Genomic DNA, 72,089 nt, shown 5'->3' on the forward strand with positions numbered 1-72,089 from the left:
CATTCAGTCATGAAGGTCATCTTACTTCTATCCTCTGGAGCGATCTTCATCTGATAGTACCAAGAGAACCCGTCAGTGAACAAATATGCTTCTTGGCCACCAACATTATCTAGGGCCTCATCAATGAATGGAGTTGGGAAGGGATCATGCATGCAAGGATCATTCAACTTCCTGAGATCTATGCATATCGTTATCTCTTCCTTTTGCTTCTTTTCCTGAACCAGTATTGGGCTCACTTAATCAGATTCTTCCACTAGTTCAATAATACCTACTACGAGCATCTTTTCGAACTCTAAGTAGACCCTTTCTTTGTACTTCGGATTGAGGTGGTAAGGTCTTTGCTTCATAGGTTTCGCGTCTGGTTTTAGTGTGATCTTCATGACACCCAGGTCCCCTATTATCCCTTTCAGATATGAAAACTTTGTGGGAAACAGATCCTAATATTCGCAAAGTAGTTCGGTGACCTTATCTATTGTCGCGTCATCCTAGTAGTCCCCAATGTTTGCAAACTTCGGCTCTACCTTTGTGCCAATGTTCACCTATCTAGTTTTGAGTAGCTCGGTTATGTTTGCGTTCTCTAATTGTGGTCCTTCCACTTCGTGGTGACCTTCAGTCTCTGGAATATTAATCTTCCTCGGGTCCTCATCTTCTTCTTCTGCTGTTACATTGTAGCACTCCAGCGTGTGGCTCAGCTGGGTAGTCCAATCAGGTTGAATCAAATCTAGAGGATCCTGGAGTATCCTGAAGATTGCTATCTTAATCTCCTGTAATGCTTCATCGATAGATTCAAATCCATCTTCAAAACTGAATGTCATCAAAAATACTTCGCGCAAAATATCCCATTCTTCGGTGCCATGACAAAGTTTCATCTCCAAGTACCAATTCATTAGTATAACATCCAAGGTATGACAAAATAGATGGACCCACTCTAGTTGAGGCTTCGCTCCATACACTTCAGTCCATTTGGCCAAGTGGTCATGTAGATCATTTCTCCCATCATATTTTTCTATTAATCATACCTTCAGATGTCTAAAGCATACCCTCATCATCCTTCCATATTCGTGCTAATCATCAAATCTATCCTTGTGCATACCCAATCATCTTGTGGGCGTAGTGTGAAGTGCCCAATCCAATGTCTGGAAGCGATGCTTCTCTGGTACTTCCCTTTCGAATGCATCCAAAAAGTGATCAACATTAGTTAACCCATCATAGTGAGGCAGATTTCTTACCTCTTATGATACACAGCGCAACGACTTGATCATCATATTACAATGCAACGTAGATACTTCATGCAGTCAATTCTACTAGTACTCTAGTTCTTCGTCTAAATCTGATGTGTAGGAGCTCCCATTGTCCCACGCAATACATCTGTCTGCTGTTGGATTCACCCAATCTTGATCTCACACCGTTATCTTGTAAATCTAGTCCAAATCATCATCACTTTCATAATTGCGAACCGGTTCAGTATAGCGTGGTCCTTCTGCAGGGTCTAGTGGCACCACTACACGGAGCAATTTCTTCTCAAATATCATCTTATGCTTCTTCAAATTGATCACCCCATTCATGTTAGTGAGCCAATCGATCCCCAGGAGCATGCAGTAGGGATTGTTGTCATCCACAATCTTTATCACTTCAAAATCAACCATCGCGCTCGCACTTTCAATATCCGCTGTTACCCCTTACAACCTCCCCATTGGGATGATATTTTGCTGATTTTCCATTCTTAACTGAATCAGAGACCACTACATTGCAGGTCTCCCCATTCGCTTCCACATCTGTTTAGGCAAAACATTCGCATCGGACCCTAGGTCCAAGATAACTTGGTAGATTTCATATTCTCCTATCACGTATAATCCTTGCCTTATGCTTACCAAGCTTCCTGAATACATGCAGTTCATCATTAGCGGTTCCTTTTCTAGTGCACCTATTGATCAGCTCCTACAGTCCCTTCACCGCCTTGGTATCATGTAGCAGTTTCATGCAGGTCTCAAAAAACGTGGCAATCATGGACGGATCCATTTCTTCAATAGGCTTCTCTTGACTTCTTTAGGTAGAGGCCTCAGCGAAACCTTTCTTCAAGTCCATAAATGTTTCTTTTGCGTGTTCCAGATGAAACTCGGTCTCCTTTTTTGGTGCTTTGTGGACCCACTTACCTTCTTTAGGCTGCTTCCCCTTATCCTCACCAATCGTTGCCCCACTCCACAGCACAATATTTACCTTAGGGTATTTCTCATGAGGCTTAGCCCTCATCATCTACAGGTTCTAAGCCTGTTGCTAAGGTTGCACCCCCTTCTCACGTATCTTAGCTAACAATATAGGGAATCGTCCATTTCATGGTCAAACTGAGTACAATAGCGGCATGACAACAGCATCGGGTTCATGCAGTCTCACGTGTAGTGTCCTGGTCCTTCACAATTGTAACAAATAACCTTCCCTCAACCTCCACTAGGTCCTCCTCCACCTCGGCCTCGTTCGTGCCCCTGATACTCGCCTCGCGCTCCTCCAGCACCTTGGTTCAGAGGCCGTGTTTCTGCATGCACCCTATATGCATGTTTCCTGTCCATCATTAATTCGTAATTCCACAATTGTGATCATCATGACCCATAGATTGAAAGAAGTTGTAGAAGAGTTGTTGTGGTGTATGTATGAATTTTTGTAGCAAATGGAAATTTTCTGTCGCATGTTTCCCAACTACTTGATAGATAGCACACCATAGTGTGGGCCCTGTACTTGGTCCTGCTGCAACTTCCAGCCTTAGCAACATTGGCCCCCCTACTGCAACATAATTTGTGAAAACTGGATAGCGATCCTTGTCATGCCCTTGGCTTTTGCACTTTAGGCACCACACTTCTTCGCATGCCTCTGGATAAGTTATTCTGTCTTTTTTCAGACTTTGCATTTCAATGCAAAGGTTCTACAACTATGCATGAATTTTCTGAACCCCCATATTAGCATCTTGCATTGGTGTCTCATGCAATCTCATCGTGATTTCTAGAGCTTCCGCATGGGTCCCAATATTTTGTTGTGATAGCGCAACCCTTAGATGAGGCAGGAGCAAGGCCACAAACCATTCACGGTGTTGCCCATCAGTCAGATTCATGTTAGCTTCATGGATCGTAAACTTCAATCTCTGATCCAAATCCCACAATGTCTCACCAGGCTTCATCATGATCTATTTGAATCCCATAATTGATTATGCTTGAGACTTAGGTATACTAAATTCCTTATTCAATGCAGTCTGGATATTTGCCAATGTGAAATTTGGATTATCGGTGCAGTACTTAATGTATCAAGTTAGTGCACAGTCCTAAAAAGCACTAACCAATGTTGCTTTCTTCATTTTATCATCCATGATGCCATGAGCTTCGCATACAGCGTTCACAATGAACCAAAACTGGTCTGGATATTCATTTCCCATGGCCTTGAATACAGGTAGTTTTATGGAGTTCGCCGTCTTGGATGGTGGTGGAGGTGGCGATGGTGTGGGTGAGGGTGTAAGCAGTGGGGGTGAAGATGGAGGTGGTGTGGGTGGATGAGGTATTCATGGGAACCCTTGCTTTATCAAGTGAATAGCACTATGTGGAGAAGCCTATGCTGCTCCCTCATTGTCACTCAAAGGAGGCTTAATCAGTGGGCTATATTCAGGGCCTTTTCTTCCTCCATCCCTCAAATTCGTTCCAGTTCACGTAGCCCCAAACATCAAGGTAACTGCATAACCCTCTTTTCACACTATTAGTGTTAGTATTTGCATACTTCCATTAGGGATCAAATTTGCTCTTTGCATTTTCATTTTAGGGGTCCCATATTGAAATTTTTACATCATTTCATTAGGTCATGTCAAACTGATCCACTGATGGTTGTCTTCTCTTCAGAAAATCTAATTTCTACCTCATAAAGTATACAAGCTAACCCTTCTTCAGGTTGTCTTCAGTTATGGTTTCATGGTCAATTTGTCATCATGCTTTCATTAGGTCATAGGGCATGTTTTCATTAGGTCTTAGGGTTTCATTTCCAAGGTCAAGGGCATGATTTAAAGGTGTAAATAAAAGGTAGCAAGGGTATGAGGATGATAAATAAATCAAGCATGATGGCTTGTAAGTCATAGTCACTATATAATTATATTTTTAACTAGTGTAATTTTCACCTCAAAAAACATGTTTTTGAGGTGAAAACATAGTATTTTGAGTTAATTTGTATTTCTTATGTAATTTTAAGCCACCTTATTTCTTATTTAATTTTAAGTCACTTTATGTAAAAAATGATCTTAGAAGCACCAATGCATCTCTTCTTGCTATAAGACAAAGAAAAACTACAAAAAATAATTCAAGTTGAGCATCATCCACCTGAAAAGGAACAAAGAAGGGAAGGCATTAAAAACAGAGATTTGAAAAAGATTAAGAAACATTAGAAAGTGGGTTTTTCTAGTGAAAAATCAAAATCTACTCCTATATAAGGTGTCACATTTCATTTTCAAGTTCATTATTCTCATTTGGCAAAGAAGGAGTCGAAAAATGAAGAAAAGAGGAGAGGTTGAGTGAGTTTTCGGCCAAGGAGGAGTGGCACTGCGCTTCTGGAGTTTGGCGTTGCATGTTTTAGGCAGTGGAAGTGGCGCTACACGTTCAGGGGGTGGCGATGTGCGTACAAGCTGAGCACTACGCATAGGGCATTTTCAGCAGTGCAAAATAACATTGTGTTGCGCAACTGTAGCAGGCACTACACGTTGAGCAGCAAAGACCAAAAAATCTCCAACTTCATAAAAACTTTGAAAAGCACCCTCTCATCTCTCAAACAAGTAAGTGCCCTCACTATACCTCATCATTGAAGTTGCAATTGAAGTGTTTGAAGGAATTTACCATGACAAATGTGAAACCCTAGTTTCTCCCTCAATTACATTCTAGAAACCCTAATCCCCTCTATTTTTCCCACCACCTATCACTAAAACCCTAAACCCCTTCCCTATATCACTCCATAACATTCTATACCCCTTCATCCTTCATCCCACAAGTTATGTTTCAAAAAAGGACCTAAGCCCCTCTCCCCCATTTTCATGATTCATACCCTCCCCTTCATTTTCTAGCCCACCAAAATACCTCACAAGGTCATTTCCCATTCCCCCACTCCTAAATCACTCTTACTCATTCCCTTCATCCCTTTTCTAGGAGTGCACAGCCTCAAACTTTTCAAACATGGACAGAGAAGATAAAGACTATGAGGAGGAAAACACCGACAATGACAGTTCAATAGATAAACCTCGACATCAGAGAAAACCACACAAGGGAGGCAGAATTATCAGGGAAGATCCATCAAACCTCAGAGAATTGTAGGCCTCTCAGTTGGTTGTCACTTGTTTCATACATCTAGGGTGCTATGAGTTCTGTGAGCAGGTAGAGAGAGTTCAACACCATCCTGAGCTCACCAGGATTTTTGTAGCCCATCTTCAGAACAACAAGGTGACTCTTGCTGAGGTGACATTTACAGTTTCACCTTTCGTTATTGCAAATGCAACCAGGATTACGAATCTAGGGGAGAAGTGGTACAAGGAACAAGACCTAGATGAACACTATTATGAGCCTTATACCAAACCTAGGTACATAAATCAGGTGAAAAGACTTTTTCCTTTTAGATTCCTTGAAGACAAGTATGCCCCCATGATGAAAATCATCATGAAATATTTCACTTGTGAGTACAGATTTTCTAGACTGTACACCTATCACATCAGGCTTCTCATGCATTTTACCAGGGTAAGGATGTTAAACCTTCCTTACTTATTTTTCAGGAATATTGAGAAGCTGACCCATTTTTTCCAGAAAAAGCCATACCCTCAGCAGATGAGCAGTCTCTATCATTATTCCCTGATCAAGATGATTGTGCTTCATCATCTTAGCCTCCTCAACATCTCTTGGGAGAAATTCATTGCTCATGACATATTCAAGGGTCCTCAAATTCCTCCACCAGTGTCTCAAGAATCAAGGGGACCTTCTAGCAGTGCTCAGGTGAAGACAGTTGAGAAGGCCAAAGAGACTAGAGCTACTAATGTGCCCAGGACCTACATGAAATATCAGAGGGGCACAAGGAGATTTTTTTCAGCTGATAGGCAAGTGTTTTCTCCACAGGATGTGGAAGCGACCTTGCCTTCTTCATCAACTCATAGGCAAATTCTAGCTCCATAGGATGTGGAAGGGGCTTTGCCTTCTTCATCAACACAGCAAGTACAAGTGCAACAACTGCACAAAGGGAAAGAAAATATGTCGGAGGAAAGTTTTGATGATGAGGAGGAAGAGAGAGACTTTGATTTGACAGAGCATGATGAGCTAGAGCAGCCTTATACTCATCATGGCATGGAAACAATTGACTTAGAGGCTCAGGATGAAGAAACAATAAAGGACATCATCATACAGGAAAAGGAGGCTCAAGTCCAAGCATTGATGGACAATTTGGAGAGAGCCAAGTATTTCATCACATATTTGGAACAAGAGAACAAGAAGTTGAGTGACAAGCAGGTCCTCATGGAGCTGGAACTTCTCAAGATAAAACGACAAGGTGACAAGGGTGAATCAGCTATGCAAAAGGAAGAGGCACTAGTCACTTTGACTCCTATTGAGAAGGAAATTGAGGATGATAGAGATATTTGGCTTGAAAGAGTCAATTTTCACCTAGAGAAGCTGTTGCAGAAGGCCAATAGGGACAACTAGATGATCAGGCACATGGCCTACAATTACAGGACCCGAAACAAAATTTTCAACATGAGGATCAAAAAGATGAGGTGGGCTCAAAAGGGAAAATAATAGGAGGATAGGCTTAGGTTGCTTTCTGAAACTTCCTTAACTCATCGAGATGCTTGATGGTGGTGCTGCTCACCAATTTTGGTCAGGTTTGGAGGAGATTTTGCTTTTTGCAAATTTTGGAAATTGCACACACAAAAAATCTGGCTCAATGCTAGGGGCACCCAATGCATAAATGTATTGCATTTTTGGATTTAGAGCAATGAGTACATGCACCATATGGATTTTTTTAGTTTTTTGGGTAGAATTGGTCCACGAAAAGGTCAAAAAACACCCTAAAAATGACCTTTCTGCCACTTTTTTGACACACAGAAGCAGTCTTGGGAGAATCAACTTTTGAGGGTTCAAATGAGCTTCAAATGAAGAAACGACAAGTGTTTTGGAAAGTATACTTGAATACCTTTCCAATGTACTATCATGAGCTCAATTTTGATGTCGGGAAGGCTTCCCAAAAGGACTTGCAAGTGGCGCTGTGCGTAAGGCAAACTTTGCATAGGATGGCTATTTTTCTATGTTTTGACTGTGTTCATGGATATTTTCTCATGGAGGATGTTTTACTGATGTAAATGATGACTTTGCTTGTAAATATGATGGATAATTAGTAGTAGAGGGTAGATTGATTATATTAAAAGTCAATTTGAGCTTGAATCACTTTTTTCACTTTTAGAGGCAAGTTGTTAAGATTCCTATATTCCAGTTTCTTGTTCAGAGTTGGTTAGATTAGCTCCTCATCTTAGGGATTCAATCCCTAAGGATGGGAGGAGGTTGAAACAATGCCTATATCTTCTTCTTCTTTCTCATTGTAAAGGGTTGGACTCAGCTAGATGCTTATGCCTTGATTGTACATCATTTTGTAGCAGTTTAGCAGGAGATTAATAAAAATTGTAGCTATTTTTTTGGGATCCATGTGGTATGGAGTTTAGTTTAGTTTCTTCTCTTGTGATCGTATGTTAATATGCTTTTTGTACTTCATTAATCATTTCATTTCTTCTAAGTGAATGTTTTCAAGTTGATAGGTAGAATTCATAACATCATTACTCTGCTTTAGAGAAATATTCACCATTATATGTTTTCCACAGTTTAGGAAGGATCCATGGTAATCACATGCTCTTCCTAGCTTCTCACCAGACTTAAAACACCTCACCCATCAAGCCCTAGAGTGCTAAGCCTTATACCTTCCTTGCCCCATTGAACACCCTGCAATTTTGACCTAATTCACTAGCCCTAACTGTTTGGCTCCTCCTGATCTAGAAAACCCTTCAAAATCAATTCAAACATTGTGCTACTATACCTAGCCTAATATCCTTTTCCTGATCCAGTCATCTCAGCTGAGATCCTTACAGAGAGAGCCCTCTCTCGGCCTAGTAGGGCTAGCTACTTGGCTAAGCGTGGTTTGTGGTTACCCTGGCATTGCCTTCCTTCAGCCTGAGGTTCAATCCAGGTGATAACATAGTGGCGACCATACTAGGGAACACGAAAGATTAATCACCCCAGTAATATCTTTCATTTGAATTCTTAGACTTGTGGATGATGAGTTTTAGAATTTACTAGGCTGAATTGGAAAGTTGTAAATCAATATATAAAATTTCAAATTTGAGCCTACTAGCTTTGCAAAAGTACACTAGATCCAATCCAAATCTGAATCCTCCAACCATTTTCAGTGATCCTCAAAAAATTGGGCAGAAATCTAAGAAATATGCAGAGAAATTCAGTGTAGCAGAAGAACCATCAAGCGAAGTTTTCATTCCTCGTGTTCATTCACTCCCGGAAAGGTTAGACACTCTGCAAGATATTGAGTTTGATATTCATTTTGAGCAAAGTCTATTTCACAGTAAGTCTTTGAGTTGGATTGATCAAATAGTTGTTGATTCTTCTATATCTCTTGATATCCCCATAGAAGACTTGTTTACCAAAAGTAAATCAGGGTCACAACTTATTCATGCTCTCGATCAGTTACAAAACCTTACTTCAAGTGTAGACACTTGGGTGAAAAATAGGCCATCTTTTGATTTTCGAAATATCTCCTTTACATCTACTGCAACTCAAGCAATCCCTTACCCACTACTTTCATCTTTATAGACTGTTCATACCAATCCACCTGTTGTTAATTCCCCTTTGAATATATTGAGTACCCCAATCCTTGCTTTAAATCCACCTCCCCCACCTCGAGTTATGGCTGCCCGATATGCACCCCTTGTTTTACCTCAGAATCTTGGTGCCATGCCCGCTGATTATCAAACCAAAATACCTTTCTTTGATGCCACTCAAACCATCACGACTCATCAACATGTAGATAAAATGAATGATTTCTTTGACCTCCATGAAGTAGAAATTGAAGATGTGATGATGAGATTGTTTGTATAAAGCTTGGGAGGTGAAGTTCAGAAATGGTTCAGAGCCTTGCCAGTAGCTTCTATCACCATTTTACCAATCCTCCATAGGTAGTTCCTAGATCGATGGGAGGTGAAGAAGAATCCACTTCAAATTTTGTCCAAGTATGAGAACATCAAAAGGAATTTCGGTGAGACTGTGCAAGACTATTGTGTGAGGTTTAATGCAGTATACAATGCTATTCCTGCAAACATTAAACTGTCGAAGGGATTGGCTTTGCTCAAGTTTCCGAATGGTTTCGATGCTGATATGGCATATCAGTTGTAGGAACGTGATCCTAAAACACTAGAAGACATGAAAAATAATGCTATGAGCATAGAAGCAAACTTGTTGGCCAAAAGAGAAAGAATGAGATCTAAGAAAAGAGTGACCATGAAAGAAGAAGCATCTACTTCAGATGTTAAAATGGATACACTAATTCGAACAGTGGAGAGGATGGTTGAACGGTTATCCATCTAGATAAACTTGAACCTCAAATCCAGAATCCAAATTTTAGAGGACAACAACAACCCCAATTCTGAATCAAGCAGAGAGAACAAAAAGCACCAGAGCAACCAGCACAACAACAACAGATCAGAACTCCCTTACAACAAAATTATGTTCAAGGAATGGAAGAAGAAGATGAGGACAATCCGGTAATTGAAACAAATCAATTTTTCACTACTGATGGTATGCCCATATTTTTGACCGAAGATGAAGAATGCGCAGAAGTTCCAGACATTCAAAGGGATCAAGATTACATCTTAGAAAATGATGTGGTTTTGGAGGCTGAATCTGATGATTATCAGCGTGGTTACATGAATGCTTTGACTGCAAAGCAAAGGAGGTACTCTTTAAGGAGCAGAGATGTACCAGTCAATCCCATTCAGAAAAGAAAGGATGTGCAATCAAAGAGTGATTCCTCAAACATTCAGAAGAAAGGCAAAGAGCTTGTTGATTTGAATCCCAGTAAGGTACCATCAACAAGTGTTGCTGCAAACGAGAAGAAAAATCAGCAAAAAGATAGTGCAATGAAAGAGCAAATAGATAAGAAGGACATTGGTGTCAAAGAGGTAGAAAAAGTTTCATCCTTTAATTTAGAAAATGAAATTGCTAAATTAAAAGTGTCCATTCCTTTGACTGAGCTTGTTAAGAATAGCAATTATAAACACCATGTATCTAGAATATTGCAAATAGATCCTTTGTCTAACATGGTGAATGTCGAGGATGATCATCCTGAACTCATTTTTGGTCCAGCCATAGAAGGTTAGCTTGAAGATAGTGAAGTCCCTCCCTTTTATCTGAGTCTTAGACTGCATGAGTATATTCTCCATAATGCTATGTTAGATTCCGGAGCTTCCCATAATTTGATGCCCAAAGCTATTATGGAAAAGTTGGGCCTGGATATCACCTAGAAATATCATGATTTGTACTCATTTGACTCTGGTAGAGTTCGTTGCATTGGTCTCATAAAAGATTTGGTGGTTTCTTTAGATCAAATCCTAGCCAAAAATGTCTTGATGGATGTGGTAGTTGCTGATATACCGCCTTGATTTGGTATGCTCTTATCTAGATCGTGGGGTGCTAAACTCAAAGGAACTTTACAACTTGACTTCTCTTATGCTACCATCCCTGTTTTTGGTCAATTGAGGAAGTTGTACTGGGAAAAGAAAATGAAGTATGTGATCACTAGTAAAGAGAATCATGTGAATCATCCAATAAATGTTGTACATATTGATTTAGAGTCTTTTTTTTTGTACTCTAATAGTGGATTGAATGATGTAGATATTCATCTTGTAGTAGATGATTTACCAGAAATTTCCAAGAAGTTTGGGTAGTTCTTAATCAGGAAAAGGAAAAAATAGCAATTTCTTCTGAGCAACTTACACAGCAGCAAAAGATCAGTGAAGAGCAGAAAAATGAAGTAATCAATGAAGGTAAGGTTGAGAAAGAAATAGAATTCCAGCATCTAGAAGATGAAGTCGGCCTTTGGAGCATGGACTTCGATGGTGCTGTGGGTAAATAGGATGTTGGTATTGGAATTTGGATTGGAAACCCTGCTTTCCAGCCTGCCAAAGTCCCAAATAATGTTAGAGTATGTTCCTACAAGTTAGCTTTTGATTGCTCTAATAATGAAGTGGAGTATGAGGTGTTGATTACAGTTTTGAAAATTTTGAAGAAACTGGGCGTGAAAAGAATTTATGTTTATGGTGATTCAGAGCTGGTGATTAAACAAGTAAAAGGAGAATATCAAGCAAAGCATCCGCGGATGAGAGCCTACAGAAATGCAGTTCTAGATATTTTGAAGATGTTTCCGGAATACACCTTGACAACGATACCCCGGACTCAAAACATCATTGCAGATTCACTCGCCACTGCAGCCAGCAATTTGAAGATTCCAATGAATTCTAGCAACAAATTTGAAATTCATGTCAAACATAGGCCTATTGTCCCTGATAATTTGAGGTATTGGCAAGTTTTTTGGGATGACAATGAAATTAATGCCTTTTTGCAAAATGAAGGAAAGTTTAAGAATTCTTTCATTGATGATGTTTGTGATTCCGATGAACAAGATATTGAGGTAAATCAGATGGAGGTTTTATAGCTAAAGGATAATATTATTCCTAGAGGTCTCATACCTTTAGAGGAGCTCTTTGATCAGGATGATGTGGCGAGAAAACCGACCTTGGCTCCTATGGACAAAGGAGTGGAAGATGTAAATCTTGGAACAGTTGACCAGCCCAAGCTTGTAAAGTTATCAAAAACATTGTCTCCCAAAGTAAAGGGTAAGTATGTTAGGTTACTTTCTGAATTTTTTGATGTTTTTGCATGGAATTATTCAGATTTGAAAGTGTATGACAAGAATATCATTCAGCATACTATTTCTATCAAGCCGGATTAAAAACCTTTTAGACAAAAGTTGAGAAGAATCAATCCAAAGCTACTCTCATCCATCGAGAAAGAGGTAAATAGATTGTTTAAAGATGGCATTATTGTTCCAATTATATTTTCTGATTGGATTTCAAATTTGGTCCCGGTACGAAAGAAGACTGGAGAAATAAGGTTGTGCGTAGATTTCTGGAACCTCAACGAAGTGTCCTTAAAGGATAATTACCCTCTTCCTAAGATGGACCATATTCTGCAAAGAGTAGTTGGAGCATCACGAATGTCACTGCTAGATGGTTACTCAGGCTGTAATCATATCTTGGTGAATGAAAGAGACCAAGACAAAACTGCCTTCACAACACCATGGGGAACTTTTCAGTATGCCAAAATTCCATTCGGGTTGAAGAATGTTGGAGCCACTTTTCAATAGCTGATGGACATAGATTTTGCTAATGAGAAGGATGTTTCCTTGGTAGTCTATTTATATGATTTGACGGTATTTTCTAGTTTTGATGATGAGCATTTGCACCACTTAAGGATTGTCTTTCAGAAATGTAAGAAGTTCAGGATTTCTCTAAACCTGGAAAAGAGTCTTTTTGCCATGGACAAGGGTAAACTCCTTGGTCATATAATTTCTAAAGATGGTATTCACATTGATCCTTCAAGGCTGGAAGCAATCTAGCAAATAGACTTTCCGCGCAACAAAAAGGAGATTCAAGCTTTCAAGGGTAAGATGAATTTCTTACGTAGATTTATACCAAATTTGGCTGAGAATTTACGTGAATTAACTAATATGTTGAAAAAGGACAGCACTGTGAAATGGACCGAGGATGCCATGAAATTGTTCAACTTGGTAAAGTTTGCTTTGACCACAGCCCCAGTCTTGATCAGTCCTGATTATACTCATGATTTTATTATATTTTCATTTTCTTCTAAGCATGCTATGGCTACGATGTTGATGCAAAAGAGGGTTCAGGTGGAGCAACCCATTGCTTTTTTCAATAGTACTATTAGAGATTCTGCCCTGCATTACAATTTCATTGAAAAACAAGCTCTGGCTCTTATTAAAGCATTGAAGGATTTCAGAGTATACATTCTGCATTCACATACCATAGCATATGTTCCTAATGCAGCTGTCAAGGATGTTCTCATGCAAACTGATTTGGAGGGAAGAAGAGGTAAGTGGATATCAGCAATGTTGGAGTATGATCTTGAGATTAAGCCTACAAAATTGATCAAAGGAAAAGGCTTCGCAAAACTGATGGTTGAATCAAATTTGCATGCTCTAGACATAAATCTCATTGGAGTAATGTCAGATGACAAAGATGGTGGCTCACTCATTCAAGTATCAGAAATTTTTCTCAAATCGCCTTGGTATTCTGATATAGTTTACGTTCTTCATCATCTTTCACCACCTCCTAGAATGTTAAGAAGTAAAGGTAGATCACTAAAACTAAAGTCTGCAAAATTCTACATTTTAAATAGTGCTTTCTATTGGAAAGATCTGGGAGGAGTTCTTCTTAATTGTTTGGTTGAAGATGAAGCTCAACAGGTAATGAATGATTTTCATAGAGGTGATTGTGGCAGCCATTTGTTTTGGAAAACAACAGCTAACAAAGTGTTGAGAGTAGGATATTATTGGCCAAATTTGTTTTCAGATTTATATAAGACAATTATGGGCTGCCATGAATGCCAAGTTTTTCAAGGAAAAAGGAAGTTGCTTCCTCTTCCTCTAAAGCCAGTTGAAGTAAATGCACCTTTCCAGCAGTGGGGACTTGACTTCATAGGAGAAATCCATCCTACATCATCAACACAACACAGATGGATTTTGACATCTACCGATTACTTCACCAAGTGGATTGATGCCATTCCGACAAGGCAAGCCACAGACACGGTAATTATCCAGTTTTTAGAATCTAATATCTTGTCTCATTTTGGTTTCCCTCACAAGATTATAATAGATAATGCAACAAAATTTAAGTCAAAGAGGATGGTTGAGTTTTGCAACAAGTACAATATTACATTCAATCACTCCAAGATATACTACCCCGCAGGGCAATGGATTGGCTGAGTCATTAAATAAATCGTTGGTGAACATTATCAAGAAAATGTTGGAGGAAAACGAGAAGAATTTTCATTGAAAGCTTGTTAATGCCTTGTGGGCCGACAGAGTGAGCAGCAAGAAATCAATATGTCGCCTTTTGAGTTGGTTTATGGTACTGATACAATATTTCCTACATCACTTGTAGTCACGGTCATGAGATTATTACAGGAAGCTAGCAGCAAAGAGGATGATATTCAGCCCATAATTAATCAAATGATTCACCTTTAACAAACAAGGGAAGAGATTTCCCAAAACACTTTCGAGTTGCAAGAGAAGATAAAGAGAATTTATGACTGCAAAACCAAGGTAGAAAAATTTCAGCTGGAAGATGTAGTGCTGCGATGGGATGTGAGAACTGAAGAAAAAGGAAAGCATGGTAAGTTTGACAATCTATGGAAACGACCGTATAAGATCTTAGCCTATCAAGGATAGAATGCATTTTTGTTAAAGGAAATGGATGGTCAAGAGTGCTCAGGAGGACCAGTGAATGGTAGGCTCCTGAAACACTACTAATTTTGAGGTTGTTCCTTGAAGTTACTTCACCTTCAATGTATATACTAGTTCACTTTTCCTTGCAAGGTTTCAAGTACACTGTCATCTGAGCTTGGGGCCCAAAGTGAAGGCTATAAAGCTTGAATGATTTGTGTCAAGTTTGGTTGATTTGGTTTATAGTCAAGTTTAGAGTCGGTTGTGAGTCAGTTTTTAGTTTGTATTGAGTCATTTTTCTTTAAAATTGTAAAAAAAGGGGGGTTTTCCTTGTTTTAGTCTTCTATTTGTTTGACTGTATTGGTCCAATCAGCTAGGAACTTGGTCTACAGTGTTCTTAACACCTACAAGGAGCTGCCATCCCCAATAAGTGTTGGAGTTAATGCTTACATTCCATATTTAAGAAGTTGGTTTGTGATGGTTGAGAAATTCTCTCAACCTCTCTGTCTAATTTGGGAATAAGTTGGATCTCAGAAACTCTATTTAATAGAGTAATCTGAATATAAACCTGTGTGTGTGAGTTTGTTTACACATGCACCATTTGTGCTTAATATAATCGTATTTCTGTAACTGTGTTTGTTTTAACTATTTTTATCATGGTATCAGAGCTAGATCTAAACCTGTGTTGTGAGTAAGGTGATCGGGTGTCCATTAATTATTGCTCTGTGCGCCCTGGGCTTGAAGAGCAAAGGCGGCATCCCTCGGATTCTTCACAAGTACTGTTCTTGGGAGGTGTTGGCATTCCCGTGAACTCCTGCACCTTTGCACGGAAAGTGTATGGGTCTGTCATCACAACTGTAGCGGGACTCGCCTTAGAATCTCTAAGTCGTTTCTTCTTTTCTCCAGAGTTATGATGGCCACGACTGCTATTAGTATTGCCTTTAGGAGACGAATCCATGCCTGCTGCCAGAGTCCGGGTCTTATTTAGCTATTTTTATCAGCAGCTTCATTGAGAATGTTGTCGATTCATCCCCAACTATTTGGATAATCGCTTTGATCTCACCGCAAATAAATGATTGATAGTGAATGTGTTGTTGCCGTCACTGTTTGTCGAGGTCGCTATAGTTGCCATGTTTTTTTTACAATCTGTGGTGAGATACATGGTCTTGCCTCTCGGCAACTCCACTAATACTCTGTTGGATTACTCAGTATTCTGAGAACGCTCCACTGCTGTTAATATTTCAGCCTGCAACGCTGATTCCGTCATATCTGATTTCAGCGATCTCATCAACCATCAGCAGCAATCTCCTGAGCGGTGCTGGTTTGGCCTCCAACATCTGGACTAGAAAAGGTATTATCTTTTATCATGGAGTTTATGGTGTTAGATAAATTCAGTGGTTTGAATTTTCCCTCATGGAAAGTAAAAATACAACTGCAATTAATGAATAAAAATTTGTGGGGAATAGTGAATGGTTCAGAAGCAGCACCTACAGATGCCAAAGAGTTATTTGAATGGAAAAATAGAGATGACAAAGCTAAGTCTATTATTGGACTTGCTCTTTCTGATTCACAATTACATCATGTAGATCTTACTAAAACATCAAAGGAAATATGGGAACATTTGGCTCAATTGTTTGGTGTAAAATCTACAAATGCAAAATTTTCCCTAAAGCTGCAATTGTTTAGTTTGAAAATGAATGAGGAGACATCTATGCCCAGTCATATAAATAATTTAATGTCTCTTTTAAGACAATTAAGTGAAGCTGGGACAAAGGTGGAGGATGAAGATGCTAAAGCTGTATTATTAAATAGTCTTCCTTCAAGTTATAGTAATGTTGTTTTTACTTTGAGTCAAATATCTACACAAACATTGCAAGAGACAATTGCAGCACTTCTCGGGGAGGAAAAGCGACTGAAACCAGAGGATGCCGAAGAGAACTCTCATGTAGAAAATGCCTTGTGGACAAAGTCAAGGATGAGAAAGAAAAATGCAAACAAAGGTGACATTGAATGCTACTATTGCAAGAAAACTGGGCATACAGCGTGGAATTGCAGAAGTCGTGCTAGTGATGTGTTAAAAGGGAAAGAATCAGCAAATATAACCACAGATGAATACCAATGGAATTCTGATGATGAAGAGAGTGAACCTATTAAACTCTTTTAAAATAACCAGCAGTTCAACTATGTGTCTGATGCCAGTATTTAAAGATCAAGTAGCAGTAAGGCTCAATATGGATGGTTGTCCAGATAGTATGGCAGTTGCGGATCTAGGGAAGGATCCCTCATTAGTGGTAGATGTGGAAGTGGTTTCCTAATGAGGTTATGCAACAGATTGGGATGCTGTCCAATAATTGACTTCGGGAGGTCCTTGATTCGGGAGTTGAGAAGGGAACTCGGGAATCCAACTTGCCAACTACACCTTTCCGAGGGTTATGAGGCAACTTGATGGAGCATCTACTGATAAGCTTGATTATTTTGTTATTTTCATGTAATGTAATCATTAAGGGGGGATGTTGGAGTTAATGCTTACATTCCATATTTAAGAAGTTGGTTTGTGATGGTTGAGAAATTCTCTCAACCTCTCTATCTAATTTGGGAATAAGTTGGATCTCAGAAACTCTATTTAATAGAGTAATCTGAATGTAAACCTGTGTGTGTGAGTGTGTTTACACATGCACCATTTGTGCTTAATATAATCGTATTTCTGTAAATGTGTTTGTTTTAACTATTTTTATCAATAAGGTCAATGTTAGTGTCAATATCTGCATCCTTCCATCAGGGATCAAGTTTTCTCTTTGCATTTTCATTTTAGGGGTCCCATACTGAAATTTTTACATCATTTCATTAGGTCAAGTCAAACTGATCCACTGATCGTTGTCTTATCTTCAGAAAATATAATTTCTCCCGCATAAAGTATACTTGCTGACCCTTCTTCAGGTTGTCTTTAGTTATGGTTTCATGGTCAATTTGCCCTCATCCTTTCATTAGGTCATAGGGCATGTTTTCATTAGGTCTTAGGGTTTCATTTCCAAGGTCAAGGGCAGGATTTAAAGGTGTAAATAAAAGGTAGTAAGGGTATGAGGATGATAAATAAATCAAGCATGATGGCTTGTAAGTCATAGACATTATATAATTATCTTTTTAACTAGTGTAATTTTCACCTCAAAAAACATGTTCTTGAGGTGAAAACAGAGTATTTTGAGTTAATTTGTATTTCTTATGTAATTTTAAGTCACTTTATTTCTTATGTAATTTTAAGTCACTTTATGTAATAAATGATCTCGGCTGCACCAATGCATCTCTCCTTTCTAGAAGACAAAGAAACACTGCAAAAAATAATTCAAGTTGAGCGTCATCCACCTGAAAAGGAACAACGAAGGGAAGGCATTAAAAACAGAGATTTGAAAAAGGTCAAGAAATATTAGAAAGTGGGTTTTCTAGTGAAAAAACAAAATCTACTCCTATATAAGGTGTCAAATTTCATTTTCAAGTTCATCATTCTCATTTGGCAAAGAAGGAGTCAAAAAGTGAAGAAAAGAGGAGAGGTTGAGTGAGTTTTCGGCCAAGGAGAAGTGGCGCTGCACTTCTAGAGTTTGGCGTTGTGTGTTTCAGGCAGTGGAAGTGGCGCTGCACGTTCAGGGGGTGGCACTACGCGTACAAGCTAAGCACTACACGTAGGGAATTTTCAGCAGTGAAAAATAACACTGCGTTGCTCGCCTGTAACAGGCGCTGCACATTGAGCAGTAAAGACTAGAAAATCCTCCAACTTCATAAAAACTTTTAAAAGCACCCTCTCATCTCTCAAACAAGTAAGTGCCCTTACTATACCTCATCATTGAAGTTGAAATTGAAGTGTTTGAAGGAATTTACCATGACAAATGTGAAACCATAGTTTCTCCCTCAATTACATTCTAGAAACCCTAATCCCCACTATTTTTCCCACCACCTATCACTAAAACCATAAACCCCTTCCCTATATCACTCCATAAAATTCTATACCCCTTCATCCTTCATCCCACAAGTTATGTTTCAAAAAAGGACCTAAGCCCCTCTCCCCCATTTTCATGATTCATACCCTCCACTTCACTTTCTAGCCCACCAAAATACCTCACAATGTCATTTCCCATTCCCCCACTCCTAAATCACTCTTACTCATTCCCTTCATCCCTTTTATAGGAGTGCACAGCCTCAAACTTTGCAAACATGCACAGAGAAGACAGAGACTATGAGGAGGAGGAAAACACTAGTAGTGACAATTCGACATATAAAGTGCTCACCAGGCTTTTTGTAGCCCATCTTCAGAACAACAAGGTGACTCTTGCTGGGGTGACATTTACAATTTCAACTTCCACTATTGCAGATGCAACCGGGATTTCGAATGTAGGGGAGAAGTGGTACAAGGGACAAGACCTGGATAAACACTATTATGAGCCTTATATCAAACCTAGGTACATAAATGAGGTGAAAAGTATTTTTCCTTTCAGATTCCTTGAAGACAAGTATGCCCCCATGATGAAAATCATCATGAAATATTTCACTTGTGAGGGAAAATTTTCCAGACTGTACACCTATCACATCAGGCTTCTCATGCATTTTAATAGGGTGAGGATGTTAAAACTCCCTTATTTCTTGTTCAGGAATATTGAGAAGATGGCCCATTTTGTGCAGAAAAAGCCATACCCTCAACAGATGAGTAGTCTCTATCATTATTACCTGATCAACGTGATTGTGCTTCATCATCTTAGCCTCCTCAACATCTCTTGGGAGACATTCATTGCTCATGAAATCTTTAGAGTTCCTCAAATTCCTCCACTAGTGTCTCAAGAATCAAGGGGACCTTCTAGCAGTGCTCAGGTGAAGACAGATGAGAAGGCCAAAGAGACTAGAGCTACTGAGGTGCCCAGGACCTACATGACATATCAGAGGGGCACAAGGAGATTGTTTGCAGTTGATAGGCAAGTGTTTGCTCCACAGGATGTGGAAGGGACCTTGCCTTCTTCATCAACTCATAGGAAAATGCTAGCTCCACAGGATGTGGAAGGGGCTTTGCCTTCTTCATCAACACAACAGGTACAGGTGCAACAGTTGCACAAAGGGAAAGAAAAGATGCCGGAGGAAAGTTTTGATGATGAGGAGGAAGAGAAAGACTTTGATTTGACAGAGCATGATGAGCCAGAGCAGCCTTATACTCATCATGGCATGGAAACAATTGACTTAGAGGCTCATGATGAAGAAATAATAAATGACATCATCATATAGGAAAAGGAGGCTCAAGTCGAAGCATTGATGGACAATTTGGAGAGAGCCAAGTATGTCATCACATATTTGGAACAAGAGAACAAGAAGTTGAGTAAAAAGTAGGTCCTCATGGAGCTAGAACTTCTCAAGATAAAACGACAAGGTGACAAGGGTGAATCAACTATGCAAAAGGAAGAAGCACCGATCACTTTGACTCCTATTAAGAAGGAAATTGAGGATGATAGAGAGATTTGGCTTGAAAGAGTAAATTTGCACTTAGATAAGCTATTGCAGAAGGCCAATAGGGACAACCATATGATCAGGCACATGGCCTACCATTATAGGACCTGAAACAAAATTTGCAACATGAGGATCAAAAATATGAAAGCTAGGCTAAGGCGGGCTCAAAAGGGAAAAAAGGAGGAGGATAGGCCTAGGTTGCTTGCTGAAGCTTCCCTGTCTCATCAAGATGCTTGATGGTGGTGTTTCTCACCAATTTTGGTTAGGTTTGGAGGAGATTTTTCTTTTCGCAAATTTTGGAAATTGCACACATAAAAAATTTGGCTCAACATGCAATGCCACTGGCGCTGCGCTTTTCCTAGGGGCGCCCAATGCATAAATGGCTTGCATTTTTGGATTCGGAGTGATGAGTACATGCACCCTATGGATTTTCTAAGTTTTTGGGGCAGAACTGATCCACCAAAAGGTCAATAAACACCCTAAAAATGACCTTTCTTCCACTCTTTGGACACAAAGACGCAGTATTGGGCGAATCAGCTTTTGAGGGGTCAAATGAGCTTCAAATAATAAATTCTAGGTGTTTTGGAATGTAGACTTGAAGTCCTTTCCAATGAGCTATCATGGGCTCAATTTGGATGCCGGGAAGGCTTCCAAAAAGGACCTGAAAGTGGTGCTACGCGTTGGGCCAGTGGCACTGCGCGTAGGGCAAATTTTGCACAGGATGGCTATTTTTCTATGTTTTGACTGTGTTCATGGATTTTCTCTCATGGAGGATGTTTTACTGTTGTAAATGATGACTTGGCTTGTAAATATGATGGATAATTAGTAGTAGAGGGTAGATTGATTAGATTAAAAGTCAATTTGAGCTTAAATGAATTTGTTTTTCACTTTTAGAGGCAAGTTGTTAAGATGCCTATATTCTAGTTTCTTCTTCAGAGTTGGTTAGATTAGCTCCTCATATTAGGGATTCGACCCCTGAGGATGGGAGGAGGTTGAAACAATGCCTATATCTTCTTCTTCTTTCTCATTGTAAAGGGTTGGACTCAGCTGGATGCTTATGCCTTGATTGTACATCATTTTGTAGCAGTTTAGCAGGAGATTAATAAAAATTGCAGCTATTTCTTTGGGATCCATGTGGTATGGAGTTTAGTTCATTTTCTTCTCTTGTGATCATATTTTAATATGTTTTGTGTACTTCATTAATCATTTCATTGCTTCTAAGTGAATGTTTTCAAGTTGATAGGCATAATTCATAACATCACTGCTCTGCTTTGGGGAAATATTCACCATTATATGTTTTCTACAGTTTAGGAAGGATCCATGGTAATCACATGCTCTTCCTAGCTTCTCACCAGTCTTAAAACACCTCACCCATCAAGCCCTAGAGTGCTAAACCTTATACCTACCTTGCCCCATTGAACACCCTATAATTTTGACCTAATTCCCTAGCCCTAACTGTCTGGATCCTCCTGATCTAGAAAACCCTTCAAAATCAAATCAAACCTTGTGCTACTATACCTAGCCTAATATCCTCTTCCTGATCCAGTCATCTTGGTTGAGATCCTTATGGAGAGAGCCCTCTCCTAGCCTAGTAGGGCTAGCTACTTGGCTAAGCGTAGTTTGTGTTTACCCTGGCATTGCCTTCCTTCAGCCTAAGGTTCAATCCAGGTGATAACACACACAATAACATCTTAATCCAAGTATTTAATGATTTCAAATACTTACCTCATGGCCCTTTGAAGAAGAAGTGCTCTGCTTCGCTGTAACTGACAGAAGTATCGACTATGAACTCTGTCACAAACCCTCATATGATATGATCGAGCCAATGATCGACAGCGCACGCGATCTTATCTTCAGAGGCATCCAATTTCCATACTAACTCCGAGCTCCAGACAATTAGATCGTCAAGCCTCCACCACCCTTGGCCGTCTACAAAATTTGCGATCCACTCATATAATTCAACCGGGAAGGAATAGAAGAATATTTCATGTATCTCTGTGTACAGATATTTTTCCAACCACTATTCCTTCGTCAATCGCGGATTCTTGTTTTCTTGCACCACGAACTCGTGGATTTTTCTATCCAACCAATATTCAATCTCCCTCTCAGTTGGATTCCAATGATGCGACATTGCACATCTCGTTATGTAGATCTCAGTCCTGGCAATGAAACTATTTGTTGACTTGATGGGCCCTGACCCAGGTTCAACATTAAGTAACCAAGCAAATCCCTACACTACTGGACCTTTCAGCATCAATCCACGGAGCGCGAACTGAAGTCTCACCCGAAGTAGTATGGGGGAATGTAGGAACCAAGTTTCTGCACCCTAAGATGGTTGTGATGTCAGTTTTATACCTTCAACTCTTTCCTCGCACAGGTCGATAAGCCTTTTAGGGCTTATTTATATGTTGTCCTTATTCATCCTCTGAACCTCTGTGAAGGTCTACGACAGTCCTTCACACAACCTTAACAGGTGGTTTAGGCACTAATGCACCTCTACTATATAATTACCCGAATTAACTTAAGTGTTGGCCAACTTCAACATGCATTTATGATTATCTTCGCATAAACGTATATCTCTACTTGCGTCATATAACACAGGGAAATATATAGATTTGCACATCAGAATAACAATAAAACATAAACCCAGTGTTCAACATAACATAATCACATGCAATTAACAGAAGTAAAATACACAGGTAATTCCATAATACCCCTATTTATTATTGATTCAAATCCCCAGTACAGACTCTGAGTACCCTACGCACACAGCTGCAGGGGTCTACACACTCAGCTGTAGAGCCTCTTCCTACGCTAAGACTCTTTTCTCTTAGCTTCACAGACCCAACAATGACTCCAACTTATCCACAACTAAACTCTTATTGACTACTAAACTGCCTTAGACTCTTCTAAGACTCCTTTTTTATACAAACCCATGATCCACGGATCATGGGTAGATCTCTAAATCTGACATGACTTATACAAAATAAGGGCAGAAAAACCTTAGTAACTCTTTATGTCTTCGCACTTCGTGGCTACAAAATGCAGAGACTTTACATTCTTTCCTACAAAATTTGGGCTTTCTGCCCCAAAACTTGGGCTTTTAACCCCAAAATTAACCCTAGGGGACCATTCCGAACAACTAATTTCCATGGAAGAGTAATCTTGTATGTTCATGACTAAGGAGCCTTGAGAATTTAGCCACAAGGGGAAAAATCTTACAACAATTCTATGAAACACATTGAGTTTCCAAAATAAGACATAGATAATAAAAAATTAACATAATTAAATAAGTATATCTCGAGTGAGATATATTTGAAAATAACTATGAAGATAAAATGCTTTATAAGATTGCATGCTTATATACTAAGGACTTCAATTAAACTATCAATCACATCATATATACTAAGAAGGTTAAGCTGCTTGAGATTTATGATTGAAATTAAGGAAAACATAGAATAAAATGTATACAAAAAATTGTTAAGTTATGTATATGCCAATAGAAAACGTCCTTATAAGAAGGGTTGAGAACCGTGTACTATAGAAAATAAAATATAGCACAAATATGATGTACTAAAAAATATCTTGTATGAAGATACTCAATGCTAACATTTGTTAAAATATGTAGAAGAATTAATGATATTAAGGAAGATTCTTACTTAGAAAACTAGTTTTGAGGAATTTCAAAAGAAATAGTTTTGACCTCCTTGATTAATGAATCACAAAAATTGATTTTCTCATGGATTAAATTCTTAAGTTTTATAGTACATGATGTGTGATGGGTATTTCTTGGTGCAACTATGCCTAAATAAGGTAAGAATTAATGCAAAATCATAGCAAGTGGGAGTTTCAAAGAAAACAAAGCATGAGAAAACAAGTAATTATATGTTGGAGAAGAATTATCAGCTTAAAATTCTTGTTTAAAAAAAGCATCAAAGGATTGGTATGGTCACAATATTTCATCATTGATAGAGAAACAATCTTTAAAATAACAATTGAGTACAAACTTTTTAGACTCTAAAACTAAAAATAACAATGATGATGGCATATTGGATACTCCAAGTCACCAGATAAGCATGAAAGCACCTAGGAATAGTGCTACAAATAATCAAAGAATATCAACTTTAGAAAGATTTTAGTAAGTGTGAATTTAATCAAGACCAGAGTCAATCTTGAGAACATGTGATATCTAAAGATAATTGTAATGGACCATAAAAATTTCAAAGAAATACTTGATTGGCATGTACCTGAATGATGTAGTGGGCATTAGATCTTTATGCAGTTAAAGATTAGGATTGTAGATTCACTGAAGGCTCCATTAGTTGGATTATTTTATATAATTTATGTTCGATTAGAACTAAAAATGACAAGAAATATTTGATTGGTTGAAATGGTTGTTCACTGTAACTCCTATACTTAAAGATTGATTTGAGTTGATGTAGTAGGATAAATAGGAAGGATGTTGACTAGATTTCCTAAAGTAGACTAGTAAAATTGAAAACGTTTATGGCTGAGTGATGCAACCATAACTATGAGAGGGAAATTTCTTAACTTGAATTTTGTTAGTTTGATGTATTTTTTTTAAAGCTTTGACAATATGCCATAAAATGACGAATGATAGCATAGGCATGATAAAAAAAAATGGAAAAAATTTGAAATTGTGTAGAGATGCATATTCACTAAATAAATATCAATAATGAGATGCTAGATGGATACAATAATGGATATGCATTCATAGCGACTCCGAGGAGTCTGTTTTCCTAAAAATGATTCCGATGACTAATAGTAAGTAATGGTAAGCTTGTAACCAAGAGCAGGTTGATAAACTAGGGAAGTGGTTGCATATAGCCTTTAGGAATGAGGGCTATGGAAAATAATGTGTTGATGAGGGTTTGGCACAAGTGACACCTATTCCTATTGATATGCATGTTGTACCAGTAAAGCAAGTACAATAGGAAGCAGTGATTCTCCATATAAGTGTTCTAAAAACATTGATTATGACTTTCTAATTGTAGGAACATTTAACATATTAGTAAATGTTGATTATGTGTGTGAATTGAATATGTTCTTATGAGATTATAGGAAGGAATGATTATGTTTAATATATTTAAATAACATGATGTTGGTTGAGACAACTAATATGCATCAAACTGTAAGGGGAAAGGACTGCATGCCTGTTGCACAAAGAAAATATCATATAACCTCCAAACACCTTAACCAATAATTTGAAATGCATAACAATATGGAAACTACAAGAAGTGAGTTTGTGGGAAATTCATTGATGTGGTGTGGGAAATTGTGAAATTAAATTAAAAGCATAATGATGTTGTATGATGTGACTGATCATTGTTTGCGAGCCATCATAAGTAGCAAGTGAAGTCATTTAATGGATTCCATGCCACTTGGAATACCCATTAGTGTTTTATTAACATGAATGAATACATGTTATCATTGAATATGAATTTTACATAAGAGTGAACTTTACTCCAGAATTGAACCATCACCAAGTTAAATTGCAATGGAAGAATTTTAGCCCTGAGGAGGCTAACTAGGAAATGAAAGAAAAATTTAGGAAGAATTTATTTCACTTTTTAGAAGTGATCAAATTAGAGGAAAACACCTAAGACAATGTTCAATTTGGGGGTGGGGGGGGATGTGATACCTCTGGTACAATTTATTTTTTAGATATTATTATTGACATTTGTAAATATAATGGATTTGTCAGTTGTGGGGCCAAGGCTAAGGTTGAATGACATATGTAAATATCAATGAAATATTATTTATTATTCTTATTATTTATTTGTAAATATAAGAGGAGTGAACACATCAATAGTCAGTCTACCAATTGTCATGAAATTAGTTAAAAATTAGTTCTAGCCCAAGAAAGGACAATTCTTGGAAGTAGAAATTGTCACAATTTGAATCCTTTGTACTTTTCCAATATTCCTACCACCATAATTAACATGACGGGAGAGAAATTGTATGTGGTGGAAAAACAAGAAGAGGAAAATATGAGAAATTGAAATTTCGGTGGGAGAGAAAGACTGGACCTGGAAGAAATAAAAATTTTGTAGACTCAATACTAGAAAGATGCTAGGGTTATAAGGGGGAAGCTCATAAATAATCACTAATCAATTTCTTGATAGGAGGGACAACCTAAGGATCAGGGGAAATTTCTCTTGAAGCAGTTCATTGGTTGGGAGAAGTGTGTCAACTTCTATTATATTTCCAAATTTTTAGGTAAGTAACTAGTCTAGTTGAAATGATCTTTTAAGAGTTGTATTTTTCTAAAATATTTATGTTATTTCTAGAAGGTAGAATAAAATATGATGATCTATTTTGGTGAATATTAGGGACACACACACACACACACATTTACAAGTATGTTAGCAAGTCTGACGCAACTCAAAATATAATAAAAAAATATAAGCTAGTGGATTGGATAAGTGGAATTGAGGATAACAGCTCATTAGTAGAAGCACTCTAGTTAAAGTTTAAAGTAGGAACACACCTGATGATAAAAAGAAACTAAGAGTTAGAAGATTTTGATGCAGTAATAACATGTTAGTAAATGATCTTAATAGACATAAGGACAAAGAACTTTATGTATCTCATAACACAGTGAAAATAGTTACACACCTAAATTATTTACTGCTTATAAAAGTTGATTGAGGTTTTTCATACCTGAGTAAGTTAAAATTATAAATAACCCAATATTTCAACCTAATGAAGAACTATAGGGCTTACATAAACACAAAATTGGGGGAGTTTCTACAAGGAAATAGTAATATTAGCCTAAACACATTAATTACTTTGTTTGCAAAAATTAAGGACTATAAAAAGTAGAATATCATCATTCAGGAATAGCTTGAAGTGTGATAGTTCTCAGAAGAAGTTATAATTATGCAATTATCAATTGCAATTATTTGCCAAACATGAATGATACAACTATGTGGAAAAAAATGATTATATATTCAAAATAACCTTGAGGATTCTTTCCAACTACAATAGTAAAACCAATATAAAATTATTTGGGCTAAGTGTAACAACTAAGAGCATGCTAAATAGCATGTAGCTAATCAATATCATTACAAATGACTCCGCAAAAGGACAAATTACTATTACAGTCATATAAGCACCCTCTTAATCGAATTCAATTATGATCTAATAGGTCGAATGATTACTTAGATTAGGACATGCAGCAAAATTAAAGGAGATTTAAGCTTCAAATAGGAACTTGGAAACTTTTCTGTGGACATTTAAGTACCCTTGGTTACATGTAGTAGATTACCTATAGTAATAAATGGAAAATATAGGTTAGTATAGGACTAGTTAAGAAATTGTGAATAAGTAATATATATATATATATATATATATATATATATATATATATATATATATATATATATATATATATATATATATATATATATAATTGTTACCTATTAAAAAGGAAGAGGAGAAAAAATCACCATCAAGAATCCCAACTTGTAAGAAAAACCCACTGCATGTGAATCTTAATTATTGTATATAAAAGGGTGAATGCATGAAGATGTGGTACAACTTTGGGCCAAATGTGGCAATGGAATTTCAAGTTTTTCCTCTTTTATCTAATTGCACCCTTCAAAATTCATATAAGAATTATTAAATTTGATTCAGAGTAAAAAGAATTTATGTGGATAATTATGTTGTTGCCTTAATGATATGTTTTTCAAAAGAATTTAGTATCATATAATCTCCCAATTTTCCATTAATTTACTTGTTCTTGCAAAATTTGGCAAAACTTAATAGTTATGCATGTGTTCACATAACATAGCATAGTCTAAAATGTGTAATATATATATATATATATATATATATATATATATATATATATATATATAGATATATAGATATAGATATAGATATAGATATGGGTATGATCTACACAGAAAGAACTAAATTTTTTATATGAAAAAATATTTTTTTATGCAAAATTATATTTTTTATTATTTTTTGAATTTGGAAAAATCATATTGCAATTTAATTTTGTAGACATGAGTTTGCACAAGATTTTTTTCAAATATTTAAATAAATTGGAAAACCAAGAGTACCCTTTTTAAAAGGACTCATAAATGAAGATAACTGTATTTTTTTTTTTTTGTGAATATTTTATGTTATTGATTTTTTATTCAGCACCTTTGAAACTATCAAAAAAACTTTCAAAAATTATGCTTAAAATAAATTATATGAAACATATCATATGAATATGAAAGTGTCAAAAACATATACCATTTAATAAAGGATTATTTCATGAATCCAACATGATCAACTCTGCAACTTAATGACAAATTTTGCCCTAAATACGCTTCAGTACAAAATTGGGTTACAGAGAAATCTGTAGAAGGGGTGTTCAAACTGTGATTTTTAGGACCTTAGAAGCTCGATTGAGAACTTCAAATGCTTAATTGAGTTATTAAATTCAAAATTCAAATTTCTCGATCGAGCGTTAAATAAACCGTCGATTGACCCATATACGTGGTTAACCAATGACTCAACCGAGCCATAGGCATGATCGAGCCACTAAAAGCCTAAGCACTGCCAACCTCCTACCAACTTTTATTAATTTTATTAATGGAAAATGTTATGGCTCAAGAGATCAATTGAGCCTTTCCTAACGAATTTATTAGTCTCTAAATTCGATTGTAGCAAAAAAACAACAAAAATTAATTCAGAGAGAAATATCAAAGCGTGAAAATTACACAACGATTCAAAACAAACATGGGAAATTGGAGATTTGGATGTAGAAAGGGAAATAAATTTCTATCCACGAGGAAATACGAGAAAAAACTAGAGAAGGTATGAGAAAAATATGTCAGACATTGAGAGAGCAAGAAGATCATGTAATTCAAGAAATTATTGCAAATATAGGTAATTCAAATTGTCTCACTTCTCATATTACTTGCTCCATATTGTATGCATTAGGAAATATGATTGAAAACTAGAAATAAATGGAGACTGAAACAATACAACTAAGATAAAATAAGCATTGAAAGTAATACTATGTAGTTAAAAAATGAGATGTAACAACAACTAAAAAAAACCACTTGAAACCATATAAATGATTGAAAGCCACTTGAAACCATGCAAATTATTGAAAACCACTTGAAAACATGAAAATTATTAAAAACTACTTGAAACCATGGTTTATTGGAATTGTCTGAAACCACTTGAATTCATGCAAATTATGAACCACCTTGGAATTGTAATGGTTCAGGATAACCCACAAAAACCAAGGATGTGATTTAACCAAAGAAGACCATTGGAAAATAATTTTCATATATTATTTACATGACCTACAATTCATGGCTATATATTTACAAGAGGGATTAACAAAAAGGGTTGCCACATATGTTCTCCAAAACCTATAAACATTAGTTTGATTAATGTTTGATATCCTTGTAGGAGTTAAAAGAGAGAAATTTTTTCAAGAACTAGAAGGAGAAAGAATATCCCTACTTCCAAAGTGCATGAACTGAGAAGACATTATTTGTTAAACATATATAACAACATTAAATTTCTGTAACATTCATCATCATGTATAAAATTTAATGGTTCCTTGAATCCTAATTGATGATCCCTACCTTGGAAAACCTCACAATTTTCTTCTTTCACTTTTCACATGAAGGTTATGAGATTTTTTTTAAAAGAACAAGTTTTTAAAGGCATACAAAGTGTAGTGTAGATTTTTTCTTGCACAAAAAGGAGTGTATTATTGCATATAACTATAATTATCCATGGAAGGCTCATGTGATTAGTCTATATTAAATCCATAAATAATAAATGAAAATAAATAAATTAGCATGCATGTATTGCTGATATGCTAGAAATGTTTACAATGTTAATCTTCATAGACTGTGGAAATCTAATGTCGATTAAATTAATCTAGTTATGTCTCAACGTGTAATTGTGAAATATATTGCAAAATATGGTTCAAACGTAAAAGAGAGGAGTTCCTTATTTTAATCTTTGTTAAGATTTGATGAAGAAATTGAAATCATAAAAATCATTGGATATCCATCTTTGCACGTGCATAAAAAAGGTTCCTTGTAGAAACATATATAGTTTTTTAAATCTTCTTACCCATATTTGTGACCTACTTGATTGTTTTGCTAAAATTTCCATGTACATTCTCCCAAAACAACATTCAAAACATTTGTTCCCCTCTTCACCATAAATGATAACAATGTACATTCATTGTTGATAAGACCTTGAAACATCTTCCTTGTTCTCTAAATCCACTAAAACTTTTATCTCTTGATTTATTTTTGTTTCCTTATCAAAAATTTCATTGTTCTTCTCATCCCACATTTCTTCCACTTTTTATTTGGAATTGTAAAATTTTGTGTAGTTATGATAAGTTCTTCCTTTAAGAAAGTTCTTCTTACTATTGTTTTATGGTAGTTTTAGTTACATGTTTTAAAATGCTAAATGATGTGGTGCTTCTAATGAAGAAACCATTTTCCAACTAATTTGATTTTGTATAGTAGGCTTTCAAATATTAACATACTTAAAAATTAGTTGAATAGGTTCCTTATTGTATCATGGAGTTTGTGTTTATGTATTGTATGGTTTTTTAGTCACAATTTTCTTATAATTGATTAAATTTCTATAAATTTATAGATATACATTTTGGTTTTAGATAGGCAAGTAAATTTAGGAAAGTGCATAAAATTATAGAAATATATCATTAATTGTTTAAATTAACATACACTTACTACACTAAAATACACTTTCTACAAATTCAATATTAAATTAATGTATTTGATATATTTTAGTTCATTTTAAGTATCAAATAGACTTGCATCATAGTCTAAAATTATACTTATTTTCTTAGTTTATTTCTTGAGAAGTCAAAATTGTTATCTTGTTAGTTATGTATGATAATAAACTATCCATATGAAAATATATACAAATTACATTATACATGAACATCCACAAACTAAAATAATAAGAATCCATAAACTGAAATAATGTTCATGCATCCATAAACTGCTTATGTATGAAAATATACAAATTATGTACATCACATGTAAATGTTCCTTATGAAATGGGCCTGGAAATATACAAACTATCTATGACCCACTCTAGAAAGAATCACTTCTAGAAATCTTATGTGTGTTCTGCTGTGTTGAGTGAGCGTCCATAATCCAGTAATGTAATATAACACATTAAAATTTAAATTAATTAGAACATTATTTTTACAAAATAAACAATATGGAAATAAATGATTTTGGACTATGCATTTAAATAGCCCCTACCCATGACTCGGTCAGGTGCAAATGAAAGTTAGGTGGGATGGGTGTCTGATCAATATGGGTTTGGTGCTCCCCTTCCTGTGACTCAATGCCTCAATACCCAACATCCCACTCATGTGTCCATAACTACAACATTGACACCCCTCTGCATCTGGGCCTATGTACACAATGACAAAGAAAAAATATAATTAGTCTATGAATTAATTAACATGCATACATGTAACTTAAAAACAAAAATTGTTGAAATCTTAGGAATATTTTTTCTTTTACCTAAAGTGCTAGTCCATGAGTGTTATGAGGTGGAGGTGGAGGTGGAGGAGACTGAGACATGGAATCATGCACTAGAGCAGGCTACTCTAGTTGGTGAACTGCCCCATCAGATGACCTCAGAAGCTCATATGTGTAGCGAGGTTGTGCATGCATGTTATCATGAAATTATTAATATAAATGCAATCTTGTACAAACTTATTCATATAAATAATGTATAATTTTATGATAAAAGTGATTTTTTTTGTATATATGTACCTATTCTATGTCATGTGGGTCATGCACCCTCCAAGTGTCAGAGATGGTAACATAACATGTACATGCATATGACAAAAGTTGGTCATTCCCTAGAACCTCAATATATGAATCATCATGTAATGCAAATGGCGGGCCACGAGGAAATGAAGGTGGTTTTCTCATCTCTCCACGCAATGAGACATGTGCAATTGCCAATGTCCTTTGCATGTTATCTGCAATGGTATGCCTAGTTTCAGAACTAGGTTGTGACATTTTGTATAGCACCGTCAGCAATGCCATGCTTCGATATGGTCATGGAAATAAAATTGGAGGTGGTGCTACATTCGCATGGTCCTTACGAGCCCTAACACATTCATAACTACGTCCCAAGTTGGTTTCATAGAACTTAGAGGCAGTGTTGGTGTAATTTGGCCTCATATGTAGCACAAAATCCACATATATATGCTTTGCAAAGTAAATAAGGACTTGGTCATGGTGGGGGAACTAGCCCCAAGCTCCAATGAATCGATCAAAACAAAAGGGTCTGCATCAACATTCTTAAAATATTTTAACGAAATTGGACTAACATGTGTAGGTTTTAACCCTGTATAGAGATTACTTGCAAAGGAATTCTTAAAAACAAAAAATATACAATGGTAAGAAACAAAAAACAAATACACATACATATATGTTCCTTTTAATGTTACACTACATATATATACATGTCAAAGAATTCATAAACCTCAATCCATTAACCCTGGATTAGGACATAATCATAGTTCCCTTGACCAGACTAACAAAATACCATTGGCAGAAAACCATCATACCCAAAATCATGTGTGAAACCCATGCATAAAACCATAGGTATGTATGCCCACCTTGTATAGGGTTGAAAAACAATTTCCTGGGGCACTGCCCCAAACCACATGTAGGGGGCCTACATCCCCCTCTGAAACCACCCAACAAGGGGAGTTGCAGCGTCCTGCTTTGAACCCCTTACATGTGTGACTAGTCATGGAAAGAATATAATACACACCCAAAAACATGTCTATTATGATAGTACATAGTGATGTCAAACAATTCCCCATGAACATCAATGTTCTTGGTGGCATCTTTCATCGCCTTCCAAGTATGTGGTCCTATAACCTCCAGCCTCATATTCCTATGTATGGAATATAGGAGGTGACTTTGTGGGCCCACACTTTGGTATGCCTCGATTAGTCTGCTGATGTTATCCACCATCAGAGAAAAACTATGCCTAGTAAGCGAACTACCAAAGATTTTATCCAACTCTCATGTGAAACGTGTTTGTTGGGCCTTAACATCCTCAATTGTGATACAGGCTGTAACATTGTTCCACAGAGGGATCGACATTGCACTTTGATCCTCATCTTCACCTTGCTAAGGGTTTGCAAATCATAAACATAATTTAATATATACAACGAACTAGAAGAATAATAACATATACATTAAATTAAAACATATGAATTGTAGACGATTTAAAAGTTAAAGACAATTTCAAGCCATAAACACATAAAGTTTAAAGAGGATTTAAAATCCAAAATGTATACCTGCAATAAGTGAAGAAGTTCTACTATCCATAGCAAGATCATCAAGATAGATAAAAACACTACCTCTGAAACTCTGACGGATGTTGGGGGAAGGATATATGAGTGGAACATGCACTCTAGTATGGCTACATAATCTAGCCCAACCATGTATAATAAATCCCCCAACACTCTGTGGGTCTGCGGTTCGGGGTGTATGGAAGATAGCTTTGCAAATTACATATAATAGATATAAAATAATGCAAGAAAAAAAATTGACATAGAAGGAATGTTGACAAGAAAATGATTTATAAACTCAAGTAGAATAATCTAGGTTGAAGTCCTAAACTAAATAGGGTGTCTTTTTTGATAAATTATCAACCAAGGTATTGAGTTCCATGTAAACACAAGCGAAAAAGGTGATAAAATCTAGCTTACACTTTTTCCATTTTATAAATGAATGCATTTTATTCATAGAGAAAAAATATGTAAATATATATAAAATGTTGAAATAAACCTATTTGCAAAACTAATAAAAATTCATACCGACCAAATACTCCATAAGAAAGTTCTTATAATGTTTGATTTTGACACATGACATGTACTATATGCAGGCACATGAAGACAATGTTTCTGTCACGGCACACCACATAATGAAGCAATATGATACGCATTATAAAAGAGTCAAAATACTTATATATTCACTTTAAATGCACTTTTCATCATGGATTTAATGTATGTATCACTGCTGCATTGTTGAAACTTCGATATATATATATATATATATATATATATATATATATATATATATATATATATATATATATATATATATATATATATATATATATATATGTTATGTTGTGTATTAGTCAAATAAAAATATAGGAAGAGTAAGCTACAAAATTATTACTCAACTAATAAATTTACTAAGGGTGGGAACTAAAAATTATATAGTTGTCATATAATTATATTAAATAATTCTACAAATGTGATTAGTGGAAATTTTAAGGAAAATACCAGTTTATAGGTCAATTGTAGTCTTAAAAAGTTGTTGACCATCACCCATCTTATTTTATTATGAAGAGCGCATTATTCTAAATAGTTATAAAACTATGTTATATATATATATATATATATATATATATATATATATATATATATATATATATATATATATATATATATAGTTGATAAAATTTAGTTAAATAAAAAAATCGTTTTGGATTTTTAATTTAATTAATTTTTTACTTAAGTACAATTTTTTTTTAAACCAAATTACTATATTTATTATTAAAAATTATTTAAAATATAAATTTATTTAAATTTAAAATAAAAATAAAAAATGAAATAAAATTTCTTATTTGATTCAATAGAGGTTCACCATGAGCAACCATATTCATTATGTCAATTTAAAGATCCCAGTTTATTTATTTATTGGTTATAGTTTAATTGTTTTCTGTTTTGAAATTTTTTTGGCATATTTCTGGTCAAATTTGTTTGAAATATAAATGTAACAAACAATCAAATTTGTTTGAAAATTTATCTCACTAAATTCCTGAAAATAACTTTAAAATGAAAAATAATTTAAAAATAAAGTTTTTACCATAGAAAATGTTTATAATAAACTTGCTACCATTGCAGATAACTTAACAATGAATATAAAAATACATTTGAAACCTAAATTATAGTTTTTTTTGTTCTTTTCAAGTGTTTTATTGGTGATTATTTATGGTTTTCATCCTCGTTTTCGTGATTTATTTTTGTAGTTTTTGTATGGTAGGAATTTTCTCAAATTAATTTATTTTATTTTGAAAAAAAAAAGAGACAAAAATGATTGGAAACCTACCTCATCTTGAGCCTCTGGTTCATTGGCAGGTTGATGGGTAATTGAATTGAGCTCCTCCATCTCGGTCGAGCTTAGAAATCTTTTGTCGAAATCCTTCTCTCACGGTCTGAGCAACATGACTTGCGCATGTCACGATTACAATTTTAATAAGACTTTTTTTTTATTAATCCATAACTCGCAATCGAGCCTTTAAATTGGGTTAGAAAATGGCTCGATCGAGGGATTGTTTAAATGTAATATCGATATATTTTTAAGCACCTAAACAACTAGATCGAGCACTTAAAAATTGCTCTATCAAGCATCCTCCTTTTTCCAAAATGCACCCTCGCTTCACCAAAAAGTGTAACCCAACTCCATGTTATCACCCATAATAAAGAACATTGGAATAAGGATTGTAAATATTATATGTATAATTTCAAAAAAATTATGGATTATTTGGTAGTGTGAGGCTAGGTTCACCCCATAGTCCCACCCAAAAAGGACTAAGAAGTCAGAGGTGAAGAACCAATACCATCCTTGAAGCATTTATAACAATAAAAAGGAAGATAAGTGATGTGTCATAAATTATCAGAACCCAAAAGAGTTTTCAATTCAAAAATAAAGAGGAGTAAAGAAATAGTTCATGGACGAGGTGTCGTTACTCATCATCTTAGGGTTGGAAAAAAAACCTCTTTGTTGGGACTGTAAATAAGACATGATAAATACACCATGATACCACCTTTGAACCTACATTAAAGGGAGTTAGATGGTTAAAAAATTAACATATAGAACGTAAAATTTAACTCACAATAGTGTTCAAAGGGAAAAAAAATGAATGTACTCTAAGGCCTTGTAATTACCCGAAGAAAAATATAGGTTGATACACAACTATCAGACGCTAACTTAAATATGAAGATGCATGTCAAATGATTCTAGATGTTAGTTATTTAACTAGGTTTTCTCTACAAATGAGTGCCAAAAGGAGCCACTAAAATCCTATATGGAATAACAATGTAATTAGCGATAAAAAATACATAAAGTTAAGCCAATATAAGTGATATAACAAACTTATGTAAGGACAAAACATTTTTGAAACAACTTTGTAAATATACCTAGAAATTGAATACTTTTAACTCCATGAAGCCTTTGAATTACTGTACTATCTACTCAATGTATTGACCCAATCTTTCGGGTAAATGGAACATAAAAAACAATGAGACAAGAACGACTATGTAAAAGTGACAGAGTAAAACCTTGGTCACAAAGTTCCAGTGATAGAAGCCAACCATGCAAATGGAAAAGAGAATGTAAAATGGGGAGGGGTGTAACCCTAAATACCCTCTGTCTTATCACCATCAGATTGTGTTGCATAATATTGATCATGAAACCCTTGATAGATCATATGACCCATCAGAGCACTGCATTTTCACTAGGCCATGCAATCCCTTCATACCATATGGTTATTCCAGTCAAGTCATATATATTTGCAAATCCTAATAGAAGGTGAGCATAGAGTAGTGAGTATAGTGTATCCTTTGTGAATAATAAGTCATGGAATTCCAAGTGGTGAAAATGTTATAACAATGAAAAAAACAAATATTTTATTAATGGGGGGAGAGGGGTGCGAAAAAGCCATGGGAAGCGAAAGGTTATGTCTTATAAGTGTACCTTTATAGAAATAACTATGTGGTTAAGGTAACATGAATATTTAGTATCTTGTACCATAACAAGGTTTTCATTGCAACAAGAGTTTTATATAGTAGTGTAGAACTATTGGACATTAGATTATATCATGTGTACATAAATTAAATGATTAATTATCATATGTTCAGAAGCAATTCACTGACATAATGCTAAATTAAAAAAAAAAATAATAAATAAATAAATAATAAAATAAAATAAAATAAATAAATAATAGTGTTATGTATTTCATTATTCTTATCTATTTCCCCTTTTTGAAATTGAAAGTATATTACAGTCACACCCCACCCACCCCTTTTTTTGAAAGTAATAAGTTGTAAGGAGATCTATCTGCAAAATCTCCAAGTCCAACTAAGACATCATTTTTGGTATTTGGGTACCAAAAGTAATTTTTTTCTTGTAACAAGTAAACCTTGATAAATAATTATATAAGCTTAATAGTTGGGAGTTCCTCAATAGATGTGGTGTTGGGTCATGGTTTCGTTATAGTATATTTTCCCTTCCCTATTTTCTCCTTTCTATATGGTACTTATTTAATGGAATCTAAATCAATTGGAATTGGCTCTCTATATCGAGATACAAATTTGGCGCCTCTTCGATAGCTTGTAACATTCGTTTTGAATTGCGATTGCAAACCACCAGTTACAGAGGCATCATCCCAAACCTATCAAGAGCCCTAAATTGACTATGAAAAATTACTTTAAGTACATATGACTCCTTAGCATGTCATTTTTTGTAAGGATATTTTTTACTTTTAAATTTATTATAATTCTACACCTATTCTATTGAAAATATTTTATATGTAGGGATAATCAAAATAAGGGAAACAACCAACTTCAAATACTTTTAAAAAAAATTATAGAGTTTATCATGGGTTCATTGGCAGATCCATCATTAGTTCAAGAAGGGGATGGATTCTTGATTCTTAGATGCAGGGATAAATCCTTGCCTTCAATAGGGCATGACCCCTTGAAAAATATCATAAGGTCCAATTATCTAGGGATAGTCATTGAATGCAGATATACAAGGGATAATAATAGATACCATTGGTCATTTGATCTTTCTTGGGCTGCTAGTTGTTATATTCTCTACAATTATGCCACTAGTTATTATAGTCCCCATAGTCTGCTAGGATTATAGGTTGACCTCTAGACCACTTGACTTGTGATCTGGATTTAGAGAGGAACGCAACAAATTACAGAGATAACCATAAACACATATCTGCAGCAGAAATAATACTTCATTTCATTACTGTAAAATACTGAAATATGCTTACAACCAGAAATGGAAATAAACCAGCTAGGGCGATGGTAGCTTATCTCTGAGAAGAGATGTGGCGGCTACATGCCTCTGAACTGTGTTAAAATGAGGCTCGAAGGCCTATTTATTGTTGAGAAAAAATGGAAAACCCTTAACATTCTGAAATCTAACCCTAGAAGATGAAACGCCAAATTGTGGGCCTCGTTTGGGTAAATTGGTACATCAATTTCCCGGGGTCATAACTTTGGCATACGATCTCCGTTTGACGCATACAATTGCTCGTTAGAAAGATCTATCCGAGCACTATAACTTTGGGAGGCAACATCGGTCCATGGACCCATGTTGCCCCAGATTTCCCAAAAAACATCGTTTAGGGCCTCAAAATGGCTCTGGAAGTTCAAGACCCGAAAAATTGCTAAAAATAGTAAACTGTGCTACAATTTAGGAAACTGAAAAGACTGAAAGAGACAGTTGTGGGGGTCCAAATGGGATAGGTGGGTGGCCACCAACATCCACCTAGATCATTCCTCCCCCCTTAGGAAGCAATGGTCCCCATTGCTTCCATCTGCTAAACTTGTCCTGCAATCTCTGATTTGTCTAGTAATGGTGGGAAGCATGGTCAACGATGGTCCATATTGAACACTTGGTGCAGGCAATGGAATGGAGGAATGATGTGCTCCAAAGCAATGTTCCCCACAGCCTTGGTACTGTTGTAAGGACCATGTCGGAGTGGTCTGAGCTTCTGATGGGTTCTGGTAAGGCGTTCTCTCTGTAGATGCAACCAGACTTTGTTGCCCACCTGAAACTTGTGTGGTATCTCTGTGGGTGAGGAGAAGTTGTTCCTGTGTTCTGTCATGACCGTATCCCTTTGCTGTTGCTGCTGCATGGAGGAACCCTTTGCAGGGGTCATGGATGTAGCAACGATCTTCCCCTTACTTTGGGAGTGAACCAAACAGATAAATTTCCTGGTCTGGGAGATGAGCTTGCTGCTTTTCTTAGCAGTGATCAAAGATGTGGCAGTAGGTGGGGCTACCTCCGGTATCCTGTATAATGAATTATTTAAAGAAATAATGACAGCACGAGGCCTTGACTCATACACAGCATGTCGCCTCCACAAGTATGGTTGGCCTAATAATACATCACAAACATCCAGAGGTGTAACATCACACAATACCTCATCTGTGAAGGGCTTGATGCTGTAGGGAAGGCGGCACTGCTGGCGAACTTTGAGATCTCTTCCTTCATGAAGCCACCCGATACTGTACGGCTGTGGGTGTGGTGTAGTCGGTAGGCCCAACCGCTTCACGACCTCTGCTGAAACGAGGTTCTTTTGGCTACCACTGTCGACAATGAATTGTAGCGGTGAACCCTTCACCCACATCTGTGAGTGGAAAAGATGTTCCCCTTCCTCTGGATTTTCGGGCTCATCTTTCTGGATCTTGGCGGTGCCAACAGTGGCATTGGGATCCGCATCATTGATCTGCTTCCCTTTGCCATTCCCCTTGTCGGGTTCTGGCTCAGGGTCGGAACATGCATCTGATTCGAAAGCCTTCAACTCAGCCACCAGCGACTGCTTGGTCCGACACTCACTTGTGTTATGAGTGGGACTCTTGTGGAACTCACACCACTTCCCTGTGTCCTTCTTCGGCTTCATGGTGTTGTTCTTTTCTTGCAGCTTCGACGGGTTGTCTTGGGTCACCCCACCTTGGCTTTGTCCTTTGGGCTTCGGATTTGCAGATCCAAAGTCTCGCTTCTTCTGTTTGAACTTTTGCTCGATTTTGACAGCGTATCGGTATGCCGTGCCGAGCGAGGAGATGTTCAAGAACATCATCTCTTCCTGGATGTATCTTTGCAGGCAGCCACGGTATTTGAGTACCAGATGCAGCTCAGAATATTTGATACCCAACTGTGTGCGAAGGGTATGAAAAATGTTTGTGAACTCCAGCACATCTTGGTCTCATCCCTGCCGCAGTGTGGTCCATTTGATGTATTTGTCTTCGTAGCTTTTGACAGGGTAGTACTGCTCCTTGATGGCATCCCGGAAGTCATTCCAAGTGGGTGCGGCTGACAATAGTGAGCCTATACTTTCATCCTTCTGCTCGCAGTAGGTTTCCCACCAGTCCTTGACGTGGGGGGCTACTTTGAGAAGAGCGAAAACAATCTTTTCCCGATTTGAAAATTCATGAACAGAAAAATACCCATCTAGCAGATTTAACCATTTATCTACGGCATCTGCGTCTATTTGACACTCGAAGATGGGGATTTCAAAATTAACTTGTACCTTAAATGGTGTGGCATTTCCAGAGTAGCTGTTGGAAGCTGATGCATCACCTCTAGGTAGCCGCTGAAGGATCTACGCAAAGCTATCCATCATCGCGTTCCTTTGCCACTCGAGGGCTTCTTCGAGCAAGATTTTGATAGGATCTCCTACCCCATCGTCTTTCTTCTCATCCGCCATGGGAGGTCATCAAGATTTGCGAGGCTGGTCTTGCAAAGATTCGACCAGTTCAAGCCCTAACTCCTTATATCCCGACCTCGTTGGGGACATGCAAAGAAAAACAGAGAAAAAGCAGACCGCTCTGATACCACTGATCCGGATTTAGACAGGAACACAAAAAATTACAGAGATAACCATAAACACATATATGCAGCGGAAATAATACTTCATTTCATTACTGTAAAATACTGAAATATGCTTACAACTAGAAATGGAAATAAACCAGCTAGGGCGATGGTAGCTTATCTCTAAGAAGAGATGTGGCGGCTACATGCCTTTGAACTGTGTTACAATGAGGCTCGAAGGCCTATTTATTGTTGAGAAACAATGGAAAACCCTTAACATTCCGAAATCTAACCCTAGAAGATGAAACGCCAAATTGTGGGTCCCGTTTGGGTAAATTGGTACATCAATTTCCCGGGGTCGTAACTTTGGCATACGATCTTCGTTTGACGCGTACAATAGCTCGTTAGAAAGATCTATCCGAGCACTATAACTTTGGGAGGCAACATCGGTCCATGGACCCATGTTGCCCCATATTTCCAAAAAAACATCGTTTAGGGCCTCAAAACAGCTCCGGAAGTTCAGGGCTCGAAAAACTGCTAAAAATAGTAACTGTGCTACAATTTAGGAAACTGAAAAGACTGAAAGAGACAGTTGTGGGGGTCCAAATGGGATAGGTGGGTGGCCACCAACATCCACATGGATCAACTTGTACCAATTAGTAGGGTAGAGTGAACATAAAAAATATAAATCACCATCTTGGAGCACTTATCCATCTCTCTAAGAAGAGGAGCTTTCTCTTATTACTTGCTGTGACATACCCTAGTTAATATTTTTCCCTTTTTAGAAAAAATGTAATTAATTAAAGGTTGAGATAAGGGACACAATTTATAGTTGCATGAGGAAGGAGATTGCTTAAAGAATGGGTTGTTTTAAAAATTAGTCCTAGTTTGTTGAGTGGTTTTAAATGGGGTTAATTGAGCAATAAATTTAACTGAAAAGAAGAGGATAGACCCAAGTGTCCTTTAACTCTGATAGCAATAAAATAGGACCAAAAAATATTGAAGGAAGAATGGGCTACATTTTCCAAGGAAATTGACCTGCATGCGCCTAGGAAAAAGAAATAAAATTGGTCTACTAGAGAAGGAAGCACATGACAAGTATGTAACATGCAGGGAAGAAATTCATGTGAATGCTAATAAGAGAGAACACTCTCTCACTCAAAATCACTCTTGCAAAGAGATAATGGTAGAAGGGAAAAAAAATGTTTTCTCTCTCATGCATAGGCTCAGACAACAACAAAGCGGACATAGTGAGAACACTGCAATAAAATTTCCTCCAAGGCTCGAGGTGAGAAAATAGTGAGAGAGCAGTGAGAAATCAACCTCTAGAGAGATAGAAACCAGTTTAAGAACACTCAGAGAGGCTTGTTGGGTAAAATAATTATCGAGAGAAGTGGCTTTCCTGTAAGGCTAAAAAACCCATTGGAAGCTTGTTGATTGATGAACCTACTGGTTGGGAAGAGTCACTTAGATGCTTGTGAGGGTTGATGAACCACTAGTAGTTTCCTTGGGGTTGAAGCTCTGGTGCTTGACTCACTGATGAACAACTTGGAGAGGTGATATGTTTTTCCATAAATATCTTATCCACTAATAAACCTTCCCTTGAGGTGGACTCTCTTCTCTTGGAAGTGAGCTCAAAATATTTTCATTGTGATATCCTAACATTGGATATTGAACTTGTCTAAATATTTAGAGGAAACTGGGTGGAAGATCGTGTAGCTAGTGGATCAAGGAAGAGTAGCATTGTGACATATTGTTCTAACTATCTGCATTGGTTGAAGTATCCTGTTAAAAATTCTCCTCCTCAAGCACTCGAATCTAGCTTAGGGGTGACAACTACAAGCAATCGTGGTTGTAGCTCATCTAAGGTTGGGTGGAGAGTTGATGTCCCAATCTCAGTCACCATATTATTTTTGCATATAAGATAAGTATTTTTATATGCACTAACAATTGAATGATATGTACATGTTAGTGAATTTATTGAAAGCTTATGATGGTGTTGAGGAATGAGATTTTTCTTGTATAGGTGGAAATTTTGATTTTATGTTGTTAAGGAATGACCAATTCCTATGTATTTAACAAACATTAGCTTGCTTTCCTATATTTGCAAAAAAAAAAAAAAAATCCCTGTATTCTTCTAAGTATAAAATTCATGCTAATGGCTAGAATGTACCCAATGCATAAATATGTTAATATGTATGAGTAATATCTTATTTATACTACTTGAATAATGATATTTGTTTTTTCAAAAGAAAGACATGGTTATGTTGCAATTTGGGGAAACTGGATTGAATTCCCTAACGGACTAGGATGTGTACGTAGGTGCACATTTCTAGGGAAGTTTTCATCGAAAGTTAATGGTCAAAGTTTATGCTTTTTTTAGCGATCACTGAGAGTCAGAATTCAGTGTATTCTAGAGAAACATAGATAATGTATTTGAACTCATTAACTCATGGTTTATATGTTCATGGTACACCGAAAGAAAGGTGAAGGATATTGGATGTTCATTCTTGACCTCATGAATTTCAATTTCAACCACGCGATCGCGTCGTGAAGGCCTCGAGCTTGGGCGATTTCTCAGAAAATTTAGAAAAAAATCCTAAGTATAAGAACTTGCAAAACAGGATGAAATCCACCTTTGGGACCCACCAAGTAGAGGGTTAGGTGAGTCTGCCAGAAGGCAGAACTCAGGCGAATTTCCATCCAACCAAGTATTATGCCTAGACAAGGTCGGTCTGACCTCTAGGTTGGGGGTCGGGAGGTCAGGCCAATCAAGCTAGTCGAGGTCGGGGACTCTGTTGTAAGTAGTTGGCAGTTCGCGAAGAAGGGTCGACCATCGACCATGAAAGCTAATGTGCTTCCATGTAGCTTAGCAAGGTGGAATAACATCCATGTGGGTTCCACGTGGTAGGTTAGATTATGTGGCAAGGCCTAATAGACCATTTTTTAATTGACGATATCTCTTGATTCAGGAGTTAGATTGAAACAAATATTATATTGTTGGAAAAGTGTCAATGAGATGAATTGAATGGTGTCATCCATTTTAAGTTTTGAGGAAGTTGAAAAGAACAAAATTATTAGGCCCTATTTCTATAATGGGATCTTGGAGGTTGGGTCAACATGGTAACTACCTCCTAACCTGAGTTAACGTTGGGGATTATAGAAAGGTGTGTTGGAGTTGCATCTAAGTGTTACTTTGTACTTGTTACTTCCATCTTTATGTTAAGTGCATTTGGGTAATTATTTTATAGTAAAGTTTCCTAAACTTTATTTATAAGGAAATTTTATAAGAATGGAAGTCAAGGAAACAATAATGAGAAGAGGTGTGGTACTTAGATAGAAGTAGAAAAATATGACATTACTACTTAGAAATTTACATTTATTTATGAGTTGATATGAAAATATTAAAATTCAAAACATAAATCATCCAACATCAAAACAAATAATAAAACTTATGCATTGTCCAAAACTTAGCTTAATTTGGAAAAAATATGTATAAAAGCAATGAAATCTCAAAACGTAAGTCATCCAAAATCAAAACAAATATTGAAATCTATGTATTACTAAAAATTGGGTTAACCTAGGAAGTGGAAAATGTTAATTCTTCTCCAATAATATTTGAAATAATGACTTTTTTTTACTATATGCATAGAAAAAACTAATTTTCCATGTCAAACTTTAAGTATCCCAAAAAAAAATATGGTCGAAATAAAACTATTCCTCAATGAATGATAGTAAAATCTCTATTTTTATAGCTTGATTTATAGTCCTTTATAGTTCGACTTATTCTGGATCAACTCCATTTGGTTTGGTGAAATAATTTAATTTTGTGTTTTTCTTTTTTTTTTCTTTTTTAAGTTGAAATTCTCTCTTTTTGCTTGTATTTTAGTTGACGTAAAGTTAAAGTCAACAAAAAATTATTTTATAAATTTTTATAGAGTTTGTTAGATGGTATTTATGACCAACATAGATTTATCTAGTGCTAAAGCTTTAAAGGTTTAGGGAGAGCTATATTTAAAATTGATATCACCTAGCATCAATCCATATCTATTCATAATAAGCATCAACACATTTCCTTCATCATACATCCTAACTTGTTCAAATTAAAAAACATAAGAATTAACTAAATTGTAATTTTATTTAAAATAATAACAATTATTATTATTAAGCATAAAAGAATAATATAGAAGTTAAAAATACATACGTTTTAAAAAAGATATAAGAAAATTGTCCTGATGATGGATCCCTGTTGGGATTTGAAACGTTGACAAATATGAATATTATTGTGGATACTCTAAGATTCAACTTAAAAGAAATGAACCACAGATGTCTAAAATCCAAAAATATAACAAAATTCTTAACCATGGATGTTTAGCCCCATTTTATCATAGATATTCTTAATCTATAAATAGACTTTGTGACGATACCATGGCGTATCAGTATCACATGCCCAAAAAAACCATAACTCATTCATATGGCACTTGCTCACACGACATTATTTCAATAATGAATTTAATTAAAATGGAAAAAATGCATAACTAATTTGGAAATAAATATCACCCTTTGATTTGTATATTTTGCTAAGAATATTCTAGAATATTCTATGTAGGTTAAATCCATAACATACACCTAATAATTATTTATAGCTACGGAAACTATATAAATTAAATGGTTTGTAAATGCATCAAAACACTCCATCACACATCTCAACTTTCTAAAATTAAAAAGAGCCATTATAATTAATTAAATTATAAATTTATTTAAAATTATTATTATTTTAAAAAAAGTTAATCTATAAGTTAGATATATATATACATTTTTTTTTTAAATGTAATAAATTCTGAAGTATGGTGATTCACCCCATTTTATTATATGGATTCTTAATACATAAATAGGCTTTGTTATAACACCATGGGCGAATACCATGGCTTATCAATGCTACATGCCCAACAGATACTTGTTCATATGACATTTAACCAATGAATTTAATTAATGGAAAACAATATATCTATAACTATGTAAATAAATCTTAGTTTTTGATTTGGGTATTCTACTAATAATATTCTAAAATATTCTAGAGAGGTTAAAATCCCTACCATCCATCTAATAATTATGGATAATTAAATTAAAATTACAGAAGACCTATTCCAAAATAGACATTCTTAGCCACATAATTATGTTATTTAATATGGATAGTGGAATATTTTATTTATGGCTTACACTTAAAAAAAATTGTTTTAAATATTACATGTCCATTGAATTTAGAATGAATTATCAACAATACTATTTTTACATGTGATATGTAAACTCTATGATGAGTGGTGAATGAGCTACATATCTCATACTAAAAAGTAAATTTATTATTTTTCACTTTCAACTATTTTGTTTGTTTATATAAAATTAATATAAAATAAAGGTGGAAATTGAAATATTCTATTTATGACGAACATTGATTTTTTATACTATTACTATTTTTTAACATTATTTTATTATTTTTAAATGTAACATTACACGAAAATATCTCCATGAGTTGGAGAGCACCTCTTCGTATAATACAATGCTAGATAGTTAAATTAAAATAATAATAAAATAATAAATAATTTGTATCTTCAAATTTATTTGTGTTTAATTTTTATTTTCAAACAATCTAATGACATTTTAAAATTTACTTAACACGCTGAGTCATAAACATAAAAAAAAAAATTACACCTTCGATTTATTATTATTATTATTATATAAACTAAGGTATATCACATCCAAAATTATTGAGTCTTAGCTTCTGGAATTTCTCATGATAAAAGTCTAATTGGTGATTATTCTTTGAATTAAAGGCTATACCTTAGCATAGAATTTAAATTCCCCCCCTAACCCTTAACCAAAACTTTCGATATGTTCGACTACTTGCTTAGAATCTTCTCGAAGAGCCACAACCTGTAACTATCGATCAATGGTTAAGGATAGGTGGAAAGATATCAACTGTCGACGACAAGGTTTAGGGTCACACTGTCACTGATCCATTAGATATGGTTAAGGTAACTAATCCCTACTCAATCTATCACTCATGAAATTCATTTGCACTGACGTCCTTAACCGATCAAGCTCTACAACCACAATGACACAGGCTATTTCCAAGGGTTAAAGGAAATGACAACAAAAAAATTAGGTGAGATGAGGTCTGGGTGATGCAGGAGCATTCAACCCAGGAGAAAATCATTGTAATTAAGTAGACATAGGGGGGTAACATGTTTTAGGGAAATTATTTTCCTAAGTCTCAAGTTAATGTAATATTTAGGCTTTTAAATGATTTAATTAGATAATGTGAGATGTTTGTAAATGCTCTCAAATAAATGAGAACATGAGTGGGCAATAATGACAAAAGAGTCTAAAGTCAATTAGGACTCTTTAAGCAGTTCCATGATTCGAGGAACTAAGGAGAGCTCTTAGGAATTAAATGGAGATTAGAAGTGGACATAGAGGATAGAGTACATCTAGGAGTCAGTTCAATAGATTTAGGAATCGAACCAAAATTAGTTCAACAAAACTTTCTGGTATAAATGTAAGCCTACGACAGAGTAGGGGAAGAAGCCACGATATTGAAGAACAGGCCTGTGAGAGACTGTGAAGTCTTGATTGTAATTAGTTGTTCATATATATATATACATATATATATATATATATATATATATATATATATATATACATATATCTATATATATATATATGTATATATATATATGTATATATATATATGTATATATATATATGTATATATATATATATATATATATATATATATATATATATATATATATATATATATATATGTTCATTCAAAACTATGTAATGTGTGTAATAAGTATGTAATGATTGATTTATGCGTGAATTCGTAGGTTCTGTAACAGAAGGTTGCAGGAAGAGTTATGAAGAAATACGCGAAGGAGAGGGTATGATTCAGAGGAATCATAAGGGATCTTTGAATCCAGCTGAAGGAATAGAGTAAGCTCTGTAGAGGTAGCAAAGTAAGAATTCATAGAGTTAAGCTCAGAGGAAGTGGAAGAGCGAAAAGAATGAAACCCTGAAGAAATAACCAAACCCATAGAGAAATGTTGAAGAGATAGCATAAAACAAAGGAAAAGGGTCGAGTGGAGAAGTAAAGAGGTGATACACAGGAACCGTTAGATCTTATAGATCAACGGTCTAGATCAACCGTAGAGAATTAGCGAAGAGTAGTTCTCAAAGGCAGAGAAGTGGATTTCAGGCAGAAGGAAAGCCGTAAGCGGTTTTTACCATTTGGCTCCGATTCCACTAATCGGAGGACATGTAGTAGCAGAGGAGTGAGGGGAAACCACTTTAAAGGGCGATTAAAAACCCGTGCCTGTTGTTTATTCGAATTCATGGTAGACCATTGGATTTACTAAGTGTAGATCAATGGCGGAGGAATATTGACAACTTTGCATCGGGAAAGGATATCGACCGTTGGATCGAGAACTGATCAACGGTCGCAATCTAATTTCAATCGCATTAGACAAAGGTCAAAGGTTGGTGGAATGTGAAATGCCGATGCATTGATAGTGATAAAGCGCTAATCGGTGATCAGAGGTAGTCGGAGATCGGCGGAGCACTGAAGGGGTGGTCTAAAGGAGCGGATCCGATGGAGTTATAGTCACGAGTGTAATGGTTTTGAGTTCTAGCCTATGTGTTCTGACAGGTTTTCCCATTGATTCCTATGTATTTCAATATTTTATTGTTCTGGGGGTTTATAAAGGAAAAGCGGAAGATTAATGCTCCCAATAGTTAAGTGGGCCTAACGTTAAGACTTAACCACATATTTATAAGCTTTCGATAGACTTGTATATTGGAGGCAAAAGGGGTGATGAGGCATGAATGTGCTATGACCCGCGGAGGAGCCGATATCTGATTGCGATAAAGGTGGAACCTCGGTAAGTGTGCAAAGGCCGTATAAAGAGAAAAAAGGTATGTTTATGCGTATATTTCCTTTGTAAACAAATTATAAAGGATTAAGCGTCGATAGGAGGATTTCATGTGTAAATCCACTTATAAATGGAGTTTAAATATATATGTGGCTTAAGGGTTAACAAATTTTAATGAGGGTTTAAGCGGGGTGATTAATTTTCGATAGAAAGGAAAAGGTGGGTTAATGTTTGGACTGTATTAAGTCTATGAATCATTCCACATGAGACTAAAAGAGGGCCTTAACCATTTGTGGTTGAATATTTGACTCCTTTGAGAGTTAAATACCTAGGACAGATGTGTTTATGCATTATATGCATAATGTGGATGCAAGCGAGGGTAACCCTGCATCATTTTTGGTATCAGAGCCAGGTTTGTAATCAGAGCGGGGAAAGATTTCCTATGAAAAGGAGTTTGCACATAGAAGAAGGTAATGTGCATAAGTTAATTGATGAATGATAGAGGCTACAATAGAAGATTGTAGGGGAACTTTTGAAGTTCTTGGGAGATTGTAGCAGTTCCAGTAGAGGCTTGGAGTAGATAGGAACAGAGGATTCCTTACAGAAAAGTGAGAGCAAGATTGCTTAGTACATGTTCTGAAGGAAAGAGGACTTGGAGACCAAACAGAGGACAATCCATTCAAAGTGCATAAGAATGGGAGAATAAGATCATACATAGATCTTGGAGGTAAGATAGTGTGTTTTGTTTCAAATTGAAATTGAAGATTATGGTTGTAGGTGAAACATCTCAGTAAAGGACAGCGAGAGAAGATGTGAGAGGAGAACCAGATGTTTTATTGAAGGTAGAGTAAGGAAAACACTCTGAAGAAAAAGTGGCAGTGAACTTGAAGAATCCAACAAGAGATTGGATAGAGAGGACAGTTGAAGTGTTCTCGAGAGAGAGTGGGAGATTGCAGAAGCCTAGAAGGAGCAAAGGTGTTGCTCAAGAGGAGGTTCCAGACAGAGAACCCGTGCTTACCAAAAGACTGAGTGAGGAGAGCTTAGTGAGGTAAGATTGCAGTGAGGAGGACTAGTTGTTGCAGAGGCTTGTTGAAGATGAGTGAGGAGCTAATGAAGGAAGAGGAGAAGAAGATGACTACTGATAGTCATAGCAGAGGTTCAGAGAGAAGCCACAACAGAAGATATGAGAAGAAGGATGCCAAGGAAAATGGAAAGAGGATGAGTCAAGAGGAAATTGACAAGGAGATTGCAGAGTTAAAAGAACAAGTCAATGCATTAAGGAGAATACTTGAGGAAAGTCAGAGACTAGGTTGGGTCTTGAGGAAGAAGGCAGCGAAGTGGCATAAATTGCAGAGAAAGCTACAACAGAGACAAGTAAGGTGGATGATGGGAAAACTCAAGGGAGTTGAGTTGGAAATGGAAGAGTCCATTTGTGAACTAGAACAGGGAGAAATTTTCGAAGAAAGTGAAGACTACGCTGAAGCTAAAAAATGGAGATCAAGTGAAGATCTCATGGACTCTTGGGATAGTTCAAAATAGCATGAGGAGGTGCTGACTAAAGATGTAGACTTGAAGACTGAAACTTAAAGTGAGGCCAAAGGATCACATGGTTTTAAATCTAACAATGTGTGTATATTTGCAGGTGCAACATGTGAAGGAAAATTTGTTGATATTGTCATAAAGGAGAAAGAAGATAAGCAGAATCTAAATTATATTCTGGAAGAAGATGAGATAGATAGGTCTCATATACAGTTGGGGAAAGATATCAAGAAACCAAGTGAAGGGCTTGAGGAGATTGAAGAGGAGACCATCAAAGAATTTTTGAGTCAAAAAGAGAACTTGGAATAGCAAGGAGATATGATGGCTGAAGCATCTATTGAGACCACAGGGTCTTATGTTTTTAAAACTGATAGTTTATGTATGATGGCAGGTATTACAAGAGAAAAGTAGCTTTTTTAAGATATCTTCAAAGGAGATGAAGATTTAGAAGTAAAAGGTGACAAAGAAAACTTCTCAAAAGAAGAAGAATTTGACTGCATACAGAAGAAAAAGTCTATGGATGAGTCTAAAGAAGTTGTCATAGAGATGAAGAATCAGGATCTTATTCTAATGAAGAATGAAGGAATACTATCTCAAAATGATAATCAAATGAGTTTGATTAATGTTACTGATGGAAACCAAATACGGGAGAATGTTAATGCAGATGGTGAGACAAGGATAACTTTGGGAGAAGAGTTACAGAGGGACAGCAAGGCAAAATTAACTGAAGAAGAAGAGACTATGTTAGCTGAAAACATAGTAAAGGATCATAAATTCACCATGATGATAGGCACAATGGAAATAGTCGTGGAAGCTGTTGAGACAGTCAAAAAAGGAGAAGGACATCTACTGAAGGTTGTTAAGAAGGAAGAAGTCTATGTAAAAGACTTAGCAAAGGGAAAAAGGACATTTGAGGATTTATCAGTAACAAAGGAAGGTATGGAGAATTGTGTAAATTTTCCAAAATCTACTCCAATTGAAATTATTGAGTTATATAGAAAATTAGATTTTGAAACAAGGGAGTTGGAAAAACAGAGAATAGATGTTCAAGAGAGACTGTTGAAAAAGGAAAACAAAAACATTGTCATGAATGACAATCATAAGAAAAAGGAGATGTATATGAAAGTTCAACAGATTGACACTGCAAAGGAAGGAGTTCACTATGGTGAACAAGAGCAGGAAGACATCATTAGAGCAGATGATGTGGAAGAGAGACTAGTTGACAGTATCATGAGTTCTTTTGAGAATTCAAATCAACATACTGATGTGCTAACAGAGGAGAAAGAAACAGAGCAGCAATTGAATTGTTGCCAAAGGCAGATAAGGCACAAAAGCCTTGTGTTTTTTTATTTTAACAAGTGTTTTGTGAATGCAGGCTTAGTTGCAGATGTTGGAGGAAATTTGGCACAAATGAACAACCAAATAAAGATGAAAGAAGAAGACTCTATGGAAGAATTCAATCCATGGAACAAAGATGTTAAATTGTTGGAGAGAGTGTTGGACAGTCATGATTCAATACAGAAAGAGGTAATCATGAAAGAGGGTAAGGATGATAGGGAGGCAGTCAGCATAGCAAGCAAGGCAAAAGTTGCAGTAAACAAAGCAAAAATTGGAGCAAGAATAATAGAACAAGAAGAAGAACAACAGATTGAAGAACTAGTGGACAGCAACAACAACCTGAAGCAAAGAGAAAGAGGAAGAAGTAAGAAGCAGAATATGGACCAGTCCAAAGATGTACTGGAAACAGAGATTGAAGAAATGTGGCAGCTGATGATGAAGCAATCCAAATGGAGGAAAATGGCAGCAGAAGGAAGCATGATTAATCAGAGTTTGAACCTGATTGACAAGAAGAAGAAGATAGAGAAAAAGACAACAGAAGTACAGCAGCAGCAAGGGAACAAGACATTTGGGCAGTTACAAAAAAAAGTATGGGATCCAGGAAGACAAATACCAAAAGACACATGATCAGGAGATCATGCATATTTTCTACTTTGGGAGTCTAATGCATGAGCATTCAACCCAAGAGAAAATCATTGTAATTAAGTAGAGATAGAGGGGTAATGTGTTTTAGGGAAATTAGTTTCCTAAGTCTCAAGTTAATGTAATATTTAGGCTTTTAAGTGATTTAATTAAATAATGTGAGATGTTTGTAAATGCTCTCAAATAAATGAGAACATGAGTGGGCAATAATGACAAAAGATTCTAAAGTCAATTAGGACTCTTTAAGCAGTTCCATGATTCGAGGAACTAAGGAGAGCTCTTAGGAATTAAATGGAGATTAGACGTGGACATAGAGGATAGAGTACATCTAGGAGTTAGTTCAATAGATTTAGGAATCGAACCAGAATTGGTTCAACAGAACTTTCTGGTATAAATGTAAGCCTACGGGCAAAGAAGGGGAAGAGGCCACGATATTGAAGAACAGGCCTATGAGAGACAGTGAAGTCTTGATTGTAATCAGTTGTTCATATATATATCTATAGAGGTTCATTCGGAACTGTGTCATGTGTGTAATAAGTATGTAATGATTGATTTATGCGTGAATTCGTAGGTTTTGTAACAGAAGGTTGCAGGAAAAGTTCTGAAGAAATACGCAGAGGAGAGGGTATGATTCAGAGGAATCATAAGGGATCTTTGAATCCAGCTAAAGGAATAGAGTAAGCTCTGTAGAGGTAGCAAAGTAAGAATTTGCAGAGTTAAGCTTAGAGGAAGTGGAAGAGCAAAAAGAATGAAACCCTGAAGAAATAAACAAACCCATAGAGAAACACTGATGAGATAGCATAAAACAAAGGAAAAGGGCAGATGGAGAAGTAAAGAGGTGATACATAGGAACCGTTAGATCTTATAGATCAACAGTCCAGATCAACTTGCAGAGAATCGGCGAAGAGTAGTTCTCAAAGGCAGAGAAGTGGATTTCGGGCGGAAGGAAAGCCATAAGCGGTTTTTACTGTTTGGCTCTGATTTAACTAATCGGAGGACACACAGCAGTGGAGGAGTGAGGGGAAACCGCTTTATCAGGCGGTTAAAAACCCGTGCCTATTGTCTATTTGAATTCATGGTAGACTGTTGGATATACTAAGTGTAGATCAACGACAGAGGATTTTTGGCAACTTTGCATTAGGAAAGGATATCGACTATTGGATTGAGAACCGATCAATGGTCGCGATCTAATCGCAATCACATTAGACAGAGGTCAAAGGTTGGTGGACTATGAAGTGCCAATGTGTTGATAGCGATAAAGTGTTGATCGGTGATTGGAGGTAGTCAGAGATTGACAGAGCACTGAAGGGGAGGTCTGAAGGAGCAGACTCGATGGAGTTATATTCAAGAGTGTAATGGTTTTGAGTTCCGGCCTATGTGTTCTGGTGGGTTTTCCCATTGATTCCTGTGTATTTCGATATTTTATTGTTCCGGGGGTTTATAAAGGAAAAGCAGAAGATTAATGCTCTTGATAGTTAAGTGAGCCCGATGTTAAGGCTTGACCACATATTTATAAGCTTCTGATAGACTTGTATATCGAAGGCAGAAGGGGTGATGAGGAATGTATGTGTTATGACCCATGGAGGAGTCGATATTCGATTGCGATAAAGGCGAAACCTCGATAAGTGTGCATAAGTCATATAAAGAGAAAAAAGGTATGTTTATGCGTATATTTCCTTTGTAAACAGATTATAAACGATTAAGAGCCGATAGGAGGATTTCATGTGTAAGTCCACTTATAAATGGAGTTTAAATATATATGCGGCTTAAGGGTTAACAAAGGTTAATGAGGGTTTAAGTGGGGTGATTAATTTCCGATAGAAAGGAAAAAGTGGGTTAATGTTTGGACTGTATTAAGTCTATGACTCATTCCACATGAGACTAAAAGAGGGCCTTAACCATTTGTGGTTGAAGGTTTGACTCCTTTGAGAGTTAAATACCTGGGACAGATGTGTTTATGCATTATATGTGTACTATGGATGTAAGCGGGGGTAACCCTGCATCACTGAATCTCGATTAAATTTCCTAACATTACCAAGATAGGTTAGGGTTTGATTAATGCTCAACTAACATACTAATGCGAGTTTCAGTAGGTAATATAGTCGATGTTGAATTTTCCTTCTGGTCATATATAACAACAGGTTTGAATGTAGTGGTGGATTTGTGTTTTGGGGCATCCACCTCCCTCATCTACTGCAAAGAGCTCACTTATAAGCTTGTACATAGTTTTTAATATCCTTTTAGTAGTGTCATTTCTCCTTATATATGCAATTCCTTTCTATGATAACATGCACACAATTACCAAAATTCTAATGCAGGCTTCAGCACAAGCGTTGTGGAAATGGTTGGACCTCTTTCTGAATTTTGTAGATAAGGGTTTTGAACTTTACCACTCAGGGCACAAGGTAAACTACCCAAAAACAAACACTTTCACCTTCTTTAACCCTACATTTGGCTAAGGGTTTACAGATGTTAATCTCTCTATTTCTCACTTGTAGGTAGGTCTCAACAATCATTTGAAGACATTAGGCGAGGCGACCGATCGAGACTATATCATTCCCAACATGCCTAGATGTTGGAGTTTTGTCTTCAATTTCTCTATAAAGAGTATAGTTATGTTAGTAATTGTAATTAACTCCTGGCTTGAGAGGAATATCGGTCTAGTAATTCACAATGAGACTTTTAAGTCAGCTTTTTAGAGCCAAGGCTAGGATAATTTTCTGTCTCTTAAATTATTGTTCTTGTTGTTAAGATTCAGGCCTTGGGGTGTACCTCGGTCATGGAATAATTTTCCTCTTGTATAGTGAATCATTGTCCTATTTTAAAAGAAGAAAAGGTTTTTTGAAATGGAATTATTTTGTCTATATTTACTTGTAGCGCATTGCATGAATTCGAATTCTTTGTGTTTTTTTAGTTAATACATCTTTGACCAAGGATTTATATTTCTCGCTCATTTACATTGACCGATTTTTGGTACATTTTATTAATTTCAACATACTGGTGTATATATATACTTATCTAAGTTTCTAATTTAGTGAAGATGTAATCAAAAACCAAGGGAGACCGGGACTGGCTGCTACTTCTTCTCAGTGACCAAGGTCTCAATTCCTTTAGTTTCCTTAAACCTGACACCATGCCTCCCGCACCTGTAATCCTTTATGGCATTGGGTAAGGACCTGTAAGGATAAATTCTTAAATGTTAATTTCCCACCCATAGACATACTTAGGATAAGTCCAGTCAAGCTTTTGTTATAGGGCTTAACTAGTTTTCCTGTTTTCTTTAAAGTATTCTCACCCAGGTTCACATTGTATTCTTCTTTTCTATGACTTCACTACACTAGCCGTTTACCCTACCTTTTGTTCATTGTCATGGCCAATTTCTTCTTTCCAACAATATTCTATCACAATACTATTCCATAAGCATTCAATGTGACAAGTGGGTTGGACAGTTTTTGGCCTCAACCATAAATCTTGGTTTCACATAGAAAACACCTCCAGTTTATACCCTCTCACCATTACATAAGGTCCATGGTATCTCTTATTAATCTAATTAATGTCTAGCCTAGACATTATGATAAGTAAAAAAATAAAACACATTAACCATGATATAAATTGAACATAGGGACTTTTAACATGCCTCGATCGCTCACTTATTTATTCCTAAAATTAATTATATACACATTTTAAAATTTAGTATCATACTTACTTATATATCCTGCCAGTTAATGATGTGTCTGGGGTCATACACATAATTCTTTAATAGTGAAACATGAAATACATTATGAATATTTATATGGCTTGGAAGGGAAATCTGGTAGGCTACAGGTCCTACCATCTCCAAGACCTAGAAAGGTCCACAATAACACAACTAACCAACCTTAAGGTACTTCTTTTGAGTTTCATTCACATATAAGCATGGTCCTCTATCTGAAATTATTTAAAGGTTCTTTTCCTATTTACATACACTTTATGCCTATCTTGGGTAGATTTTAAATTATGTGGAACCCTCTTTACCTCCTACTCCATTTTCATTAACATATCAAGTCCTAGAATCATCTTGTCCTCCAGATTACTCCAATTAGCATGCATTCTACACTTCCTACGATAGAACACTTTGTAGGGACTCATTTTTAATGGTTCATGATAACTATTATTATAAGAAATTTCAACCAGGTGAAGCTATTCATCCCATTTGGTTAGTTTTTACATTACATACATTCATAATATGTCTTCTAATACTTGATTTACCCACCTAGTTTGTCCTTCCGTCAAAGGGTGATACACGGTACTAAACTAAGTCTGAGTACCCAACCCAGTAAAAAGGAATTTCTGAAATGAGGAGGTGAATTTCACATCCCTATCTAAAATTACTACTTTAGGCATGCCATGCAACCAGAATATTTCTTTCATAAATATATCTACAATTTCCACAGTCTTATAGGTATACTTAATACGAATAAAATGGATAGTTTCGCTCACGTTTTCCACCACTACCATGATGGAATCATGTTGTTTTCTAGTTTTGGGTAATCTTGTTATAAAATCTAATCTAATCATTTCCCATTTCCACTTGGCAATAGGGCGAGGATGGAGGAAGCCAACAAGGTGTTGATGTTCAGCCTTTACCTACTAACACTCCAAACATTTGGCTAAATACCCAACAATATCTTTCCTCATACCAGGCAAAAAATAATCCAACTTAACCACAAAAAATAGTTTTTGGTACCCACGATGGGCAACATATTGTTTACGGTGAAACTCATCTAGAAAAATTTGTTTAAGAACCATTTGATAGGGATGTAAACTCTTCCTTTGAATGTTAACACATTCTTATAATTTATACCATACTTGGAATGTTTTCCAGAATTATGCATTTATTTATTTTACTGCCATAATAATCCATATTATAGATCTTTGAGAGTAACTTCTCTAAGTTGTTCTGATACATCAAATTCAATTTGATGATACCAAATTTCATAGACACATTACACCTTTCTACTTAAGGCATCAACCACATGGTTTTCCTTTCGCTTAATGTGTCTTATATAGAAGTCAAATTCACTCAAGAAATTAGTCCACCTGATTTGCCATGCACTTAAGTTAGCCTTCTTGAAGAAACTATTTAAACTACTATGGTATGTCATTAACAGGAATTTCTTCCCCATTAGGTAATGAAGCCACACCTTTAAAGCATGTACCACCGCAGTGAGTTCTAAATCATATGCAGAATTCTTATTCTCATGTAACTTTAACTTACGTTATTTGTAAGCTATTACTTTATTGTATTGAATCAAGACTCCTCCCACCCCTTCTTGACAAGCATCGATACACACAATAAATTCCTTTTCTAGATCAGCAACATTTAATGTTGGGGATGATGTCAATAAATGTTTTAATTTCTCACAATTGGGTTGGAATGCATCAATCCACTCAAAAAATCTTCCCTTTTTTTGTAGAGATGTTATGGGGTAGGAAATTTTAGAAAATCCTTCAATAAAGCAACGTAATGTCCAGGTAATCCCATGAAGGACCGAATATCTGCCACATTTCTAGGGACAGACAAATTCATAATAGTTCTAGTCTTCTTTGGGTCAATAGCTATACATTCATAAGAAATCACATGTCCCAAGTATTGAATCTACTCCTTAAAGAAATCACATTTACTAAATTTGGCATAAAGGGTATTTTCTCTTAAAATTTGCAAGACTATCTGTAGATGTTTCTTATGCTCTTCCACATTATTTGAATAAATCAGAATATCATAGATAAAATCAGAACAAACTTGTCCTGGTATGGGTGGAAAATCCCATTCATTAAACTCATAAAGGTTGCATGAGCATTAGTAATTCTGAATGGTAACACAACAAATTCATAATGGATGTAACATGTTCTAAATGCTATTTTATAGATATCCTCATCCTTGATCCTTATTTGGTGTTAACCAGATCATAAGTCAATCGTAGAGAACACTAAGGCACCTTTAACTTGGTCAAATAAGTCACCAATTCTTGGAAAAGGGTACTTATTTTTTACAGTTAGCTTATTTAGCTACTTATAGTCAATACACAGTCGCAGTGTGCCATCATTTTTCTTTACCAACAACACTGGCGCCCCCAAGGGTGACACGCTTGGATGGATGTACCATTTATAAATTAGCTCTTCCAACTATATCTTGAGTTTAGTCAACTCAGGTATACACATATGGTATGGTGCTTTCGACACTGAGGTAGCTCCACGAACAAGTTTTATGGTGAATTCAACACTCCTTTTTGGTGGTAGTCCCAAAACTTCCTCTAGAAAAAAATCCACAAATTCTTGAACGATGGGTATATTTTCCAGAATAGATAACTTGTCCTTGGTATTAACATAATCCACCTGAACTACATAAATTTGGAAGCCCTTACTGACGCAGTTATTCAATTGATTAGCGGTGATGGATCACATCTTAATATCTCTTTTAATACCCTGAATTTCTTGTCTATCCCTTTCTTTCATGAGGAAACTAATGGTTTTGTCTTTACAGTTTACTAGGGACTAATGTCCCTCCACCCAGTCCATTCTAATCAATACATCATAAGATCCTAGAGGTAATACATTTAGAACCACCTTAATTTGTTGTCCCCCCATCTCAACAAGACAATCTTCCACTTTGGTTGTTACCTTTCGCTTTGCCCGAGTGGCCAATTGCACTAGCCACAAATTTTTAAACTTAACACTTGAAAAATGACATAATTCAACTATTTTTAGACTAACATAACTAAGACTTGCTCCAAGGTCAATTAAAATAAACACATAATGGTTATCTATCTTACCTTTGAATTCTCCCATCGCGGGTTGATATTCCGCTTGATGATCCTCCAGGGAAACATTGATTCTTGGTATGATTCTAGCCACCTCCCCAACTGTAGAGGCTTCTTGAACACTTGCAATTAGCTCTGTTCTAGTACGGTAAGGAGAATTCTTGTAGTACTGGGGTTCCCCATAACCCCAACACTGTAGGGGAGGTTTTTGTGATTGACCGGGCTCTAACTTATTTAATGCTTCAGCTTGTTTAGGTTCACTTGATGTTATGTTTCTTTGTTGACTCCTTGCTGGGGTTCCACCCATTAGTTTTGTTTCTTCAGATTTAACACCTTCATACCTAGTGTTTTTATTATTGTTTCCAAATTTTTTCTTGTCCCTTTTTACTCAACAAACCTCTACTAGTTTCCCCTTTCTACCTCATTTGTTGGTAATAGATACAAACCTTCTAAATGGCTTTGTTCATCATCTAGGGATTATCAAATTATAGCCTCTCCTTCATGCAAGTCGACAAGCTGCTAAAAAATTGTTGCACCTTTTCCTTTTCCTCTAGTATGTAGGCAACATATCTTAATAAAGAGGTAAACTTGGTTACAAACTTGTCCATGGGTTGATGTCCCAATTGCAAGTCGTGAAATTCTTTTTCCTTGTCATCATAAAACCTCTCAGTTAGAAATTTGTCTTTAAAATGTTTTTTAAAGGTGTCCCAACTCACTTCTTGCTCATCAATGCTTTGAACTGTCTTAATTTCTTCCCACCACAAGGTGGCCCTTTACCTTGAAATTGGTAAATCGACAATCTGGCCCTTAAATTGTCGTCATATTCATAGATATGAAAATACTTATTCATGATTATCAAACATGATTCATAAGCTTCCTCTACTCCGCCATCAAAGAATGGGGGCTTAATTCTTTTGAATTCACCTTGCAATTCAAATTTTAGCCTCTTGGCCCCCCTTCCACTAGAAGTATTTCCTGAATCTTCATTATAATCCTGGGTGCACATACAAAACACCTCAAGTTGATATTGTCTCACCATTACATAAGGTACATGGTATCTCTTCTTAATCTAATTACAGTCTAACCCGAACATTACTGTAAGTAAAAAAAAGAAAACATAGTAACCATGATAGCAGGTGAACACAAGGACATTTACAACAATTAATCACACTTAGCCATATCAATAAACTAGTTCAGCCCTTCTGCAGTTTTCAGTAAGTAGGCTCAAGGCTTTCTTCATGCAATTTGTTACACAACAACTAGAGCGACTACAACCTTTTGTTTTGAACAGAATTCAATAAAAAAACAACACATACATGTTCAAGCATAAGTACTTATATGATTAATAGTTCTTCCAAGAATTCAGCAAGGCTGAGACCGTATCACCCAACCTTGAGAAGGGAAATTATGTCAACTTATCCCCCCAAGCTTCTACTCTAGAAAAATAGACAACAATGACCAATTAGAGTCGGGGTATAAGCATCAATACCATAGTCCATCTTAATATTGTTGATCTCTATCTATACTAGACTTCTCCAATAGCCCAAGTCCAGCTAAAGATTCCCTCCTTGGCAACATCCTTGAAAATTCATGGGCTTTTTCCTTTCGTTTTTGTAAACATCCAAAAAAGAAGAACCCCTTCTTCCCACTATGATCCTCCTTTATTTCCGGGGAAGAGAGGAGTAATTGTTTCTAACTTCCTCAAAGTTGGAATTCATTTACCAGTCAACCTTCTTGAATTCTAAAATACCCATAACAAAATAACATTAGTATACATTTAAATATTTAAACAAAGGTTTCACTAGGCTTCCACGAGCCCCATTTACTCTAGTCTTGTGTAATGCAAGTAATGTAAATGTCTATAAATCAAATATCATTACGGGGTGTTACATTTACATAAAACTAAAATAAAAGGTCAAAAAAACAAACATTATCGAATTTTCATTGATAAACAGAAGAGATATCAAATTCCACAGTTGATTCAAACTTTGATTTAAAAACTTTGATTTAAAGGATTTTGTTCCCATATGCAAACTTTGAATTTAAAAATATTATTGAATGGGAAACTACAATTAACATAATGGTTTTTTTTTCTCATTTTTCTTTTAAATATTTCCCAAAATAAATATTTTAACCATCAAAATTATCTAAAATTTAATGTAAAAATATATCTTCTTAAGAAACTAAAATTATATAATCTATGTATATTTAATTAATTAATTTTTTAATTACTAATATTAAATTTGACAATTTTATTAAAACGGTGAGTTGTTTTATGTTAACCATAATATTAAATTAAAATGATAAAAATTTGCTTATATAAATAAATTTGAAAACGTAAATCGGGTTTATGGAAAAAAAAAGGAAAGAATGTGAATTGACCAAAAATAAATTTAAATTTATAAATAAGTGTAAATATATATTAATTATGTATTTATTAAGTATTAAGATGGATCAAATTTAAATGATATGGATTTGAATGATTGAAAAAATTACAACTTAATTAATCTGATTTCTCTCTATTTCTTATGTACATTAAGATAAATTTGTATAGATGATTTTTATATAATTATAATCTATCCATTATATATAATATATTAATTGTTATGTATTTTAATGCAATTTTATAAAATATTTTTTTTAAGGATCAAATATTTTAAAATTTTGAATTTTCTGGGTCATATAATATTTATTAAAACTATAATTTTGAAATAATAAAAGTATTGTTTTCCATGTAAAAATAGATTTATCACTTTCCTTCAGTTTCATTAATTGTTGGATTGGTAATTACACTAATGGAAGCTGAATTAATATAATGGGAACTTTTATTTATTTAAAGCTATTCAAATATCATACAACATCAATCTCATAAATTGAACAAGTAACACAAGATATACATGTAAATATTTACTAGATAAAACCACAAAACTTTTTTATATGAAAGATCTTGTAGGAACCAACCTACTATTGTACCAATTTTTAAGCGCCAACTTATAGGAAACACCAATCCCCTTTAATAATTTGTAGGCACTATAGCCCGGCTTTTACGAGCACGCGATTTTGAACTATAGCTCCCGCGCCCCTGCAACCTTGCCTCCTGCGGCCCTTCGCAGGCCTCCTGCTTGGTAGCCCCTGCTACTGGGCCTTCTGTCTCTTCCCTGGCTCCCCCGCAGTCAGGCCTCGCCCTCCTCCTTTAGCCAGTGCTGCGACTGGTCCCCTTCTAGCCTTCCCATGGCCGGGATTAATCCCTCCCTGATGCAAGACAATGAAGACCAGGCTGAGATCTTTGCCTCTCTCATTTCTGAAAATGCAACCACTAGAAACAAACCCACATCTTCAAAGTTCGTTAAGAAATTGGCTGACATTCCAGAAATCTCCCTTCCTCCTAGTCTCCCAAGGAAGGCAGCGATCTCTCTAGCAGAGAGAGGCCTAGTTGGACAATTTACTAGCCTGTGGCCCTCTCCCAGACCTGTCAAGAAATGGGTGGAGCGCAACTGGAATGCGAACATCCAAGGAAAAATCGCCATAAGATTCTGTGGAAGGGGTTACTACACATTCCTCTTTGAAACCAAAGAAGACCGAAATCTCATCTTCAGAAATGGTCCCTACTTCATGGACTCGAGAGGTCTCTACCTGAACAGATGGTCCCTTGACCTCGATCCAGAAATGGATATACCTAATGTAGTCCTGGTTTGGGTTCGCTTGCCCCATCTCCCTCTTCATTGCTGGGGAGATGAATCGATAAAAGCCATTGGGATCGCTGTAGGAAAATACATCGACAGATGAGAACCAAAGGACAACATGCATGCTTATGCAAGGATCCGTGTTGAATTCGACTTAGGAAAGGGCCTTCCAGAAGCAATCAAGATCAAAGTGGACCAATGGACCCATATTCAGTAGCTAGACTACGAACAAATCCCGTTAAAATGTAAGGTATGCCATGAATATGGTCATTTTGCTAATAGGTGTAGTAAACTAAAAGAAAATGAAATGAATGAAAATGCTAAAGCTACTGAAGACACATGGGAACAAGTCAAAAAAAAGAAATCAAACCCCAAACAATCTAGCCCAAAACCAAAGCCTCCCCTAGAATTCCAAGCTGCATCCCTCCCCCCGCTCCCCCCCCCCCCCCCCATCATGTCTCAGCCATTACCCTCCACATCAAATCCCCTCAAATCCCTGGAGGACGAAGACCCTCCATCCCCCCTCTCTCCTCCCCCAGCCAATGCTCTAGCATTCATTCACTTCCCTTCTCAGATCCTCCCCTCACCTACTCATGTTAGCTCTGCTATGTTCGTCAGCAGTTGATGGATAAAGATAGGTGTTGAGCAGTGCTGGTTTGGTTCTATAAGGCTGGTAGCAGTCTTTCATGTTTTCCCCTTCATTTCCCCTTTTCTCCTTATAATTCCCACAACCCTATTTTCATCTCCTCTTCCACTCTCCTATTGCTCCCCTAACCCATTATTTTCATATCTCTCTATAGTTTTTTGTAAACCCTCGCCTAAACCCATTTTTCGGGCTACCAAGCATTTTTGTGTTATAACCTTTATTAAACCCCTTTAAGCCCTTTTCCCATCCCCGCGTTCTTTGTTATAACTTTATAAACCCCTGATGGTTTTATAAACCCCATTTTAACTTATTATTTATTTCACCCCGGCACTATAGTCTTGACCATTATAACTGCGCGCCTTTGCAAAAATCATAACTCGGCAGGCCCCTTACCGGTCACATCACCCGTCATATCAACCAACATGTGCGTTAACTATGCCTTTCCTGTCGGCCATCCGATTATCCCACCTTATCATCTGATGATGTTCGCAAGCCTTCAACCCGTGAACCGCTCGCCTGTTAGCCCGCGGGAGAGTGGTTTTCCCCGCCAACCTACCTGCACACGTCGATTTATTACTACATCGCTTGCCCATGTACATAAACAGCCCTCTCCGAAAAGCGGTGCGGGGAAACCGCTTACCGCCCTTCGGTACGGCATCTCCGCACGTTAATTGCCGACCATCTTTGCCGCCCGTCGACCGTCCAATCATCAATCTTGTGATCAAACGACCCTTGTTGCTCCATTCCCATTTGCTCTCGATATCCCCCTGGATCCGATCTCTGTCGTCCGATGTGTTATATCCAACGCCTATAATCAATCGCGCTCCTATTTCTTCCAGTGCTACCCTCTAATAGATCTCGACCATCCGTCTAAGTGATCCGACAGCTAGAGTTCATTCTCGGCTTTTAATCTATTTTCATTGCATTTTGCAGAGTTTTCGGCTAGAGTTCATTCTCGGCTTTTAGTCTATTTTCATTGCATTTTGCAAAGTTTTCGACTTGTCCCATGCACGAGAAGAAAGAGGAAATGATCCAGCGACCTGCACATTTAATCATTAGCTACCATAGTTAAAGAATAGCACGGTCAAGGATGAGAAAGTATTGCCTCGAGTAGTGGAATTCATTCACCTATTCAAGGAGTACACCAAAGTACCAGAGAATGTCAAATTTGTTAATTAAAACATTCAGATCTTATCAGAAGACCCATATCTAGCTGTAAATGCAGTTGGTGGTGAATTAAGACACCTCCATGCATAGCCTAGCACAGCAATTGTGTGAGAAAATTCTATATATACTGAGAAAAATGATGTAATCAGGTTGATGAATATCATTTTGTTGCAAGCTTCAACTTCTGGAGACTGTAACTACTTTGTAACCTGTAGCTTCTGATCTGCATTTCTAGCTAATACAATCTTCTTTTGTTGTTAATTGCTCACTTTCCACTTCTTCTTCTTGTTCCAGGCTGTGGCTGTTTTGTAGTTGTTCATGTGTTGTTAATGTTTAGCATTAGAGGGGTTGTCATCCCACCTCTGTGTTAGGATTTAGCATGCATCATTAAATTTGTTTACAGGTTTCTATTGTTTTAATGCCAGAGAGTTGTCATCCTGTCTGTGTATTAGAGAACAGATTTACAGATCTTTAAACTGGTTGCAGCTGGCCATCACAGGGTCCTGTGCATCTGCTAGTGTGATCAGTGTTCTCCATCATCACATTTTCTCTAAAATTGTGAGTAATTGGTTGTCTAAAGCCTTGTAGTCTGGGCGTGTTCACCCATGTCTGGGGTCAATCATAGTAGAAGTGGTTATCTGGCTTGAATATGCAGCATTTGTTTCATTCATCCACCATTTTTCCAACATTTTTGTTGAGTTTGTAATGTTCCTGAGCATCTCTGAGATACAACCTAGGAGAGGAGAATTGAAGCTTAGCTTCCCTGGGAGAATGACACAGCTTCAAACTTTAATGACAGACAAGGTTTGAACATAGTTTCTAGTTGTAATCATCTGTCTGGTGACTCCATTGGTGGAAGACCATCCTTTGGCGACTCCACATTGAAGTTTTGTCTCAGTTTGTGAGACACACTCGAAGAAGTCCTCAGAAATTACCAACTAAACCAGTGCCTGAGCCTGAGAAGACTGCTAAATCGAGGAAATCTTCACAAAAAGGGGCATCAGGATTAGGTAAGCATAAGAAGTCTCATTCATCTCTGAAAGATAAAGTTATTGTTGAAGATATACAGTTTGAAGATTTAGAAATCAGCACTGATAATAAGGAAAAACCTTCAGAGATTAGTTCGGCCCCTTGTGCAGTTAGTTCCCCTTTGATTCTCAGTCCAGAGAAAGTTTCTCATTCAGTCCAAAACATCCCTTTATCTCTGCCATCCATCACATTATTTCCTACCATTCAATCTGCTAGTAGTCTTCCAAATATTCCAATCATGGCAGGACAGCAAGCACCTACGAGGATAGAAAGAATTGTAGCTGCCAGATATGGACCGCTGGTATTGCCTGTCCCTTTAAATCCTATTCCTGTGGGAGAATATCAGAAATATATGCCTAAATTCACTGGAACAGAGGGAGTAATAGTAGAAGAACACCTTGAAGCCTTTTACAGTTATGCTGATAATTTATATATAAGTGAAAATGATGTGTGGATGAGAGTTTTTGTCCAGAGCCTTGATGGAGAGGCTAGGAAGTGGTTTAGAGAATTACCCCATAGATCAATAACCGATATTGAAGCATTAGATTATGCATTTTTGAAGCAATGGGGAGACAAAAAGGACTTGTTGTATTACCACATAGAGTTTGGTAACTTGAAGAGGGAAAATGGGGAATCAATACCTGATTTTAATAAAAGATTCAATCGAATGTATAGTAAGATACCAGCTGAGGTAAAGCCTACTCCTACCTCTACTAAACTCACTTATGCCAATGCTTTTGACTCAGATTTCTGCCTGTTATTGAGAGAAAGAAGATGTGCTACGCTAGCAGATATGCAAGATGCAGCCCTAGAAGTAGAGTCTAATATCATGGCTGCAGAGAAGCTAAAAAGTCAAGCTGACAGAAGGAGACAGAGAAATTAGGCTTCCACTTCTTCTGCATCATCTTCAGAGCCTAAATTAGGTAAAATGACCAAGATGATAGAGTCATTGGCTGCTGAAATTTCTATGCTATAAAGGTTGAGCAGAATTCAAGGAAAACAAGGCAACAGAACACATTTTCTCCAAGAAACCCCAATCCATTCAGAAGAGCAAATGAGCAGTTACAGATAATGCAGAGGGGTGAAGAAACAAAGGAAGAACAGAAAGTAAAAGCTCCCTTCCAAAATGTAGTCATGGAGGAGGAACAATTTGAGGAAGATGAGGATGAAATTCACTGCATGGAAGATAAAGGCAGCGCTGCATTTTTGACATTGGTTGAGTATGAACAATCATTGTTGTAGGAACAAAATAGTCAGGAGTGGGACAGAGGAGTTGTTCTGCAATTTGGTGAGTAGCAGCAGAGATATAACCTAAGGTCTAATGCAAAGAATGTCAAAGAAAATTCTGCCCAAAGAGCTGTTGTCCAAACAGAACTACAGAATGTCAAACAAAGAAGACCAACAGCTGATCCAGTCATCCTCAAAGCTCCAGTTCAAGAGGTACAGCGTTCTGATAAATCATCATCTTCTTTCAACTTAGAGTCTAAAGTTTAGAAATTGAAAATATCTGTGCCTCTGGTTGAGTTGGTGAAGAGTGAGCTATTTAGGAAGCCTATCGTTGAAGCCCTTGAGCTAGAAACCAAGCAAACCTCCACTGACTCTATTAATTTGCAAGATGACAAGCCTGCCATTGTGCTCAGCCCTATGATTGAACCTACTGATAATAATTCTCCATCTTTTTATGTCTCATTGACCATTCATGACAAAATCCTCCACAATTGCTTGCTAGAGATAGGGGCCAGGCACAATTTAATGCCTAAAGCTGTCATGGAAGAGTTGGGCCTTGATATCACCAGACCCTATCATGATTTATTTTCTTTTGATTCAAGGAAGGTGAAATGTCTTGGATTGATTAAAGATCTGGCCATTACCTTAACTCAGCTACCCATGAAGAGTATGATGATGGATATTGTGGTGGCAGATGTCCCTCCTAAGTTTGGCATGCTACTGTCCAGAGGATGGATTAAGAGACTAGGTGGGACATTACAAAATGATCTATCTTATGCCACTGTCCCAGTGTTTGGAGGAGAAAGCAGGAGGTTGTATAGAGAAGCACAGCTGGCATACATCATCAGTGATGAGAAGAATCCTACAAATAATCCTATATATATAGTGGACATTGATTTTGGAGCATGTATTCTCCAAACAGAAGAATCTCAGAAGGCCGAAATGCAGCTCAAGAAACCAATTGTTCTGGCCGAGAAAGAGCAAGGAAGTCAGATTTGGGAGTTATTCTTTGATGGAGCATGTTCCAGGGAGACTGCAAGAGCAGGGGTGGTGCCAGTGTCTCCAGAAAAGGAAAGCATTCAACTGTCTTTTAAGCTGGTTTTTCAAGTCACAAATAACATAGCAGAATATGAAGCTTCGCTGTTAGGCCTTAATGTAGCAAAAGATAGAGAAATCAAGAATCTGAAGGTGTTTGGAGATGCTGATTTGATCATTCAGAAAATTAATAAAACATTTCAAGCAAAGCACCCAAGGTTGAAAGCATACAGAGATGAGGTATGGAGAATCAGAGACTTTTTTTATTTTTTCTGTATCATACATTCCTAGAGCTCAAAATCAGCTTGCTGATTCCCTTGCTGTGTCTGCTAGTCTATTTATACCTCCCATGCCTCCCAAACTAGTTTATGAAGTGCAAATGAAGTACAGATCATCCTTGCCTGACAATGTCCACCATTGGAAAGTTTTTGATGATGATGATGAGTTGAATAGATCCTTCAAGTCATAGATGAATTTTCTGAGATGCAAATTGAATAAGAAAATGATGCCTTGTTAGAAAAACCCTAGTCCCATCTTAGAAATAAGATTGGTAAAGAAAACATTGTCCAGCTTCATAGTAATCATATTCCCAAGGGTTTGATTCCTCTAGAAAGACTGTTTGACCAGAATGACATGCCTTACAAGGCTGCCCAAAAAGAAGACCAATCTACAGTCTGTAAGCATGATATAGGAAGTCCAGGTCACCCTAGATATGTAAACTTGTCCATTCATTTGTCTGCTGATCAAAGTGCTGAATACTGCAATTTAATGAGGCAATTTGCTGATGTGTTTGCCTAGGAGTATAGTGACCTGAAGACATTCGATAAGGGCATAATTCAGCATAAAATACCTCTGGAAAAAGACACTGTTCCTTTCAAATAGAAGTTGAGACCAATAAATCCAATGCTTCTTCCATTGATTGAAAAAGAAATTAAAAAGTTGATGGCTACCAAGATCATAGTACCTCTCAGATATTCCAAGTGGGTGGCCAATCTAGTGGTGATGAGGAAGAAGAGTGGTGAAATCAGACTGTGTGTTGATTTTAGAAATTTGAACAAATGCTCAAAGAAATACAACTATCCTCTGCCCAAGATCGAGCATTTGTTGCAAACAGTCTCAGGAGCCAAAGTGATGTCATTTCTGGATGGATTTTCAGGCTTCAATCAAATTGTTGTGCACCCAGATGATCAAGAAATGACTGCATTTACCACTCCTTGGGACACTTTTATGTATGCCAAAATGCCATTTGGATTGATGAATGCTGGAGAAACCTTTCAGAGAGCTATGGATATAGCATTTGTGGCAGAGAAGGACAAATTTGTGCTTATCTACCTTGATGATATAACAGTTTACTCTGGCAGCCATCAAAGTCATTTGCAGCATTTGAAAAGGGTGTTCTTGAAGTGCAGGAGATTTGGAATTTTAGTCAATCCCAAAAAATCGCAATTTGCTTTGAATGAAGGCAAGCTGTTAGGACATATTGTGTCTGCTGCAGGTGTTCAAGTTGACCCAGAAAGAGTGAAAGCAATTCAAACTTTGACTGTCCCTAGATCAAAGAAGGATGTTCAGTTTTTTTTGGGGCAAAATAAATGTTGTTATGAGGTTTATTCCAAATTTTGCAGAACTAGTGAAGCATGTTACCTCCATGTTGAAGAAAGGAGCAGAGGTAAGATGGACTGAAGCAGCAAGAAAATCATTTGATTCTATCAAAAAAGCTATTATGGAGGCTCCCACATTAATCAGTCCTAACAACAGCAAGGAGTTCCATATATTTTCTTTTGCCTTTGAAGACACCATTGCAGCTGTTTTATTGCAGGTAGATGAAGAAGGTTCAGAACATCCAATAGCATTTTTCAGCAAGAATTTGAGGGATGTTGAACTAAGGTATGATATTATACAAAAGCAGGCATATGCACTTATTAAATCCTTAAAGGATTTCAGAGTTTATATCTTGCATTCAAAAATAATTTCATATGTGCCCTCTGCTATAATAAAGGATGTCTTGACCCAACCTAATTCTGATGGAAGAAGGGAAAAATGGATTGTACAAATGATAGAATTTAATATAGAGCTGAAGCCCACCAAGCTGGTCAGAGGTCAGGGGCTTGCCAAATTATTGGCTGAAGAAAATTGCAGGTCTTTAAACATTGATTTCCTATATGTAAATTCAGAAAATGGTCAGGCAGAAGAAGAGGAAAAAGCAACTGAAACAGTGAAAGAAAAGTCAGTGGCCGAGAATCTAGCTTCATGTAATTGGTATGGTGAAATAATTAATTTCTTGCTGAAGCTAGAGATCCCTTCAGGATTTAATCATAGTCAGGCCAAAACTTTAAAACTTAGAGCAGCAAAATATTGTATTATGGAAAATTTGCTCTACTGGAGGGATCCATCTGGGATATCTTTGAGGTGTCTAGACAAGGAACAATCAAAAGAAGCTATGCAACAGTTTCATAACAGCATGTGTGGAGGGCACCATTATTGGAAGACTACAGCCCATAAAATTCTCAGAGCTGGGTATTATTGGCCCACTTTATTTTCTGATGTATTTTCTTTTGTTAAAGCTTGTGACAGGTGCCAAAGGTTTGAAGGAAAACAACAGTTGAAGTCCCTACCCCTAAAACCAATTTCGGAAAAAGGACCTTTTCAGCAATGGGGTTTGGATTTCATTAGTGAAATCAATCCACATTCCAGTGGCCAGCATAAATGGATATTAGTAGCCACTGATTATTTCACTAAGTGGATTGAGGCAGTCCCTATAAGGAGGGCTGATCATAGTGTGGTCATGAAGTTTTTATCAGAGAATATTTTCAGTAGATTTGGTTGTCCACATAAACTAATCATAGATAATGTAGCAGCCTTCAGGGCAAGAGAGTTGGTGGAAATGTGTGATTCAATGGGTATTAAACTAGTTCATTCCACCTCATATTATCCACAGGGAAATGGTCTAGCAGAATCCTCTAATAAAATTCTGATCAGGATAATTAAAATGCTGTTAGAGGACAATAAAAAGAGTTGGGATTCCAAGCTCAAGTATGCACTGTGGGCCGATAGAGTGACCATTAAAAAATCCATAGGGAATTTTCCATTCAAGCCAATATATGGCACTGATGTTGTATTTCCAATTCAGCTAACTCTCCTTGTGGCAAAATTCCTTCAAGAAGAGCAAGATGAGGAAGAAGATATGGCAAAGAGAATCACTGATTTAGCAGAGTTACATCAGATTAGAGAACAGCTAGTGGAAAAAGCTGCAACACATCAGAAAAAGATCAAGGTAGCCTTTGACAAGAAGGCAAAATCAAATAATTTCCAGGTTGGTGACTTGGTTTTGAAATGGGATGCACTGAAAGAAAAGAAAGGCAATCATGGGAAATTTGATGCTTTCTCGACAGGGCCTTTCATCATTTCACAGGCTCAAGGGAACAACACCTTCATACTGAAAAGTATGGGGGGAGAAGCAGTTTTTGATGGCCCAGTTACTGGGTGGTTTTTGAAAGTTTATGTGATTTAGGGTCTTTGGCCTTAAAAAGTGTAAATATGGTGTTTTTTATCAGCTTTAGTACAGATGTAGTAGACTCCATGCCCAATGGAACACAAGAAATTTTGATTAGTTGGTTTTCAGCTGGAAGGCATTGGTCTGCAGGTTCTTGAGACCTCACAGGGAGGATCTCATCCCCAGAAGGAGCCAGTGTTAGCTCTGCTATGTTCGTCAGCATTTGATGGATAAAGATAGGTGTTGAGCAGTGTTGGTTTGGTTCTATAAGGCTAGCAGCAGTCTTTCATGTTTTACCCTTCATTTCTCCTTTTCTCCTTATAATTCCCACAACCTTGTTTTCATCTCCTCTTCCACTCTCCTATTGCTCCCCTAACCCATTATTTTCATATCTCTCTATAGTTTTTTATAAACCCCCACCTAAACCCATTTTTCAGGCTCCCAAGCATTTTTGTGTTATAACCTTTATTAAACCCCTTTAAGCCCTTTTCCCATCCCCATGTTCTTTGTTATAACTTTATAAACCCCTGATGTTTTTATAAACCGCATTTTAACTTATTATTTATTTCACCCCGGCACTATAGTCCTAACCATTATAACTGCGTGCCTTTGCAAAAATCATAACTCGGCGGGCCCCTTACCGGTCACATCACCTGTCATATCAACCAACATGTGCATTAACTATGCCTTTCCCGTCGGCCGTCTGATTATCCCACCTTATCATCTGACGATGTTCGCAAGCCTTCAACCCATGAACCACTCGCCCATTAGCCCGCAGGAGAGTGGTTTTCCCCGCCAACCTACCTACCACGCATCG

This window comes from Pinus tabuliformis, chromosome 9 (genome assembly GCF_031772625.1).
Source record: "Pinus tabuliformis cultivar Carrire ecotype Pingquan chromosome 9, CPIR1, whole genome shotgun sequence".
NCBI classification, from domain to species: Eukaryota; Viridiplantae; Streptophyta; class Pinopsida; order Pinales; family Pinaceae; genus Pinus; species Pinus tabuliformis.